Here is a 66264-nt window from a genome sequence, read left to right on the forward strand (position 1 = left end):
ATTTACCCTATCCATGGCCCTCATAATTTTGTAAACCTCTATAAGGTCACCGCTCAGCCTCCGACGCTCCAGGGAAAACAGCCCCAGCCTGTTCAGCCTCTCCCTGTAGCTCAATTCCTCCAACCCTGGCAACATCCTTGTAAATCTTTTCTGAACCCTTTCAAATTTCACAACATCTTTCCGATAGGAAGGAGACCAGAATTGCACACAATATTCCAAGTGGCCTAACCAATGTACTGTACAGCCGCAACATGACCTCCCAACTCCTGTACTCAATACTCTGACCAATAAAGGAAAGCATACCAAATGCCTTCTTCATTATCCTCTCTACCTGCGACTCCACTTTCAAGGAGCTATGAACCTGCACTCCAAGGTCTCTTTGTTCAGCAAAACTCCCAAGGATCTTACCATTAAGTGTGTAAGTCTTGCAAAGATATGCTTTCCCAAAATGCAACACCTCACACTTATCTGAATTAAACTCCATCTGCCACTTCTCAGCCCATTGGCCCATCTGGTCCAGATCCTGTTGTAATCTGAGGTAACCCTTTTCACTGTCCACTACATCTCCAATTTTGGTGTCATCTGCAAACTTACTAACTATACCTCTTATGCTCGCATCCAAATCATTTATGTAAATGACAAAAAGTAGATGACCCAGCACCGATCCTTGCGGCACTCCACTGGTCACAGGCCTCCAGTCTGTAAAACAACCCTCCACCACCACCCTCTGTCTTCTACCTTTGAGCCAGTTCTGTATCCAAATGGCTAGTTCTCCCTGTATTCCATGAGACCAAACCTTGCTAATCACTGTCCCATGGGGAACCTGTCGAAAGCCTTACTGAAGTCCATATAGATCACATCTACCGCTCTGCCCTCATCAATCCTCTTTGTTACTTCTTCAAAAAACGCAATCAAGTTTGTGAGACATAATTTCCCACTCACAAAGCCATGTTGACTATCGCAAATCAGTCTTTTCCCTTCCAAATACATATACATCCTGTCCCTCAGGATTCCCTCCAACAACTTGCCCACCACCGACGTCAGGCTCACTGGTCTATAGTTCCCTGGCTTGTCTTTACCTCCCTTCTTAAACAGTGGCATCACGTTAGCCAACCTCCAGTCTTCCAGCACCTCACCTGTGACTATTGATGATACAAATATCTCAGTAAGAGGCCCAGCAATCACTTCTCTAGCATCCCACAGAGTTCTAGGGTACACCTGATCAGGTCCTGGGAATTTATCCTTTTTTATGCGTTTCAAGACATCCAGCACTTCCTCCTTTGTAATGTGGACATTTTGCAAGTTGTCACCATCTCTCTCCCTACAGTCTATATCTTCCATATCCTTTTCCACAGTAAATACTGATGCAAAATACTCATTTAGTATCTCCCCCATTTTCTGCGGCTCCACCCCAAAGGCCGTTTTGCTGATCTTTGAGGGGTCCTATTCCCTCCCTAGTTACCTTTTTGTCCTTAACGTAATGTATTCTCCTTAACCCTATTTGCCAAAGCTATCTCATGTCCCCTTTTTGCCCTCCTGATTTCCCTCTTATATATAATTCTACTTCCTTTATACTCTTCTAAGCATTCACTCGAGCTATCCTGTCTATACCTTACATATGTTTCCTTCTTTTTCTTAAGCAAACCCTCAATTTCTTTAATCATCCAGCATTCCCTATACCTACCAGCCTTCCCTTTCACCCTAACGGGAATATACTTTCTCTGGATTCTCGTTATCTCATTTCTGAAGGCTTCCCATTTTCCAGCCGTCCCTTTACCTGTGAACATCTGCCCCCAATCAGCTTTGAAACGTTCTTGCCTAATATCATCAAAATTGGCCTTTCTCCACCTTAGAACTTCAACTTTTAGATCTGGTCTATCCTTTTCCATCACTATTTTAAAATGAATAGAATTATGGTCGCTGGTCCCAAAGTGCTCCCCCACTGACACCTCAGTCATCTGCCCTGCCTTATTACCCAAGAGTAGGTCAAGTTTTGCACCTTCTCTAGTAGGTACATCCACATACTGAATCTGAAAATTGTCCTGTACACACTTAACAAATTCCTCTCCATCTAAACCCTTAATACTATGGCAGTCCCAGTCTATGTTTGGAAAGTTAAAATCCCCTACCATAACCACCCTATTATTCTTACAGATAGCTGAGATCTCCTTACAAGTTTGTTTCTCAATTTCCCTCTGACTATTAGGGGGTCTATAATACAACTAGGAGAAAGTGAGGACTGCAGATGCTGGAGATCAGAGCTGAAAAATGTGTTACTGGAAAAGCGCAGCAGGTCAGGCAGCATCAAAGGAGCAGGAGAATCGACGTTTCAGGCATAAGCCTTTCTTCAGGAATGAGGAAGGTGTGCCAAGCAGGCTAAGATAAAAGGTAGGGAGGAGGGACTTGGGGCAGGGGTGTTGGGAATGCGATAGGTGGAAGGAGGTTAAGGTGAGGGTGATAGGCCGGAGAGGGGGTGGGGGCGGAGAGGTCGGGAAGGAGATTGCAGGTCAAGAAGGTGGTGCTGAATCCGAGGGTTGGGACTGAGATAAGGTGGGGGGAGGGGAAATGAGGAAGCTGGAGAAATCTGCATTCATCCCTCATGTTTGGAGGGTTCCTAGGCGGAAGATGAGGCACTCTTCCTCCAGGCGTCGTGTTGCCATGGTCTGGTGATGGAGGAATCCAAGGACCTGCATGTCCTTGGTGGAGTGGGAGGGGGGGTTAAAGTGCTCAGCCACGGGGTGGTTGGGTTGGTTGGTCCGGGTGTCCCAGAGGTGTTCTCTGAAACGTTCTGCAAGTAGGCGGCCTGTCTCCCCAATATAGAGGAGGCTACATCGAGTGCAGCGGATGCAGTAAATGATGTGTGTGGAGGTACAACTGAATTTGTGATGGATATGGAAGGATCCCTTGGGGCCTTGGAAGGAAGTGAGGGGGGAGGTGTGGGCGCAAGTTTTGAATTTCTTGCGGTTGCAGGGGAAGGTGCCGGGAGTGGAGGTTGGGTTGGTGGGGGGTGTGGACCTGACGAGGGAGTTGCGGAGGGAGTGGTCTTTCCAGAACGCTGATAGGGGAGGGGGGGAAATATATCCTTGGTGGTGGGGTCTGTTTGGAGGTGACGGAAATGACGAAGGATGATATGATGTATCTAGAGGTCAGTGAGGTGGGAGGTGAGGACCAGTGGGATTCTGTCCTGGTGGCGATTGGAGGGACAGTTGGAGGGGTGGGATTCAAGGGCGGAGGAGCAGGAAATGGAGGAGATGCGGTGGAGAGCATCGTCAACCACGTCTGAGGGGAAATTCCAGCCTTTGAAGAAGGAGGCAATCTGAGTTGCACGATATTGGAATTGGTCCTCCTGGGAGCAGATGCGGCGGAGGCGAAGGAATTGGGAATATGCGATGGTGTTTTTACAGGGGACAGGGTGGGAGGAGGTGTAGTCTAGGTAGATGTGGGAGTCGGTCGGTTTATAGTAAATGTCCGTGTTGAGTCGGTCGCCCGAGATAGAAATGGAGAGGTCTAGGAAGGGGAGGGAGGAGTCTGAGATGGTCCAGGTAAATTTGAGGTCAGGGTGGAAGGTGTTAGTAAAGTGGATGAACTGTTCAACCTCCTCGTGGGAGCACGAGGTAGCGCCGATACAGTCATCGATGTAGCAGAGGAAAAGGTGGGGGGTGGTGCCAGTGTAACTGCAGAAGATGGACTGTTCCACATACCCGACGAAGAGGCAGGCATAACTGGGGCCCATGGTTACTCCTTTGGTTTGGAGGAAGTGGGAGGATTCGCCTCCACCGCATCTACTCCCAGGAGGACCAATTCCAATATCGAACAACCCAGATGGCCTCCTTCTTCAAAGACCGCAATTTCCCCTCAGACAATGCTCTCCACCGCATCTCCTCCGCCCTTGAACCCCGCCCCTCCAATCGCCACCAGGACAGAACCCCACTGGTCCTCACCTACCACCCCACCAACCTCCAGATACATCATATCATCCTTCGTCATTTCCACCACCTCCAAACAGACCCCACCACCAGGGATATATTTCCCTCCCCTCCCCTATCAGCGTTCCGGAAAGACCACTCCCTCCGCGACTCCTTCGTCAGGTCCACACCCCCCACCAACCCAACCTCCACTCCCAGCACCTTCCCCTGCAACCGCAAGAAATGCAAAACTTGTGCCCACACCTCCCCCCTCACTTTCCTCCAAGGCCCCAAGGGATCCTTCCATATCCATCACAAATTTACCTGCACCTCCACACACATCATTTACTGCATCTGCTGCACCCGATGTAGCCTCCTCTACATTGGGGAGACAGGCCGCCTACTTGCGGAACGTTTCAGAGAACACCTCTGGGACACCCGCACAAACCAACCCAACCGCCCCGTGGCTGAACATTTTAACTCCCCCTCCCATTCCACCAAGGACATGCAGGGATGAATATCCAACCACGAGGGATGAATGCAGATTTCTCAAGCTTCCTCATTTCCCCTTCCCCCTTATCTCAGTCCCAACCCTCGGACTCAGCACCGCCTTCTTGACCTGCAATCTCCTTCCCGACCTCTCCGCCCCCACCCCCTCTCCGGCCTATCACTCTCACCTTAACCTCCTTCCACCTATCGCATTCCCAACACCCCTCCCCCAAGTCCCTCCTCCCTACCTTTTATCTTAGCCTGCTGGGCACACTTTCCTCATTTCTGAAGAAGGGCTTATGCCCAAAACGTCAATTCTCCTGCTCCTTTGATGCTGCCTGACCTGCTGCGCTTTTCCAGCAACACATTTTTCATGACTATAATACAATCCCAATAAGGTTATCATCCTTTTCTTATTTCTCAGTTCCACCCAAATAACTTCCCTGGATGTATTTCCGGGAATATCCTCCCTCAGCACAGCTGTAATGCTATCCTTTATCAAAAACGCCACTCCCCCTCCTCTCTTGCCTCCCTTTCTATCCTTCTTGTCGCATTTGTATCCTGGAACATTAAGCAGCCAGTCCTGCCCATCCCTGAGCCATGTTTCTGTAATTGCTATGATACCCCAGTCCCATGTTCCCAATCATACCCTGAGTTCATCTGCCTTCCCTGTTAGGCCCTTTGCATTGAGATAAATGCAGTTTCACTTATTAGTCATACCTTGTCCCTGCCTGCCCTGACTGTTTGAGTTGCTTCCGTTCTCAACTGTACCAGTTTCAGGTTGATCTCTTTCCTCACTATCTCCCTGGGACTCACAGCCAACCCCCCAACTCCCATTCCCCCCCCACACACCTTACTAGTATATTAGTAAATCCTCCCAAGCAGCTCTAGCAAATCTCCCTGCCAGTATATTAGTCCCCTTTCAATTTAGATGCAATCCGTCCTTCTTGTACAGGTCACTGCAACCCCAGAAGAGATTCCAATGATCCAAAAATGTGAATCCTTTCCCCATACACCAGCTCCTCAGCCATGCATTCATCTGCTCTATCCTCCTATTCCTGCCCCCACTAGCTCGTAGCACCGTGTAAAACCTGATTTATTTAACACTTTGATCAGTTGGCTATTATCTGGGGATTTTTCTTCATTGTCCTTTTCTGGATTGGGGGTGGCTATATCTGTGGTTAAGATGTATGGAGATGAGGTGTGAAGGGGGAGAGTGGGTGTCCATGGTTAACTCTCAGAATGTAAATAACAGGTTCTCTTTGTCTGTGAATTGCTTGGGATTGGGGCATGGCCTCAGCTGGAAGGAGCCAGGATGGTAGCAAGGATTGCTTCCTATGGTTAAGGGGGAGGTTTCTAGTGAATTGGGGTTTATTTGGGTGCTTGTTTCAGTTAAATCTAGTGGTTAGTTTTTTAGTTATAGTAGTTTTCATAGGAATAGTTTTTAGATTTTATAGAGTTAATGTTTTTCTTGCTCAATGCACTTCAGATAAGCTTCCTCCTGTTGGGAAACCACGGGCTGCCCTGGATGGCCATGGCTAGTGACTTGTTCAGGTGGTGAGCCTGGAATGTAAAAGAAAGAAGGTGCTGTCAATCCTTAGGAAGGAAAGGATGGACATCGCCCTTGTGCAGGAGACACATTTAACTGATAAGGAACATCTGAAACTGCAGCAGGCGAGGGGGGGGGGGGGGGGGGGGGGTTAATAGGGTATTCTTCTCCTTCTTTAGCTCTAATAGAGGAGTGGCTATACCGATAAGAAGGAACCTCCCATTCCAGGTAACTGAGCAAATTAAGGATGAATATGGACAGTTCATCATTCTTAAAGCTCTAATACATGCAGAAGAGTATGGCGTCCTGAATGTTTATTGTCCCCCAGTGCACCGTTAAATTTCTAATTGATTCAGATGCTAAATTGATTATTCTTGGGGTGCGCTGTACCATTATCGGAGGGGATTTTAACCACCTAATGGATCCTAGGGTAAGGATGATGCTAAGGGGCCTGGCGATCACACCTGTGCAGTCTCGACAGTTGGTGGGATTGGTGGCCGTGTGAAGGTATCTCCACCCTAATGGAAGAGACTTTACTTTCTATTCCAACCCAGACGAGTGCTACATGTGAACTGACATGTTCCTTAGCCCTTCGGTTTGTTTGGACAGAACATTGGCTTGCAAAATTAGGAATATAAATACCTTGGACCATGTGCCAGTATATTTAGATGTTAAAATCTAGGGTGGCAGAATAGATGCACGGCACTGGCGCATGGACCCATTCCTGGTAAGGGATAGCAAATTTGTTAAGTACATTGTAATAGAGTTCTGGGCCTTCTGGGATATCAACTCGGGTATGGCCAGTAATCTGCTGGTACTTTGGGAGACCACGAAGGCATATTTACAAGGCCTGTTTATTTCATATTCAAAGACTAGAAAGAGGCAGAGAGGGGAGCAGCAATGGATGTTGGAGGCTCAGCTGAAGGTAGCTGAAGAAGCATATTATAATACGCCTTCAGTGGTCAAGCTGCAGCGGGTTATGGCTCTCCGGGCTGCTCTTGACTCAATGCACACACAGGTGGCAAAAAAAGAAGTCTCCTTTGCTAAACAAAGATTGTTTGAATTTGGAGATAAGCCACGTAGATGTCTGCCATATCTGGCTAGAAAGAAAGGTGCTTCATAATCCATTATATCTATCAGAGAGAGGATTGGCACAGTTACCCATGAGTTGAAGAAGATCAAAGCAAGATTTCGTGAATTCTTTGCAGAGTTATACCGGTCGGAGGGTGGCGAAGACAGTGTAGCGAGAATGCAGTCCTTTTTTGAGGACCTGGACCTCCCCGGTATAAACGTGGAACAAGTCTCCCTGTTAAATGTTATGACAATACAATGAGGTGCAGGAAGCAATAAAGCATCTCCAGGGTGGCAAAACACCGGGGCCAGATGGATTCCCAAATGAGTTTTATAAGGAATTCATAAATGTGTTGGCGAAGCCACTTTTGGGGATGTGCAGTCATTCATGTACTCAGGATTGTCTGCTGCCCCCTCTTAGGGAGACTAATATCTCCCTCATTTTAAAGGAGGGGAAAGATCCTGAAGAATGTGCTTCATACAGACCAATTTTGTTGTTGAATGTAGACTCTAAACTTCTATCAAAGGTTCTGGCCCTTAGGTTAGAAAAGGTATTGTCCAATATTATAAAAGAAAATCAGACGGGTTTTATCAAAGGCTCTTCCAACAATATCTGGAGGGTACTGAACATAGTACGGGTACGCCAGCAAACATTGATCCCAGGTCTGATGGTCTCCTTCGGTGAGGAATGGCATTTGACTGGGTAGAATGGCCGTACCTGTTTGGGGTCCGAGAACACTTTGGTCTGGGGGGAACCTTTGATGGTGGGTGGCAGTGGGTGGCAATGATCCTAAGGAGGCCGTCATCACAAACGGCACTAAGTCGGATAACTTTAATATAGAGAGAGGTAGCTGACAGGGATATCCTCTCTCACTGCTGTTATTCACCTTGGTAAATGAGCCGTTAGCCGAGGCTATCAGGAGAGACCCTGAAATAGTGGCACCAAGGGTGGGAATGGGAGAGCGTAAGGTCGCTCTATACACTGACAATGTCATAGTCATAGAGACATACAGTATGGAAGCAGACCCTTCCATCCAACTGTCCATATCGACCAAATCCTTTTGTTTTTGATGAAAGTGAGGACTTCGGATGCTGGATTTTAGCGTGGTGCTAGAAAAGCACAGCAGGTGCAACCAAGAAGCAGGAAAATTGACGTTTCGGGCAGGAGCCCTTCATCAGGAGTGTTTTGTTCTTGGCCAGTCCGGAGAAATCCGTACCCCAGTTGATACAAAATATTTAATCATTTGGCAGTTTTTCGGGATAACATCACAAAATCAGAAGCCAAGTCGGTGGGGGGATTAGTGGAGGTGACTGATCTGAAGGCTGGAATGCAGTTCCCATTTAGCTGGTCGTCAAAAGGTTTTTGTATTTGGGAATTTTTATTACCCTGCCTTTCACCAGTTGTATAAAGCTAATTATGTACAAGTACTAGAGAGGATAAAACAGGATTTGCAGCAGTGGGAGGGATTACCGTTATCATGGTTAGGCCAAATAGCCCTGATCAAAATGAATGTTCTTCCTCGCCTGTTGTACCCAATGAGAATGCTCCCCAGACAAGTGTTACAAAAGCTCAATGGTTGGCTTGAGTTTTTTATTTGGTGTCGTAAGTGTCCCCTAGTTAAATTTACTAAATTGCAACTCCCGTAAGGTGAGGCGAGGTTGGGGGGGGGAGGTGGTGTGGACCTTCCGGACTTGAAGAGATATCAAATAGGTGCCCTGTTAGCATGTGGGGGTGACTTGGTACGGACGGATTCGGGGTCGATTTAGATTGACTTTAAAGCCTCGCAGTCGAGATGTCCCCTAGTTAATCTATTATCCATAGAGAAAATGAACTCCATAACTGAGCAGTGCAACAGCCCAATCATTCTGAATACGTGAAAGCTTGGAGGATAATGAGGCACGACAAGAGCAATTGGCTTAAGATCTCGCTGGTTATACCGTTGGCGGGGGCCTCAGGACTTAAACCTGGGGCAATAGACTCCGGCTTTAAGGCATGGGAGAATAAGGGAATCTCTTGTTTGGGAGATCTGTTTGAGGGGGAGGTCTTGATGTCGTTAGGTCAACTTAGTCAGAAATATGGATTGTGTTAGAAAAGGGACCTTTTCTGGTACTTTCAGATAAGGCATTATATACAGAGAAGGGGCACACTCCTAGCTCAACCCTACAAGTCAGACATGGAGAAAAGAGTGCTCCAGCGCACGGGCTACCTTTCAGTTAGTACTCTGTATCATTTACAGAAAGGACATGCCTCAGGAGATGTGGAGAAACTCTGTGGGACTTGGAATCGGGAACTAGGAGAGGATATTTCATTGGATATATGGGAAAATATGAAGAAAATCTCAATATATAACAAAGTGCAGGCCATGCAATTGAAGATTTTACACAGGGCTCATATGGCACCAGAGAGGCTAGCTACGCTCGAGAGGAGTGTCGCCAGGGTGTCCCAAATGTAAAATTGGTAAAGGCACTCTTACAAACTGCTACTGGTCATGTTACAAGATACTGGAGTGCTGAAGGAAAACCTGGGAATTTTAGTCAAGGTGGATCTGTATTTCTTCTTTTGGGGTTGCCAAACTTGCCCTCTCTGGGGAACATGGGAAGAGATTATGTAACATCCTTACGCACTGCACAAGGAAGAACATTCAAATGAATTGGACGTTGGAAAAACCCCCAGGTCTTATGGGATGGTGCAGGCTGGTGATGGAGCATCTCCCCCAAGACTGCCTCACACGTATGGCGCACCACAAAACGGAGCAGTTTTATAAAGACGTGGCAGCCATTTCTAAATTATATAGACGCAGACTTATTGGCAATATTAACCAGGGCCATGGTATATCTGTGGGAGTCAGATTGGGCAGCCCGTAGGGCCCTGAGAGGGGGAAGCTGGGAAAATATGGGTACAATGACTGGTGCTGCCAGGGGTGGAAGCTTCGATGGAGGTGCGGTGAGTGAAATAGAATAATTTTATTTAATTTGAATTCAACTTAATTTAACTTTTATTTAATTTGATTAAAGTTTAGTTTAAGTAGATACATTTGTTCTGGTAGAATGGTAGCTAGTTTATTATTAATAGTGTTGTGATATGACACTGTTGTAGTACCTCTACCTTTTTGTATTCTGGATTTTTTATATATATGGTTGTTTTGGCAAAAGATTTGAAAAAGTTTTTAATAAATTTTTTTTTTTAAAAGTCACACACCAATTTATTGTCAAACAGGTTTATTTGGAAGTACCAGCTCTAAAAGCTAGTGCTTCCAAATAAACCTGTTGGTCTCTAACCTGGTGTTGTGTGAATTTCTTTTAACTTGCCCACCCCGGTCCAACACCAGCACCGCCACATCATAGGAGTGTGCACATTCTCCCAGAGTCTGCGTGGGTTTCGTCCGGATGCTCCGGTTTCCTCACACAGTCCAAAGATGTGCACATAGGTGAATTGGCCATGCTAAATTGTCCCATAGTGTTCAGCAGTGTGTAGGTGCATTAGTCAGGGGAAATGTAGGGGAATGGGTCTGGATCGGTTAACTCTTCGAAGGGGCAGTGTGGACGTGTTGGGCCAAAGGGCCTGTTTCTACACCGTAGGAATTCTAATATCAACTCTATCGGTGTATCCTATCTCACTGCAACCGACTAAGGAGCATCACCCCAAAGACTTAAATAAACCTATTGGACTACAACCCAGTGGCATGTGATTTATGACCTTCTCTCAGCTAGATAGTCATTGACTCCTTTGTCTGCCAACTGTTCTTCTCTCTCGCTGGGCTCTATCCTCACCTATCATTTATTCCTTACCCCCTCCCCCACCATATCTTCTGCATATAACCCAACATTCCTAGCGACAATCACTTCTGAGGAAGGGTCACCAGAACAAAATGGTTAATTCTGATTTCTCATCACAGATGCTGCCAGACCTGCTGAGCTTTTCCAGCAACTTCTGTTTTTGTTTCTGATTTATAGCATCCGCAGTTCTTTCGATTTTTACTCAATGTTGTTCCTTTGTGTAAGAAGGGCAACAGGGATAAGCCAGGAAATTATACACCAGTGAGCCTCACGTTAGTAGTAAGGGAATTATTTGAGAAATTCTTTGGGACATGATTGACACACATCTGGAAAAAAATAGACTTAGATTAGATTAGATTACTTACAGTGTGGAAACAGGCCCTTCGGCCCAACAAGTACACACCACCCCGCCGAAGCGCAACCCACCCATACCCCTACATTTACCCCTTACCTAACACTACGGGCAATTTAGCATGGCCAATTCACCTGACCTGCACATCTTTGGACTGTGGGAGGAAACCGGAGCACCCGGAGGAAACCCACGCAGACACGAGGAGAACGTGCAAACTCCACACAGTCAGTCGCCTGAAGCGGGAATTGAACCCGGGTCTCTAGCGCTGTGAGGCAGCAGTGCTAACCACTGTGCCACCCATTATTAGGGTGTTATTGGTCAGTGCATTGAGTATAGGAGTTGGGAGGTCATGTCGCAGATGAACAGGACATTGATTAGACCACGTTTTCAATATTGCATTCAATTCTGACCTCCCTGCTTTGTAAAGATGTTGTATAATTTGAAAGGGTTCAGAAAAGATTTACAAGGTAAATTTCCAGGGTTGGAGGGTTTGAGGTATAGGAGGGGCTGAACAGGCTGAGGTTGTTTCCCCTCGAGCATTAGAGGCTGAGGGGTGACCTTATAGAAGTTTATAAAATCATGAGGGGCATAGTCAGCATGAATAGCCAAGGTCTTTTCCCCAAGGTAGGGGAATCCAAAATTAGGGGGCAGAGGTTTAATGTGATGGGGAAAAAATTTAAATGGGACCCAATGGGCAATTCTTTACGCAGAGAGTGGTGCATGTATGGAATGAGCTGCCACAAGAAGGTTTGGAGGCTGATAAAATTATAACATTTAAAAGACACCTGCATGGGCAAATGAATAGGAAGGATTTAGAGGGATATGGGCCAAGTGCTGGAAAATGTGATAAGCGTAATGTAGGATATCTGGTCAGCATGGACAAGTTGGACAGGAAGTTTTCATCTCTATGAGTCTATTAGTCAGCATGACTTTGTGCAGCAGAGGTCTAGTCTCACAAATTTGATTGAATTTTTTGAGGAGATGATGAAGATGACTGATGAGGGTAGGGCAGTGGATGTTGTCTACATGGACTTTCCGAAAGCATTTGACAAGGTCCCTCACAGCAGGCTGGTCCAGAAGATTAAATCACATAAAATCCACCTGAGTTAGTACATTGGTTATAAAATTGGCTTGATCATAGAAGATAGAATGTAGTTAGAGTCACACAGTTATTCAGCATGGAAGCAGATCCTTCGGTCTAACCAATCCACACCGTCCATAATTTCAAACAAAACTAGCCCTACCTGCCTGCGTTTGGCCCATATTCCTTCAAACCTTTCCTATTCATGTACTTATTCAAATGTCTTTTAAATGTTGTAACTGTAACTGCATCTACCACTTTCTCTGGCAGTTCATTCCGCACACGAACCACACTCTGTAAAAATAAAATGTGTCCTTTGTGTCCTTTTTAAATCTTTCATATCGATCCCACATTTCTGAATTCCCCTACCTTAGGAAAAAGATCCTCATCATTCACCTAATCTCTGCTCCTCATGATTTTGTAAACCTCAATAAAGTCACCCCTCAAAATTCTCACACTTCTTTCAAAACAGTTCCAGACTTTCCAGTTTATTATTTGCTACTATTTACCTGCGGTACCTGCATACTAGTTTTCTGTAATTCATACACGAGGATATTGAGATTTCTCTACACTGAAGCACTCTGACGTTTCTCTCCATTTAGACAAGTTGCATTTCTATTCATCCAACCAAAATGGATAACCTCACAGTTAACCATGTTAAACCCCATCTGCTAAAATTTGGCACATACACCTAACCTATCAATATTTATTTGCTAATTTCCTATTTCTTTCATTGCAACTTACTTTCTCACCTATTTTGGTGTCAGCGGCAAATTTGGCTATGGTACCTTCTATTCCAAAACCCAACTCATTAATATAGATTGTAAATAGTTGGAGCCCAAGGACCAAAACCTATTACACCCCACTAGTTACACCTTGTCAACCAGAAAAGACCCATTTATTCAAACTCGCTATCCAAGTTAATAAATTACCTCAAATCCCCATGTGATCTTGGCTTGTGTAGTAACCTTATCAAATGTCTTCTGGAACTCCAGATATAATCTACAGGATCCCAATTATCCATACTCACTGCTACATCTTCAAAGAGCTTCCATATTACTGACTGTGTATGTTAACCAGTTAACGCAGATCGACTGAATATGTTTTGCTTAAAAAAAAGACATTTTGCTCAAATCTTTAAACTTTCATTCATCAGGACAATGCACAAGAACTTTTAGGGGAAAACCAACGTTTATACTGCATGCTATGAAACTGGTTGATTGGCAAGTAGTCTCTGACTGGTATAAGTATTGCCAGGTAGAATGAACTAATTGATGATGATTGACACTGTATTCCTGATGAAGGGCTTACATCCAAAACGTCGATTCTCCTGCTTCTCAGATGCTGTCTGACCTGCTGTGCCTTTCCAGCACCACACTCTCAACTCTGTACTCCCAAATAACATCCTTGGTCTACCTACAGCACAGGGATTGCAGTAGTTAAAGAAGGCAGCTCACCACCTTCTCAAGGGCAACAAGGGACAATATATGCTGGCCAAGCCAGTAGTACCCATGTCTCACAAATAAATACAAAAAACTACCAGGTTTTGTTTCAATTTTAAACCAGGCAGATTGACACTGACTAGGAGAAAGTGAGGGCTGCAGATGCTGGAGATCAGAGTCAAAAAGTGTGGTGCTGGGAATGCACAACCGGTCAGGCAGCGTCCAAGGAGAGTCAGCGTTTCAAGCATAAGCTCTTCATCAGTGAAGGAGAATTTCTTCAAGATGGGCATCCTTTGAAGAGGCTTCGCAGTAAGGTTATTATCAACTAGGAGAAAGTTAGGATTGTAGATGCTGGAGATCACTGTCAAAAAGTGTGATTATGGAAAAGCTCAGCCGGTCAGGTAGGATTCAAGGAGCAGAACAGTCAACATTTTGAGCTTAAGCTCTTCACGAGGAATGTGGCCACATTTGTGGTCACACATCAATTGTGTTGTGCAAATTCCAGCTAGTTGGGTATGGTCAGGACCTTGTATGATGCTGCTGCTCCTTAAACAAGGTTATGTTGGCCTTGTTTTTTTTAAGAGGGTTCATAAACATACAGATTCCGGCAGGTCTATGTTTGAAGGATTTTAGGGCCAGTTTGATTATAGCTAACAGATAGTGGCTCAGGAAAAAGACTTTCAAGTTTTAAAAAAACTTGTACAATGAAAGGGGAGTGGCTAGTTCTCCCAGCTCAGCTGTCCTCTAGTTTGGTTTGATTTTAGCAAGCAGTCAGTTGTGAAACTGCTGGACTCAAAGAAGCAGGTCCATTCTGATCTTCCCTCTCCATGATATCGCTCCTGTAAGACCCCGTGTTTGATTTTGCCCTTTTTTGCCATGGAGGTGTTTGTGGGTACTATTGGTGTGTTTGGAACAGTATCATTGGGTTGGGATGGTCTGTTGGGTTTTCAGATGGATTAGGTTGTTCTATGATCTGTTCTCTTTTGTTTTTTGTTTAATTCAGTAATCTTGCAAATAAATTGTGTTTTGTTTAAAACTGAGTTATTGTGCCAGCTGCATCACTCCTGGAAATCCACTCAACACCTGTTTAAAACAACTCACAAAGTTAGTTCCTGATGAAGGTCTTATGCCCGAAGCATTGATTCTCCTACTCCTTGGATGCTGCCTGACCTGCTGTGCTTTTCCAGCACCATATTCTCAGCTCTAATTACCAGCATCTGCAGTCCTCAATTTCTCCTAGCAAAGTTAGAGTACAGGCTACTTTCTTGAAACATTTTGAGGGGATCTGGCCTGGTCCATAATACCTGCTTGTCATGAACTACCAAATGAATGTAATACTTGATAACCACTGGCCTTTGGAACACACAGCCTATATGCATGACATTACACCAGTACTAAAAATCATTTACCACATCACTTATTTAGAGTATTAGTACAGCACAGATATTCGGTCCAACTTGTCCATGCTGATCAGATATCCTAGCCTAATCTACTCCCAGTTTCCAGCACCTGGCCCATATCCCTCTAAACCCTGCCTATTCATATACCCATCCAAATGCCTCTTAAATGTTGTAATTGTACCAGCCTCCACCACTTCCTCTGGCAGCTCATTCCACACACACACAAAACCCTCTGTGAAAAAGTTGCCCTTTAGGTCCCATGTCAACTTTTCTCCTCTCACCCTCGTTGTGACAGAAGTTAAACATTTTACAAATAACAGGAGGACCTTGTTTGTGGCGTGTACCTTTCCCATTACTATTGTATATTACTACATAGTGACACAGCCCCCTTCCCCATACCCACCATTCCTCTGAGCTCAGGCCCATGCGAGTAGGCCTGGAGTACGTCCAAAACCACACCAGCCAATCAGGTACCGCCGCCTCCTTGGTCACGTGCTGCCTTCCCGCCTCGTCGCCAGAAGCCAAGTGATGCGCCGGTGCCTGCCGGGATTGTTTTTGTCGATGCCCCAGTGCGTGGTGACGTTTCCGGAGGACGTGGTGACGGAGGGTCGGTGCGCGGGCCCAGAGGCTGAAGATGGCGGAGTATCTGGCCTCGATCTTCGGCACCGAAAAGGACAAGTGAGTGTTGCCCGATAGCGGAGCTGGGAGAATCTTCCGGCCGCTCACTCGCCCCGCCCGGCCCGGCTCGGCTCGGCTCGGTTCAGCTTAGCTTGTCTCGGCACGGCACTTGGGGCAGACTGCACCAGCCTCACAGACCAGGGGCCTACACAACATGGCGGAGTGGCTGCTCGTAGCGAGGCATAATGGGGCCTAGGCGGAGACGGAGGCCCGGGGGAAAGAGACGGGCCCCGGGCGGATCCGGGATCCGGGAACCGGGATCCGGGAAAAGAGCGAGGGTTAATTGTGAAGGTGGTGTGGGGGCGGGGGAGGTACCTCAAACGGCTGCGGGAACAGAGGCCACAGGATCTCCCGGGGATCTGAAACCCTGAGAGGGACAAGAGGCACTGAGGCTCATGATTTCGAAACTGGGGAGAGTTAGCACAATCGCGATGGGCTTAATGTCTCTTTTGTGTTAAACCATAAGAAGTACGACACTCAGCCCTTCGAGTTTGCTCTGCCATTAATGAGATCCATGAAGTGGAGGTGTTGGTGTTGGTGTTGGACTGAGCTGGACAAAATTTAAAATCGCACCACACCAGGTTATAGCTTTCGGACCACTGCTTCTTCATATGGCTGTGGAGCAGAATCAAAAGACACAGACATTATAGCAAAATATTATAATGTCGTGCAACTAAAATGATATATTGAACAAGGCAAAAGTGAGCACTGCAGATGCTGGAAGTCAGAGTCTAGGTTAGTGGTGCTGGAAAAGCACAGCAGGTCAGGCATATCTGAGGAGCATTCCGAGCACCACTCTAATCTAGATATAAAGAACAAAGAAAACTTACAGCCCAGGAACAGGCCCTTCGGCCCTCTAAGCCTGAGCCGATCCAAACCTGTTGGTCAATTTAAGACCATAAGACGTAGGAACGGAAGTAAGGCCATTCGGCCCATCGAGTCCACTCCGCCATTCAATCATGGCTGATGGGCATTTCAACTCCACTTAACTGCATTCTCCCCGTAGCCCTTAATTCCTTGTGACATCAAGAATTTATCAATTTCTGCCTTGAAGACAGTTAGCATCCCAGTCTCCACTGCACTCTGCAGCAACAAATTTCACAGGCCCACCACTCTTTGGTTGAAGAAATGTCTCCGCATTTCTGTTCTGAATTTACCCCCTCTAATTCTAAGGCTGTGTCCACGGGTCCTAGTCTCCTCGCCTAACGGAAACAATTTCCTAGCATCCACCCTCTCCAAGCTATGTATTATCTTGTAAGTTTCTATTAGATCTCCCCTTAATCTTCTAAACTCCAGTGAATACAATCCCAGGATCCTCAGCCGTTCCTCATATGTTAGACCTACCATTCCAGGGATCTGGGATCTAGCATCTAAGCATCTAATTTCTAAGCATCTGTATCCCTCTGCTCCCCACCTACTCATTCATCTGTCCAGGTGCATCTTAAATGAATCTACTGTGTCTGCCTCTACCACCTCTGCTGGCAACGTGTTCCAAACACCCACCACCCTCTCTGTGAAGTACGTATCGCGTGTATCCCCCTTAAAACTTTTCACCTCTCACCTTGAGAGCATGACCTCTCATTATTGAATCCTTCACCCTGGGAAAAAGCTTGTCGCTATCCACCCTTCATGATGTTGTAAACCCCAATCTCCTTTTTCTAATGAAAATAAACCTAACCTACTCCACCTTTCTTCATAGCTAGCATCTTTCATACCAGGCAACCTTCTCTGCACCCTCTCCAAAGCGCCCACATCTTTTTGATAATGTGGCGACCAGAACTGTACACAGTATTCTAAATGGGGCCAACCAACGTCTTGTACAATTTTAATATGACCTGCCAGCTCTTATACTCAATACCCCGTCCAATGAAGGCAAGCATGCTATATGCCTTCTTGACCACTCTATCCACCTGTGCAGCAACCTTCAGGGTATAATGGACCTGTACTCTCAGATCTTTCTGCCCATTAACTTTTCCCAAGGGTCTTCCGTTTACAGTATAATTCGCTTGATAATTAGTCTTGCCCTAAATGCAACTCCTCACACTTTTTCTGGATTGAAAAACCATCTGCCAGTTTTCCGCCAACACTCCAGTCTATCTATATCCTCCTGTATTCTCTAACAGCCCCTTCTGCTTTCTGCTACTCCACCAATCTTCGTGTCATCTGCAAACTTGCTGATCATACCATCAGTGACCTCTTCCAGATCATTTATGTATATTACAAACAACAATGGCCCCAACACTGACCCCTGTGGAATACCATGGGCCACCTTTCTCCATTTTGAGAAACTCCTTTCAACTACTACTCTGTCTCCTGTTGCTCAACCAGTTCTTTATCCACCGAGCTAGGACACCCTGCACGCCATGTTACTTCATTTTCTCTATTAGTCTACCATGGAGAACCTTATCAAACGCCTTACTAAAGTCCATGTGTATGACATCAACAGCCCTTCCTTCATCTATCAACTTGGTCACTTCCTCGAAGAACTCTATTAAGTTGGTAAGGTATGATCTCCCCCGCACAAAACCATGTTGCCTATCACTAATAAGCCCATTCTTTTCTAAATATAAATAGATCCTATCCCTCAGTACCTTCTCCACCAACTTTCCCACCACTGACGTCAGGCTCACTGGTCTGTAGTTACCCGGAATATCCCTACTGCCCTTTTACGGGGGGCAACATGAGCAACCCCCCGGTCCTCCAGCACCTCACCTGTGTTTAAGGATGCCACAAAAATATCTGTCAGGGCCCCAGCTATTTCCCCTCTCTCACCTCCCTCATCCACCTGGGATAGATCCCATCCGGTCCTGGGGATTTATCCACCTTAATAACCTCTAGCCTACCCAACACATCTTTCCTACTTATGTCAACGTGATCCAGAGTAATCAAACTTCTATCTCGAATCTCAACATTCATCATGTTCCTCTCCTCAGTGAACACTGATGAACAAACCTAGATTGCTGTTTTAGAATGGGTTGCAGGTTTTGCTTCATTAATATGTAAACCCTGAAAGTACTTTTAAATCACATTCTCAAGATAACTTAAGGTTTTGTTTTAAAATTGTCATTTCAGCTCAGACAGTGCATTAAAGGTGTATGGTTAGAGTCTGCATACCAATCTTGAGTCAGACTAGTTCTATTTCAAAAGTAGGAATTTATAAAATTAAATGGATTGACTGCCTGCCTGCAGATTGTATGCTTTTTGAGCAAAATAGAATGTCTGCAAATACAATTTGGCAAATGCGAATTCACCCATAGACTTGTGTGTGTATGCATGAGAGTGGCAGTTCATGTGAGGGTGTGTGTTTGCATGTGAGAAAGTCTGATGGAATATAAGCCTGTAAGAGGGTGTGTGTGTGTGTGTAGTGGGATGGCCTCCAAGGCAGGCTTGTGATATTCAACAATGCAGAGTGGCCGTGCAGAGGCTGATAGCCATGTTCAGTACCCATGAGGATGGCCTCAACTGGGACCTTGGTTTCATGTCACACTACAGGTGATCCCACTACAGTATACGAGTGCGCACACACTTAATCTCACTTACACGGACCCTCTCTCATACACACACTTTCTCAAACACGTGCACACACCTCCTCACAGGCTTATACTCTGTTGCACTCACTAAGCATGTGTGCACGCTAGCACTCTTGCGCGCACACAAGTCTATGGGGTGCATTTGCAGACCCCTTCTATTTTGCTCAAAACGCATACAATCTGCAAGCAGTCAATCGATGTAACATTTTATAAATTTTTACTTGGAAAATAAACCAGTCTGACTCAAGATTGGGATACAGACAGACTCCAACCTCACACCTTTAATGCATTGTCTGAGCAGAGATGTTACTTTTTTTTAAATAAAACCTTATGTTATCGAGAATGTGGCTTAAAAGAAGTTCTGGGATTTACATGTTAATGAACTGAAACCTGCAATCCATTCTAAGGTCTAGGTTTGTTCAATATATCATTTCAATTGAATGACACTAATCTTTTGCTATAAATTCTGTGTCTTATGATCCTGCTTCACAGCTACCTGATGAAGGAGCATTGCTCCGAAAGCTAGTACTTCCAAATAAACCTGTTGGACTATAACCTGGTGTTGTCTGATTTTTACATTAATGTGATCATGGCTGAGTTGATTATCCTCAGCTGTCCTTTCTTGCTTTTCTCCATAATCCTTCTTTCCCTTAATCTGCTTATCTCAACCTTGGTAAATTGTAGGTCAGTGAATCTTGATTGAGGTAAAGAAATTATTGCAGAGGGTTCTTAGGGATAGGATTTACTCACATTTGGAAAAGTATGAACTTAGTTCCGATAATGTGGAGATGCCAGTCTTGGACCAGGGTTGACAAAGCTAAAAATCTCACAACACCAGGTTATAATCCAACAGGTTTATTTGGAAGTGCTATCTTTTGGACCACTGTTCCTTAATCAGATTAAGACCATAAGACGTAGGAGTGGAAGTAAGGCCATTCGGCCCATCAAGTCCACAATGCCGTTCAATCATGGCTGATGGGCATTTCAACGCCACTTACCTGCACTCTCCCTGTAGCCCTTAATTCCTTGCGAGCTCAAGAATTTATCAATCTCTGCCTTGAAGACATTTAATGTCCCGGCCTCGACTGCGATCCGTGGCAATGAATTCCACAGGCCTACCACTCTCTGGCTGAAGAAATGTCTCCTCATTTCCATTCTAAACTGACCCCCTTTGATTCTAAGGCTGTGCCCGTGGTTCCTAGTATCCCCACCTAACAGAAACAAACTCCCAGCATTCACCTTTCTAAGCCATACATTATCTTGTAAGTTTCTATTAGATCCCCCCCTCAACCTTCTAGACTCTAATGAATCCCAGGATCCTCAGCAATTCATCATATGTTAGTCCTATCATTCCAAGGATCATCCTTGTGAATCTCCACTGAACACGCTTCAGTGCCAGTATGTCCTTCCTGACTTGGGGGGCCCAGACTTGGACACAGTATTCTAAATGGGGCTTAACCAGAGCTTTATGAACTCTTAGTAGCACATCGCTGCTTTTACATTCCAACCCTCTTGAGATAAATGACAACATTACATTTGCTTTCTTAATACAGACTCAACTTGCAAGTCAACCTTTAGAGAATCCTGGGCAAAAGTGAGGACTGCAATGCTGGAAATCACGAGTCTAGATTAGACTGGAAAATCAGATTAGGCTGGAAAAGCACAGCAGGTCGGGCAGCATCCGAGGAGCAGAAAAATCGATGTTTCGGGCAAAAGCTGTCTTTAGAGAATCCTGGACTAGCACTCCCAGATCCCTTTGTACTTTGGCTTTATGAATTTTCTCACCATTTAGAAAATAGTCCATGCCTGTATTCTTTATTTTCCAAAGTGCAAGACCTCGCATTTGCTCATATTGAATTTCATCAGCCATTTCTTGGACCACTCTCCTAAACTGTCTAAATCTTTCTGCAGCCTCCCTATCTCCTCAGAACTACCTTCCTGTCCGCCTAACCTCGTATCATTAGTGAACTCTGCCAGAATGCCCCAGTCCCCTCATCCAGATCATTAATATATAAAGTGAACAGCTGCAACTCCAACAGTGAACCCTGCGGGACACCACTTGTCACTAGCTGCCATTCAGAAAAAGAACCTTTTATCCTAACTCTGTGCCTTCTGTCAGACAGCCAATTCTCAATCCATGCCAGTAGTTCTCCTTGAACACCATGGGCCCTCACCTTAGCAGCCTCCAGTGAGGCACTTTATCAAAGGTATTTTGGAAATCTAGATAGATAACATCCACTGGGTTTCCCTGGTCTAACCTACTTGTTACCTCTTCAAAGAATCCTAACGGGTTTGTCAGGCATGACCTCCCTTTACTAAATCCATGCTGACTTATTCTCATCTGACCCTGCACTTCCAAGACTTTAGAAATCTCACCGTTAACGATGGATTCTAAAATTTTACCATCAACCGAGGTTAGGCTAATCGGCCTATAATTTTCCATCTTTTGTCTTGATTCTTTCTTGAACAAGGGGGTTACAACAGCGATTTTCTAAGCACCTGGGACTTTCCCTGACTCCAGTGATTTTTGAAAGATTACAACCAGCGCGCCTGCTATTTCTTCAGCCACCTCCCTCAGAACTCTAGGATGTAGCCTATCCGGGCCAGGAGATTTATCAGTTTTTAGATCTATTTTCTAGCACTTTTTCTCTTTTGTAATGGCTGCCATACTCAACTCTGACCTTTGACTCTCCTTAATTGTTGGGATATTACTCCTGTCTTCTACTGTGAAGACTGACACAAAGTAATTATTAAGTTCTTCACCTATTTCCTTATCTCCCAGCACTAGTCTTCCAGCATCAGTTTGGAGCGGCCCAATTCCTCTCGTTTGTTTCTTATGTACTGAAAGAAACGGATGCAAATTCAGTGGCCTGAAAGCTAGTACTTCCAAATAAACCTGTTGGACTATAAGCTGGTCCTGTGATTTTTAACTTATTTCCGATAGGTAGAATGGCTTTCTGTAGAGAAGGTCATGTCTCACAAACTTGATTGAGTTTTTTGAATAATTGAAAAGGTAATTGAGGAAAGGGTGGTGTACGCTGTTTGTATGTAGTTTTACATGGCCTTTACAAGGTCCCTCCTATAAGGCTGATCCAAAAGATGAAGTTACAGGGGATCTGTGGAGAACTGGTAGGATGGATACAAAATTGGCTTTGTCGTAGAAGACAGAATAGCAGTGGAAAGGAGATTTTCTGATTGGTGATCTGTGACTAGTCTGTTCTGCAATGATCAGTGCTGGGGCCCTGTTGTTTGTAATATAAATGATTTGGACAAGAATGTAAATGGTGTGATTAGTAAGTTCATGGATGGTGCAAAGATTTGGGGAGCTGCAGTCAGTGAGGAGGATTACCAGAAGCTACAGCACATATGATAATCTGGAGATTTAGGCAGAGAAATGGCAGGTGGAATGACATCCATATCCTATGAATGCATTTTTAAAAAAGGTTAGGAAAGTCATTTCACACTTTCTACACAGTGCTGAAGCAAGTGTCATCACAGTACACAAATATTGACAAAATTATACTCTGAATACTTAGAATTGAGCAGTACCATTAATGTGATGCCATTAGCGTCAGCCATATGTTCTAGTGATTGGCTGATCACTTTCTGAACACCCCAAGCCATCTACTTTTAACCTACCTTTGATGCAAGGATGAAGAGTTACACTTGACTTATATTTCTTAAAACTTAATGAATAAAGCGGGTGATTTTTCTTAAGATTTATTACTAAAGTGGTCAGCAAGGGTAGATTTGTAAAAAAAACTTTTTGCTATTGTGTTTGACATGGTGTGAAAATTAGAACTAACCGTGTAAAGTTTGGTGACGGTTCATGAAGAAGCAGAAGTTTGGAACTCTAATGGTATTTGATTCATTAATTTTAAATGAGATTGCTGAACAGTTTTGAACTGTGGTATGAAAGGAATGAGGCAAAGGCAAGTATGTGGAGTTCGATCACAGGTCAGACTCTTTCTGATTGAATGGTGGAACAAGATCGACTGGGTGAATATTTGAGAATGCAAGCTCCAATTATCTTGTGATTGCTTGTAGTTAAGTTCTCCTGCTCCTTGGATGCTGCCTGACCTCCTGGGTTTTTTTTCACCACCACACTCTAAACTCTAATCTCCAGCATCTGCAGTCCTCGCTTTCTCCTAGTAGTTAAGTTCAGCCTATGATCATTAGCAGGAAGAGGTATGGAATCAGTAATTGAAGAACAGAATTTCTCCTGCAGTCTAAATACAGTGGCTTCAGTCTTCCCAATATTTACTGTTAAAATATTTTCTCCAATTAATCAAGGGTTAGTAGGAGTGAACAAGATGAGACCCATCTTTAGCTCGTGTTGTCAAATGCTGATAGTTTTCTGGTGTGTAGGTGAGAAGTCATGCATTTATGAAGCATTATGGCCCCAGGACAGCCTAAGTACATTTGAAACAAACCAGGGAAATATGCTTTCTTAATAAAGAATTCTATAAGTTGAAGCTTCCATCATTGATTCTGCCTTAGTTACTTTTAAATAAAAACTTTATAAGCGTTCACTCTTAAACAGTGGAACCATTATCTGGGACAGGATAATCTGCTGTTAATATAAAGCAAGTTTCTGCCTTAGATATGATCACTATTTCCTGCTGGAAGTAGATAAAGCTAATCTAATTCTGATTTCAGTTGCTTTTACAAGTCACAGATTTGAAGCCAACACAGTAGTGAGACCCATTCATGTATTCCTGATGATGTGATGCTTGGATCCAATTGCTATTAGCCTGCAAGGGGGCACCTGTGATCATACACAAATAAATCACCTGTTTCTCTGGTTTTGAAGGATATACTCTTTTACTGTGCAATAGTAAATTGTTAAGAAAACAATGTGATTCTCCCACAGATTGAAATTTATTAGACCATTGTGTATTCCTGCTAGAGAGCTGTGGCACCTGGATGTTGCAATCTGTTCTTAAGAATGTCACGACATACAAAATCAAACCGTTTAGGAAGAGGTTTTGAGCATACGATGGAGATGCCTTGCTTACTGTATGCAGCTTACTAATGGGGGTCCCCTGGTGAAGCAGTTGCTTGTTACTCCAGTCTCCTGTGCTTGTGAGAGAACTGTCTTGAGACAATCTCCTTGTGAACCAGTCTGACTGTGAGGCCACACCTATCTATGTAATCATATGTTGTCTTGATGATGTTACTATAATAAATAGGAGAATAGGCCATTTGCCCCCTTTAGCCTGCTCTGCTATTCACTAAGATCATGACTGAACTGATCTTAGCAACTTCACTTTACCTTCTGCTTGTAACTCTTGGCTTCCTTTATTCAAAATTTTGCCGATCACAGCCTTGTGTATATTCAGTGAACCTTCTTCAGCTGCTGTCTGGGATGGAACATTCCAAACATTAATCAGAAACAGTCATTTTAATCAGCTTCTTAAAGGAAATGCCCTTCATTCTGAAACTGACCCCCTTATTCTACATTCTACCATGAGAGGAAGCAACCTCTATCTATCGTATCAAGCCTTTTCAGAATTAAATGTTGCAATAAAATCAATTCATTCTTTCAAATTTCAATGAGGAAAGTCAAACTTTACCCTAAGAATCAGCCAAGTGAATCTTGTCATTGCACGTATAGTCTGTCTTAAGACCAGACCTGTACCTAGTATTGTAGGAGTGTTCACACCTGTGCCCAGTATATTTATAAGTGGCAACAAATAAAAATACTTCCTGACTTTTATACACCCACCCCCCCCCACCCCCTTGCAATGGAGGCCTTCTTAATTGCTTACTGTATCTGTATGTTAACAGTGATGTGTAAACAAAATAATCTGACTCTGTACTGCAACATTTTGCAGTCTCTGTCCATTGAAGTATTTTGGTGTATAACAAATTGAAAGCGAGAGCACATGAGGAACAAATGGTAAGATATTGGATAGTGTCAAAGTAAGAGGGCATGTAATATAGCCTAAATTAGGTTCATAGTGTGGAAATGAGCACACCATTTGCCAAACTTTTAAGGTACAAGAGCAAATCTCAATACGTTGTCCTATATTTATTAATCTTGGAGGCCATGATGAATTTGGAATCTGAAATTTCTTTTCAGTATCTCAGAATTCTGTCAGATGATTAATTATACTTTTTAAATTTGCAACTTACATTTAGATGTGAGGTCACAGTGAGTGGAACCTCACCTCAACTATTGCAATCACTATAGTTCTTGCTGCTCAAACCTGTCAGAGTTTCAGCAGTTGAGCTGCTGCTCATACAATGGCACATGCCCAAGTTGGGTACATCAGCAAGCCAGACCCTCTGGCATTATTTGGATTCATTGTATTAAAGTAAAATTTGGAGCAGTTTGAAACTTTGTGGAATTCAATGTAAAATAAGTGTATTTGACTGAAGGAGGGGAATCATATGGAGAATAATTCTCATTCAAATTAGAAAGCACTAAGATTAAAAGATACGTTGTGACTGAATGCTGTACTGAGCAGATGTGTCCTCTTATAACAGGGTCAACTGTTCATTTTATTTTAAAATTGGAGCCTGTCGTCATGGAGATAGATGTTCTCGTTTGCACAACAAGCCAACTTTCAGTCAGGTGAGTTTGCTATGTGTTCATAATATGAAATTATGATTGTATTCAACAGCTCTCCAGGAGCTGTCACTCATGCACATGCTAGTCAAAGGTGATGCACACTGCCTTAATGCTTTTAACAATCTTTCCCATTGCTAAGATTATTACCGCCTCCTGTAAATCAGGACTGTTCTTATCTTTTGTGTCTGTCTACCTCCTTCTGAAATGCTGGAATCATGACTCTGGTCTACCAGTTTGCGGAAGCGTTAAACTGGTTGGGAAGTATCCAGCTTCTTGTTTTTCCTGCCGATTTATGTACTAGAGGCTAATCCAGCCTTCCTTTGTGAAACGTTTTTAAAACAAACACCTTAGGAAGAGCAGCCAGACTCCATCTATTTTCAGACAAAATTGTGCCAATGCTGCAAGCTATTGTGCTTTCTATTTTATCTAGGGTAAATCCATCAACTACAATTTGTACTACACATGTTTATTGATGAAGAAACAGCTGCTGCGGCATAGAATCAGGTGTGCTTCCTCACTGTGTCTGTTTTGCAGAGATTCTTATCCAGCTTGCATCATGAGTACATTAGCTGATGTTGACACACCTCCTCCTGTACATCTCAAAACGGATGGCTCATTTTAATGTACAATTGACCAGCTTTTCAAATCTCTACACTGGGGAAACAGTTTATTTCATTTGTTTTCAGTACTGAGTATACATGTCTCTATGAGGAAACAGTCTGTGTTTTGACGAATTACATTTGTCCATTGTGATGTTACAGCAGACCTTCAAAGCCCTTCATGTCATGAAAACATTTTGGTTGCAGTAACTTAATGGTTCAGTGCTGATTTTTGCTGCATTGAGTTTTCAAATCCATGTGCCATTTCTCACAAATAAATGCAGCTATTTCCTCATCCACAAACTATCTGCTTCCCTCAGTACCAGAAGAAGCTATGCTGAGGACTGGCTTTGACTTTTAGTTTTGTAATGGATATTTCATTTCTCAAGTTGGCCCATGCAGAGCCTATGGAAAGACCGTATTTTTCTGCCTCCAATTGTTAAACTGGGCAGGATATTTTCTACTAAATTACTTGTTCAGATTCTGTTTGCTGTATGTAATTGGACTTCAATTTGACTTTAATTCCAATTTCAGTTTTAAAGCTAGTTTTGGTGAAGGGGCTTTACAAAATAAAACTGACCCACACATGCCCTGCAGGTTAGTATCCCCACTTATGCCATGAAGTTTCAAATGTTGGGAAGAGCAGTCCTGCTGTTGTTGAATAGCTGGGTGCAAACTTAATATTGTGTTGCATGGGGTTTTTCATCAGGCAATAATTAGGTATAACTGGATGAAATGAAAATCTGGAATTCAGTTTGTTTCCTTCCTCCATTTTAAAGAAAAAAAAAACCAGCTCACGTGATTGATATTGTTGGATAGGGCAAACTTACCCTTGCTGTTTTCCCATAGTCTTGGCTGAGTGGTTAATGAAATGAGATTGAAGTTGATTGGTAGGAGAGCTCTTGAGGCACAGTGATATTGTCCCTCCCTCTTGGTTAGAAGGTCCAAGTTTAGATCCCACCTGCCCCAGGCATGTCATAACATCTGAACAGATTGCAAAGAAAAACCTAAATCTTTAATTTAGATAATCCTGACCTCTACCCATCTTTTTTGAAGTCCCAAAGCCTCTAGCACTTGCTGAGTTGGTTTTTCTCTGTTGTTTTGTGCATAATACAGTTGATTTGCAGCTTGCCCTCTCTGTGGCCTTTCTGTTTAATATGAAGAACAAGGGAATTGATGTTTTGGGCATAAGCCCTTCAAGGAATAATACGTTTGGGCCAAGGGGGCTGAGAGATAAATGGGTGGAGGGTGGGGCTGGGGGGAAGGTAGCTGAGGGTCCAATAGGTAGATGAAGATGGGGATGAAAGGTAATAGGAGGGTAGAGCGATAGGTAGGAAAGAAGATGGACAGGTCGAGAGGGTGGTGCTGAGTTGGAAGGTTGGATCTGGGATAAGGTGGGGGGAGGGGAATTGGGAAACTGGCGAAATCCACATTGATCCCATGTGTTTGGAAGGTCCCATGGTGGAAAACGAGGCATTCTTCCTCCAGGAAGCAGGTGGTAAGGGTTTGGTGATGGAGGAGACCCAGGACCTGTATGTCCTTGGGGGAGTGGGAGGCCTACTTGCGGATCATTTCAAAGAAATCTCTGGGACACAAGCACTAAGCAGTCCCACTGCCCTGTGGCTGAACACTTTAACTTCCCCCTCTCACTCTCCCCAAGGGCATGCAGGTCCTGGGCTTCCTCTATTTGCAAACCCTTACCACCCGTCGCCTGGAGGAAGAATGCCTCATCTTCCACCTTGGGACCCTCCAACCACATGGGATCAAAGTGGATTTCACCAGTTTCCTCAACTTCCTTTCCCTCACCTTATCCTAGACCCAACTTCCAACTTGGCACCGCCCTCTTGAACTGTCCTACCTGTCCATCTTCCCTTCCACCTATCTGCTCCACCCTCCTCTCTGATCTATCACTTTCACCCACACCTTCATCTACCTATCGTACTCTCAGCTCCACATACCTCTTTCCCCACCCCCCCATCTCCTCGTGACCCAGCCCCACCCTCTCTTTTATCTCTCATCCCCCTTGGTCCACAAGCCTCATTCCTGATGAAGGGCTTATGCCCGAGATGCCTATTCTCCTCCTCAGGTGCTGCCTGAAGGGCTGTGCTTTTCAGCGCCACACTCTCAACTCTGATCTCCAAAACCTGCTGTCCTCAGTTTCTCGTGTCTATTTAATACTATGAGTGATACGGCCATAGGCTAAATCTGTATCATGGGCTGAGGATTAATGCTTCAAGATGGTGGTTGTCAAATGTTCATTTGACACCAGATCAAATGTGAATTGTGAAGAGTTGAGAAACCGCTGCATTGCCCTAATAGACCTTGGTAGCTGTGTTGATGCTGAATTTCAGCAAAGTTATCATGCTTTATATTCAAGCACAAGCTGATACTTGGTATTTGTTTTTATTATTTGTGCCTGTCTAGGTGCCAAGTGATACTTTTCAAATTCCCAAACATCCGCTCAAAAGATCTACATTTTGTCAGCAGACTTGTTTCATCTGTCACGAGAATGGTTTTGATTCCTCCAGCTTTCCTTTTTACAATAACAGTACAAGTTATGTGGAAGCTGAAGCAGTATTGCAATGGCAAATTGTCTCCCATTAAAAGTGCTGCGTCAGAGCACATCTCTATCCGTCATAACTGCTGTTAGGGCTTATCCCTCCTGTCACATCTGCGCCATTAGGGCCCATAACTGCCTTAAGAGCCCGTCCCTTCCATTGTAACTGTGGCATTAGGGCCCGTCCCTTCCCGTAGTAACTGTGACGTTAGGGCCCGTCCCTTCCCATTGTAACTGTGGCGTTAGGGCCCGTCCCTTCCCATTGTAACTGTGGCATTAGGGCCCGTCCCTTCCCGTAGTAACTGTGGCGTTAGGGCCCGTCCCTTCCCGTAGTAACTGTGGCGTTAGGGCCCGTCCCTTCCCGTAGTAACTGTGGCGTTAGGGCCCGTCCCTTCCCGTAGTAACTGTGACGTTAGGGCCCGTCCCTTCCCGTAGTAACTGTGGCGTTAGGGCCCGTCCCTTCCCGTAGTAACTGTGCCGTTAGGGCCCGTCCCTTCCCGTAGTAACTGTGGCGTTAGGGCCCGTCCCTTCCCGTAGTAACTGTGCCGTTAGGGCCCGTCCCTTCCCGTAGTAACTGTGACGTTAGGGCCCGTCCCTTCCCGTAGTAACTGTGCCGTTAGGGCCCGTCCCTTCCCGTAGTAACTGTGACGTTAGGGCCCGTCCCTTCCCGTAGTAACTGTGACGTTAGGGCCCGTCCCTTCCCGTAGTAACTGTGGCGTTAGGGCCCGTCCCTTCCCGTAGTAACTGTGGCGTTAGGGCCCGTCCCTTCCCGTAGTAACTGTGGCGTTAGGGCCCGTCCCTTCCCGTAGTAACTGTGGCGTTAGGGCCCGTCCCTTCCCGTAGTAACTGTGGCGTTAGGGCCCGTCCCTTCCCGTAGTAACTGTGGCGTTAGGGCCCGTCCCTTCCCGTAGTAACTGTGGCGTTAGGGCCCGTCCCTTCCCGTAGTAACTGTGGCGTTAGGGCCCGTCCCTTCCCGTAGTAACTGTGGCGTTAGGGCCCGTCCCTTCCCGTAGTAACTGTGGCGTTAGGGCCCGTCCCTTCCCGTAGTAACTGTGGCGTTAGGGCCCGTCCCTTCCCGTAGTAACTGTGACGTTAGGGCCCGTCCCTTCCCATTGTAACTGTGGCGTTAGGGCCCGTCCCTTCCCATTGTAACTGTGGCATTAGGGCCTGTCCCTTCCCGTAGTAACTGTGCCGTGGAGAATGCCTGAAGTGGTGGATATGACAGTTGTTTTTCCTGTTTAGCTGTTTGGTAATCTTTGGACTTAACTGTTGGTATACCTATTTTCTCCCTCCTTGATATGGTTTTAAGACAACAAATTTAATATCCTCAATCCTGGGGCCATATTAGTTACTGTTCAGGGAAATGGCTGCGTCACATGGATCTTGGAGTATGGTTAGAGTGGTTAACTATGTTGATTCCCTGCAACATCCATGAGGTTACCCTTGATTGCAGCGTATGTTCCAAAGTGTCATTAAAGTGAAGTAATGTGGCATGTGTATTTGAATTTCACTTCTCATGGCATCTTCACACCACCTGTCAGAAATGTTAGTGAACCTTGTGGCCAATATTGCAATTTAGTTTTGTAATTGGCTGTTCTCAAAACCGCCATTGTCTGATTCTATCTCTTCAATCTGTTAATCCTTTATATTAGCTTTGAGAAGCATTTCTACTTGCTGATCTCCCTTCTGTTGTGATGCTCCAAAGCATGTAAAATTTTCTGTTTCTTTCTGTACTGTTCTGCCTCTGCCACTCTTGATCGTAGCTCAGGGGGCCTGTTTTCATTTTTAATCCTTGACCATCTCTGTCATTAGACTTGAGGATCAACAGAATGAATACAAATGTGAACACATACATTCCACAGGAGGAAGCTGTTGCCAGTGTTCAGGAACTGTCCCTGCTCATTTTAGTTAACCCTGCATACATCAGATACTGAGACAATTCTGCTTTGTGTCCTGTTCCTGCTTAGGTACTTCAGCTGGTGTGTTTATTGCTAACTTATCAGAGGTTGTGTTCTGCATTTTCATTGGGTGCATGTGGAATTAATTGAAATCTCTGTGCACCTCTACCTCTAAGCATTTTGTTGGCTCTTTCATTGCGGATGCTGCTTGTGATGTGCTGCTTGCTTTTTGATTCAATGAATCATTGCAGCTTTGTAATTGGAACAGATATGCAAACCCTTTGTTAAAGCTGTCATTGCATATCTATCTCCTGTTAACGTAATAATTGAGAGTAAATCTTGTCAGGCACCACTGTGCTTGGTTTGAGATGGTAGCCATTTGCACAGAGCTTTCTAATCATGCCAGCTGCTTATAACTCTGCTCCTAGGCACCAAGATATTTCCCTTTTTAAAACTGCTTATCCATGTTAAAAATTGACTAAAACGTTCCTTTCAAATTGCAGCTTCTATTTCTAGGAGCTTGACGAGCTGCTGAACAATGGAGGTTTTATTTCTACCAATTTGTTTTGCATCTAGGTGAAAATCCCTAGTTACATAGTGCAAAATCATGGAAAATGATATTGCAGTATTAACCCAGTGCTACTGGCTGTTCTGGCTACTTCAAGACAGTTAAATGACAAAATGAGCATGATGAAAACTACGCACCTGAAATAAATACAAGTGTCAACAGATGTATCTCTGTCATGACATTTTCCTTGTGAAACGTTTGGGTACAGGATTGATGACTGTGGGTGTTAGAAGTGAACTGGTTGGCACAAATTCCATTTTGATCTCTGTGTGAGATGGAAATGCTGCTTTTGAAAAGAAAAACAGAGTTGCACATATTCCCAGCAAGGGACAGCTGTGGTTATTCCTGCTTTGTGAATTCCATCTAAGACATCGAACTTTCTTCCCATCTAATTCAGCAGCTGCCTTGTAATGTGCATTCTCTCTGATTGCAGATTAAATTGAGTTTGTGTATTGCTTTTGCTCTCAGCATGATCCCATCTGCATCCATTTCAAGAGTATAACTACTTGACTGGCTAAAACAAGTAATTTTTCAAACATGTCTCAGTTATTAAACTTGGTGACTGTTCAGGTTAAGCCTGCTGGTATATTCATGCCATTTTCCCCTGATGCTGCTCGTGATAAAGGCAGTTACAGCTACTTTTAATTTTAACATATGGTGGGTGTGGAGGTCTCCACGTTTTAGTACTGAGCCTTTCCTGCACTGAATGAGAACAGGGACCAGTCTCCAAGATCACGTTGTAAACATAGCCAAATTAAGCAACACTGGGACAAAATAACTTTGATTTCATGGCCAGTGAAAGATTTCATCCCATATTACTGACTCGCTGCTTCTCTACCTCTAGGCTGCCATGTTACATTAAGCTGTATACAGGGTAGCCTCATGAATGTAGCATTGTTTATGATCATGTCAGAGTTCTCTCCACTCCGCAGTCCTCTCCATTATGTGCAGCAGCCAATGGGATTTCCTTTTTTTCTTCTGCAGACCATCTTGATTCAAAACATCTACCGTAATCCCCAAAATAGTGCACAGACGGCAGACGGCTCACACTGTAAGTCCCACCATTGGAGATCTGGGTTTTGGCCATTTTGTAGAGCAGTAGCTGTTGGTCTCGCCTGATTTGAGGCCAATTCATACAAAGATGAGGTGTAAACAAAACGTTGGCATTGATCCAGGGCTTGATGTTCATTTCCCAATAGGCACTACTATTCAAATCTTAAGTGTGCACACATCTTTGCACAGACTTTGTGGGCATCTATAAGTCCTTTCCCAGAATCCAGAGTTGGGAAGGCTGTTGATGATTAATTTGACTTGAAAGACAATGTCTCAGAAAACATCAAACCCTGGCTAGTGAGTGCTGCCAGCGTTGGCTTCTAGACATCAGGTTTTGTGCTGGAGATGATTCAATAGTGTGAGCTCACACTGGGTAAGTAGAGGCTTTTCAGTACCATGCATTGCTGAGATGTGCCAACAACTCAAGACCAGTATCCTGATTCCGTATAACCTCAATATAAATTTGTGGGAATCTCATGGTATAAAATTACTGATAGGACAGTCTTTGTGTACTGACTGAATTTTAGGGCCTGGAGTCTGGGACTAGGGTCTGCAGTGGTAAAGTTATTGTAAATTCCTGTGGTCCTGTGGCTGCACTTCCTGACGTGTTTAAAACAGAATGCATCAGAAAAGCAAATGGTTTTGGATGATGCTCACTATGATGTGTATTTGCGAGCTTTTGTCTTAAGCAAATTTCTGATTCTGAGATATGACCCAGTTACTGGTGGTCCTGCTGCTGTTATATCATGATATCTCCATATCTTCACAGCTTTGTCAGATGGGTTCTGATGAAAATGAAGACTCATCATTCTGAAGGGATTAACTTTTTCTTTTCAGCTCCCCATTTGCCAAGTCAAAGAGCGTAAAGTAGGTTTTAAGTTGAACATTTTTTTAGAGATGTGGTGTGAAAACCTGTTACGTTTTGTATTTCAGACCATTGCGCTCTTGAACTTATACCGTAACCCTCAAAACTGTACCCAGACAGCAGACGGTTTCCACTGTAAGTTAACAAATGTATTTGCAGGTTGTCGAGTTGTATTTATAGTCAGGAGGATGTGTGTTTTGTCATCCAATTCAGTATTTTGTAATAATATAGTTTGAGCAAAGTCTAGTACATGTATGTCTTCCAATTTTCTCAACTGTCTGGCTGAGAGGGGATGGGTGGGAGGGCACATGCTGTAGATGGCAAAGATTGGACCAGAAGACTCAAGATATTGAACAGAAATTTAATCATTTACTGAACACCTCTTCCAGGATGGGATGTCATATTCAGACTAAACTTGATTCAGGGTCTAGAATGTTGCACCAGCTGTCTTTGGGTTTGGTGCTGCCTAAGCATCAGGTCAGAAAAGTGCATCCAAAGCATAATGGACTTGGTTAATTATGTACGTGAAAACCTCTGTTCAGCAGTTAGCTATGATTGGCAGCAGGAAACTCAGTTGCAGTGATGGGTCAGGCCTATTTCTTGAGTTTGAAGCTGTTTGGTGGGAGGGTAAAATAAATCAGCAAAGGGATAGAAGGAAACGTTACTTCAAAAATGTTCACTTTTTTAAAAAATGAAATGTTAATGGACAGTCCTCTCTGAAATGTCATAAAATCGAACAGATAAACAGTAGAGATGAGATCCTGTGAAAGTGTGTATAGACGTTTGCAAAAAAAAATCAACCAACATCACTACAGCACCAGTTTGGCTGCATGGATCTCATACTTTCATTGTGGGCCTATTTCTCTCCGTTAAACAGCAAAACTGGAAAGTGTCTGCTTTTTGCGTCCTGTTAAGTGCAGCTTTGCTGTGCTCAACTGCAGTATAAATAACATGAAATTTAGGAAATCTGGAATAAGATTTATAAACCGCAGAAACCTTTAACTGAAAGATAAACTCTTGCTGATTAGAGCTTGAATTTAAATAAAATCATACAAGCCCCTAGTATATGTGGTACAATAGTATTACTGTTCAGTCCTTGCTTTCAATGATTTTTTTTTTGTGTAAAAGTTGGGACGTGGTTGTTTCCGGAGTCGATTTACAATGGGATATGGGAAGAGGCTGGGAAAGTGGACTCAAGGCAAAGAATCAACAAGATAACTTTGGATGGGAGAGCAGTCTGAGTGGAAGGAATGATTGTCTATGATATTTGAAGCTCCTTTTGAACTTCAATTCATGACACCGCATGAATCATCCCATTCAATTTTTAACCATGCAATGGTGTATACCTAGGATAATAAGTTCATAGGGTAAGGATGGTGCTGGCTAGGCCAACATCTGTTACCAATCCCCAGTTGCCCTGGAGATGGTGATGTGAGCTGCTTTAAATAAGTTTGTAGTTATTTAGGCCAGGCTGTAAGGAAAAGTGATTTCATTGCCTCAAGGACAAGAGTGAACTGCATTGGCTTTTAAAACCATCTGGTAGTTTCTGTGTCACCATTGTGGAGATTGGTTTTTATTCCAGATTTAGTTAATTCACTGTTCCCTCAAGGGTAGAATTTTGTGGCAGCTGTGACAAATTTAGGTGGAGTCCGAGTCACATAACCTTTTTATATATGTTTAAAGCACAGCTAATTATGTGTTTGAACTGGACAGCAATTCAAGAGTGGTTTACATTACAGCTTCAACAGTGGTTAATGTGCACTGGTTCACTTAAAATTTGGCTTGGTTCTTATGCAGATTTCTTCCAGTAAATTTGAATGCTATGATTGACACTTGTGTATCTGGTTGCAGTCTGAAAAGATGATCTGAACCATCAGAAAGAGACTCTACTCAGTATCTTGAGCCTTAAAGTTATATCACGTGGGGTTCAGGGTGAGCTTTTTAATTGGATACAGTGACTTGGAGGTGCTGGTGTTGGACTGGGGTGGACAAATTTACAAAATCCCACAATACCAAGTTATGGTCCAATAGGTCTATTTGGAAGCACTAGCTTCTGGAACACTGCTCCTCCATCAGGTGATTGTGGAGAATAGGATCATGATCACAGCATTTATAGCCAAAGGAGTCCAGTGTCATGGAGATCTGATACACTAAACAATTTTAGATTAAATCTTTCATAATGGGATATGCTGGTTTCTGTTCTTTGACATGTAAATCCCAGAACTACTTTTAAAGTACATTCTCAAATTAGCTCAGTTTTTCTAACAATAGGTGTGAAGTCTGTCTGTGTCCCAATGCTATGTCAGACTGGCAAGCCCTCTGCACAGTTTTAGTTTTACGTGGATTCATGCAGTTTTTGAGCAAAATTAAAATATAATTCTCCAAAAACAAATTCACCCCATAAACTTTTATGTATGCATCTGTAGGTGCGGCAGAGTAGGTGGGCATGAGTGCACATGATTGTGTGTAAGCTTGGTTAAGTATGAGTTGAGAGTGTGGGGACTGTATGTGTGTGCATATGAGAGAGAGCATGTGTACGAGAGGGTCTGCGTGGCTGAGAGAGTATGTAGGGGTGTGTATGTGTGAGAGAATGTACCAGGTAGTGGGGTCACCTGTAGTGTGACATGAACCCACGGTCCCAGTTGAGGCCATTACTGTGGGTACTGAACTTTGCTATCAGCTTCTGCTCAGCCACTCTGCATTGTCGCTTGTCCTGAAGTCTGTCTTGGATAGTCACCCAAAGGTCTGAGGCTGAATGTCTCGGACCACTGAGTGTTCCCCGAGTGGGAGGCTGGGAAAATGGACTCAAGGCAAAGAATCGAAACCAGCCTATCCCATTCTAAAATATGTAAGGTTTAATCTAAAATTGTTTAATGTATCACATTTCCATGACACTGGACTCCTTTGACTATAAATTCTGATCATGATCTTATTCTCCACAATTACCTCTTGGCATTCCGAAAGCTAGTGCTTCCAAATAGATCTAATTTCATACAAGATTAACTTAATGGCAAGAGAGAATGTGATGGTGGAGGTTTTGTTTAGGATTGGAGGCCAGTGACCAAAGATGTTTCATTGTGATCAGTGCTGATCCACTTTTATTATTTATATAAATGATTTGGATGTGGATATAGAAAACATGGTTAGTAAGTTTGCGAATGATATCAAGTTTGATGGTATAGTCAACAGTGGAGAAAACTATCTAAGTTTACAAAGAAATCTTGCTAAATTGGGTCAATGGACTGAAGAGTGGCAGATGGAGTTTAATTTGGATAAATGTGGTATTGCATTTTGGTACAACAAACAACTGTAGGATTTGTACAATTGAAAGTAGGGTCTTGGATAGTGTTGTAGAATAGAGAGCACGAGGGGTTCTTTGAAATTTGTGTCTGGTATAGATGGGGTGGTTAAGAAAGCATTAAGCATGCTTACCTTCATTTCTCAGGCCTTTGAGTATAGGAGTTGGGACATTATGTTGAAGTAATCCAAGATGTTCTTGAGGTTTCTTCTGGAATAGTGTCCAGTTGTGGTTGCCCTCTTACAGGAAGCGTATTATTAAGCTGAAAAGGATTCTGAAGAGATTTACCAGGATATTGTTGGGAATGGAAGATTTGAGTTATAAGGAGATGCTGGGTAACCTGTGACTTTTTTCACTGGAGCACAGGAAGTTGGGGGGGGTGACCTTACAGAGATTTATAGAATCATGAGCATTGTGGATAAGATGAATGGCAGATGTCTTTTCCCTAGGGTGGGGGATTTTAAGGTGAGAAGAGAAAGATTTTAAAATGATGGGCAATTTTTTTTTTTAATCGCATTGGTTTAATGAGAAATGAACTTCCAGAAGAAGTGGTGAATACAGTTGCAATTACATCGTTTAAAAGATCTTTAGATAAGTACTTGAAGAAATGTTTGAAGGGATATGGGCCAAGTGCTGGCAGGTAGGACTCGTTTAGTTTGGGATTATGGTCAGCATGGACTAGTTGGGCCAAAGGGTCTGCTTTCTTGTTGTATAACTATTATGAGATGTTCTTGGCATTTGGGTCGTAAAGCACAGTTTTTGGGGTTCAAGGTAAGGGCAAATCTGCATGCTCTCTGGGAGATGGCTTCTCAGGTCTGTTTACCACAAAGTCTGTTACTCAAACCCCCAGCTAGGGCACTTCCTGGGTATTGTGTAATCAGTTGGTTTTGATCGGGGGTGTGGCTCCTTCACAGATCCTTCATTTGGGGAAGTATCGGTAGAGTTGTAACTGAAGAAAAGCTCAGTTTAGGGCTGCCACTGTCTTGCCACCTTTCACCTCCCAAAAGCTACCTTGTTTTTGAATGTTCTTGCTTTCAAACTGTTCTGACTCTAAGACTGCAACTTAATTGAGGGCTGAACCTAAACTAAAATCAGTTTGGCAAAAGGGAAAATGAAAAGCAAAAAATCATCATGTTTGTCAGCACAGAACTGCTCACCCTAGGGTCATAGAGGTCTACAGTGCAGAAACATTTTAAAATGATGGCCCATCAACTCTGTGCCAGTCAAAAATAATCACCTAACTGTTCTAATCCCATCTTTCAGTACTTGTCCCATAGTCTTGTATGTCTTGGCATTACAAGGTTAAGTGCTCCTCAAATGTTGAGGGTTTCTGCCTTTACTACCCATACAGGTTCTCATCACCCTAGTGAGTGAAAATTTTATTTCCTCCCAGTCCCTCTATACTTCCTGACCCTTAGCTTAAATTTATGCCCCGATGATCATTGATTCCCTCCACCATGGCAGCATCCTGGTAATTCTCCACACGCTCCAGTGCAATCGCTTCCCTCCTGTAATGCGGATTTTTGAGCTGCACTCTAAACGCTAACTGTGACCCAACCAGCCTTTACGCTGTTCCAGCATAACTTCCCTGCTCTTAAGCAATGCCTCAGCTAATAAAGGCAAGTATCCCAAATGTAGCCTTATCCTTACCTGCTCCCTCAATGGACTCATGGACATGCACACCAAAGTCACTCTGAGCTTCCCAGGGTCCAACCATTCTTCATGTATTCTCTTCACTTGTTTGTCCTGCCCAAGTGCATCACCTCGCACTTATCCAATTGCATTCCATTTGCCAATGACCTGTCCATCTATATACTCCTATAATCAAAGGCTTTCCTCCTCGCTACTTACCATCCCACCAGTTCTTGTATCGTCCACAAATTTGCTGAACAAACCCATACGTTCAAGTCTAAATCTTTTATATACACCATAAACAGCATGGGCCCCAATGCAAAGTCCTACTAGACACAGGCTTCCATTCACAAAATAACTCCCAGCTACCACCCTGTGCTTTTGGATGCTCATCTATTCTGCATCCGGTTTGCCACATTTCCTTCAAGGGTTGTTACCTTTGGTATCAATCTATTATCAAAAGCCTTGCTGAAATCCAAGTGGACTACATCAAATGGATCGTCTACACACCTGGTTAATCAAGCTGTTCAAATCTGAAGTCCCCCTAATAAAACCATGCTGACAGTTATTGATTAATCCCGGCCTCTCCAAGTGCAGATTAATTCTACCCACCAAATTTGCTTCCAGAACTTTACCCACCATCCAGGTTAGACTGACTAGTCTATAGTTTCCTGGTTTATCTCTTACTTTTTACTTCTTGAATAACCATCCCATTCACTTTCCTCGAATCCTCGAGCAACTCACTTATGGCAAGAGAGGAATTGAAAATTGTTTTCAGTGCCTGTAGTATTTCCTCCCGTGTCTCTCAAAAGCCTGGGATGCATTTTGTCAGGCCCAGGATATTTATCTACTTTTAGGTTTGCCAGGCTACTCTGGACCTCCTTTCTGTGTTACTTTAAGTATATCACAATTGCCTGATCCCTATACCCAATGGTGCATCTCGCTGTGAATACTGGCACAAAGTATTCATTTACAACGCTACCTATGTCCTCTGGCTCCATGCACAAATTATCAGTGTGGTCGTTAATGCCTCTACTCTTTCCTTGGTTATCCTTTTATCCTTGACATAGATGGAAATAACTTAAGGTTTTCCTTTCATTTTCTCTATTATTTTTTCATGCCCCTTTTTGCTCTCCTAATTTTCTTTTTAAAGTTTTCCTCTTGCACTCTCTCTACTCCTGTACAGCCTTTGTTGTTTAGAGCCCCCAGTATCTGCTATAAGCCTCCCTTTCCTCTTTATCCAATCCTGTCTGTGCCTTGATATCCAGAGATCACAGGATTTGTGGTCCCACCTTTTATCTTCATTGAAACATGTTAGCCCCATACTCTCCCTATTACCACCCTGAACGTGTCGCACCAATTATTCCACTATCTTGACACAGATTTGCCTCAAAGTATCTCCTCCTAGTCTACTCCAGCCAAATCATACCTGATCTTGTTAAAATCAACTCTCCCTCAGTTTTGAACCTTGATTTCAAGCCCATTGAACTGTTGGGGGATCTTTAGTGCACTCCCAAAATCATTGCTTCTTTTGGTTTTGAAGTTGCACATTTTTTCCCCTGACACTACAGTCTTTCGACTTTGGCTGGGCACAGCTTAGGAAGGATATATTGACCTTGAAGGGAATACAATGTAGTTTTACAAGAAAGATATCTAGGCTTCAGTGGTTAAGTCATGAGGACAGGCTATTTTCTCTAGAATTTAGAAGGATAAAGGGTGATCTGATCAGTGAATTCACCTATTAACAGGATAAAGATAAGGTAGATAAACAATTTCCACTGCTTGGGGATTCTAAAACTGCAGGATATAGTCTGAGAATTAGGGCCATATTGTTCAGAACAGGTGTTCAGAGGCACTTTCTCACACAAAGGGTGAGAGAGATTTGTAACTCTCTCCCACAAATAGCAGTTAATGCTAGATAGGTTGTTAATTTTAAATTTGAGATAGATACATGTTTATTCTACAAAATTTAAGGGATATGGACCAAAAACAGGTATATAGTCATATTGGAAGGAAACTGACATTTTGGTCCAACTTGTCCATGCTGACCAGACATCTCAATCTGGCCTCATTCATTTTTGATGGCCATCCAGATGCCTGGTATATGTTGTAATTGTACTCCCCACCACAATTTTCTCTGGCAGCTTGTTCCATACATGCCCCACATTCTGCGTGAAAATGTTACTCCCCCACGTCCTTTTTAAATCTTTGCTCTCTCACCTGTGCCCTCCACATTTGGACTCTTTTTTTTTCCACCCTAGAAATAAAGGCCTTGGCTATTCACCCGCATGACTATATAAACCTTGACACAGTCACCTTCCAGCCTCTGACACTCCAGAGGAAAGAATCCCCAGCCCATTCAGCCTTTCCCTATATCTCAAATTTTCCAGTCCCAAAAACATCCTTGTCAATATTTTCTGCACGCACTCAAGTTTAACCACATCCTTCCCACAGAAGGGTGACCAGAACTTCTAAAAGTGGCCTCACCAATGTCCTGTACATCCAGGACATGACATCCCAACTCCTATACTCAATCTTCTGACCAATTTAAAGGCGAGAGTGCCAAATGCTTTCTTCACCGCCCTGTTCACCTATGACTGCACTTTCAAGGAGTTATGAATCTATACCCCTCAATCACTCTGCTCGGCAACACTCCTCAGAGCCTACCATTAAGTATATAAGTTCTGTCCTGATTTGCCTTACTAAAATGCAGCACCTCACATTTATTTAAATTAAACTCCATCTGCCATTCACTGGCCCATCTGGTCAAGATCCTATTATACTCAGTGAAAAAGATTTTCTCAGTCCACTACACCACTGGTTTGGTGTCATGTGCAAACTTACCAAATATTCCTCCTATATTCACATCCAAATCACATAAATCAATGTCGAAAAGCTGTGGACCCAGCACCGATCGTTGTGTCACTCTGCTGATTGTAGGTCTCCATTCTGTAAAGCAACCCTCCTCCACCACCCTCTGTCTACTATCTTCAAGTCAATGTTGTATCCAATTGGCTAGCTTCCCCCGGCTTCCATATGATCTAACCTCACTAATCAGTCCATCATGCAGAATCTTGTTGACCATTTTGCTGAAGTCCATATCGAGAACCGCTCTGCCTTAATCAATCCTCTTTGTCATTTCTTAAACTCAAATCAAATTAGTGAGACATGATTTCCCATGCACAGAGCCATGTTAACTATCCTGAATCAGTCCTTACCTTTCCAAATACACATAGATCCTGTCCCTCAGAATCCCCTCCAACAATTTACCCACCAACGACATACAGCTCACTGGTTGATAGTTCCCTGGCTTTTCTTTACAGCCTTTCATAAATAATGGTACCACGTTAGCCAACCTCCAGTCTTCTGGCACCTGTTGATGATACAAATATCTCAGCAAGGGGCCCAGCATCATTTCCCTGGCTTCGCAGCAAGTTTTGGGGAACACCTGATCATGTCCCAGGAATCTAACTACTTTAAGACCTCCAGTATCACCTCTATAATATGAGTCTTTTTCAAGATATCACCACTTATTCCTGAAGTTCCCTAACTTCCATCTCCTCCTCCACATTAAATAAATGAAATATTTGTTTGTTGTCTCACCCATCTCCAATGATTCCATACGCGGGCGGCCACATTGATCTTTAAGGAGCCCTGTTCTCTCCCTCGTTACTCTATTGCCCTTGTAGTTATATAATCTCTTTGGATTCTCCTTTACTTCATTTGCCAAAGTTATCTCATGTCCCATTTTCACCGACCTGATTTCCCTCTTTAGTATGTTCCTACTGTCCTTATACTCTATGAATTCACTCCATCTTTCCTGTCTATCAGTCTATACTGACCTATGGCTTATTTTTCTTGACCAAAGCTTCAATTTCTCTTGTCATCCAGCATTCCCTACTTCCGCCAGCTTTGCCCTTCACACTAACAGGAAGGTAGTGTCTCTGAATTTGCGTTATTTCATTTTTAAAGGCCTCCTACTTCCCAACTGTCTCTTTGCCTCCAAATAGATTCCCCCAAACAACTTTTGAAAGTTTTGAAAGTATGGAGTTAGGCCACAGATCAGCCATGATCTCATTGAATAGTGGAACAGACTCACGGAGCAGACAGGCCTACTCCTGATCCTATTCTTGATTACATGAAGTGGACGATTCTGCATTTTGCAGCCACAGTCACTTTAATCGTGATCGGAATTGGAAAAGGCAGATGTGGCAGCCAGTCTATTCCCTTTACTGGACAAATTAGCCATTTCTGACCGTGTTTTTCTAGGAAGGTCTGTTGGACTGTGGTTTAGATCAGGTTACGTTTCTGCTAAAGATTGCAGGGGCTAGGAGACAAATAATAACTAAATTGGTCTCAACTTGAGTTCAATCCACGTGGATTGTGAAATCTAATCATTGCAGGCAGGATGTGATCAGATTATTTTAAAATAATGAATACAGAAGCTGCAGTGTCCTCAATTGACCAAGTCAATTTCAGTTTGGCATGACTTGTATTAATTGGGTGGGTAATGTCCCATTGCATCATAAAGGTGCACATGAGAACACAAACTGGTCTTGTGTAGTAGGCTTCAATTCTATGTTTCCATTGTCTTTTATATTACTTTGGTGTAAGTTCATTTCATTTAGAAAGCTTGGTATGTTGTGTGTGTCATTTTCTGTCCCATTCTAATGTTTGCAGTAACAGGCAGAAAAGTCCTGAGTGGTCGTCATTGCTTTTGCTAATGAGCTTAAAGCTGTTGCTCAGAGACACAGCAATGTCTTCTTTTGAGCTGAACCTAGATATTTTCTGATCTTACAGGAACTGACTGTAACTGAAATTAAACAATAGGTTTTCATCTTTGTTTGCAGTATTTGTTGACCCAGCAATGTCCAAAATACTGTTCACAATTCCCTTTACAAACCCGAAGGGAAGAGGCTGTCCACAACTCCAGAATAAGTGAATACTGTCCACACCTCCCCACATGGACTGGAACAGATGAATATTCTCTATACCTCCCCACATGAACAGGAGCTCCTTTTTGCAACTTACTATTCATTCTGTAGACCCATTTACAATGGATAAAGGGGCCAAAGTATGATAGTTAAAATTGATGATGTCACATAGGTAGGAGAGGGAGTTGTGAAGAGGACATGAGCTCTACATAGGGATATAAGTTAAGTGAATGAGCAAACAGCTTGCAAATGGAATGCAATATGGGAAGGTGAACAATTGACCATTTTGGTGCAAAGAATAAAGAAGCATTTTATCTAAGTAATGAGAGGCTGCAGAGCTCTGAGATTCTGAGCGATCTGGGAGTCCTAGTGCATGAATCACAGAAGATTAATCTGCAGATACAAAAGTGAACAGGAAAGCTCCTACAATTCCCCTTGCAATAAACCATAACATTTTAAGAATAGGGAGATTATGCTTCTGGAGAACTGTGTATAGTACTGGACACAAGTTGTTAATGTGTTGAAAGCAGTTCAGAAAAGATTTACTAGACGTACCTGAATTGAATAGATTACTTTACATGCTAGATCTGTACCCTCTAGAGTTTAGAAGAGTCAGACTTGACTTAATTGAAACATATGAAAGCTGGATTTATGTTTGAAAGTGATGAATTTAGGGGGTTACAGGGGTAGGGCTGGAGAATAGGATTAGCTGATTAGTTCTTACGGTACCAGTGGGTCAAATGACATCCTGTACTGTAAAATTCTGAAGATTGTGACTTAACTGGGTGGGTATGGGAAGGATGTTCCCTCTTATGGAAGAGTCTTATGGGAGGGGTCAGTTAGCTCGCTTGGCTGGATGGCTAGTTTGCAATGCAGTATGATGCAAATGGCTTGAGTTCAATCCCTGCACTGGCTGAGGTTACCATGAAGGACTTGCCCTTTGCCCGAAGTGGGTGACCCTTGGGTTAAACCTCACCAGTCATGTCTTTGTAATGAGAGAGCAGCCACATGGTCTGGTAAGATTTTGGTGACATTACCTCTGAGAATTAGGGGTGATAGTTTAAAAAGTTAAGAGTGATGAGGAAAAAGGAATTCAAAGGGTTAAGTCTGTTTGGAATTCCCTTCCTCAAATGGCAGTGAATGCAAAATAGTTAAATATTTTTACGGTAGAAGTAGATAGCTTTGCCACGTGGTTGGAAGATTATTATGAGTATACAGGAATGTAGAATTGAGGTTAAAACCAGATCAACCATAATCTTATTGAGTAGTGCAGCAAGTTCAGTGGCTCCCTGCTTAGGTTCCCTGTTCATATGAATGGGCAGATGTACTGTCCAAATCTCCCCATGTGACAGGAACAGGTGAATACTGTCCACCTCTCCCTTTGGTAAGGAACAGTCTACACCAACATGACACAAACATGATTGGGGACTTAATTACAATAATGATTTCAGACTAAATGATTCCTGTATCTTGGGAAATTGATGGAAGCTAATCTGGCTTTGAGCTTCTGAGTGCTATGTAACTTAAGGAATTTGATATTGAATTGATGTTTCTAAATATTTAGAATTAAAATTTTAATTGATGTGTAAACTGCAAGTTCTATAAGTGAACTGTGTTCCCTGGTTTGCAATTAGCCTGCTAGAAATGAGCACCCTAAAGGCAAAGTCTGTAACTAGCAACTGCTGCACTAAACTACTCAACAACTGGAAGGGTGCATCGGTGCAGAAAAAGCCTTCAAGCACTATGCACCAGGGTGAGAAGGCTCTTTGTGTCTTGAAATGAAATAATGTATTTAGAGTTTTGTGTTGAATTTGTACAAGGTCAATCAGATACTGCAGCTTCATTTAAGATGTCGGGTTTAATATAAATTGCAATTGTGTGAAGCTTGTCAATTTGTCTCATGTTAGGTGCTGTTGGTGATGTTGAAATGCAGGAACATTATGATGAATTCTTTGAGGTGAGTGATGTTTGCTTTATTGCACGAGTGACATACTCAAGAAATGATATGGCACTATTATTTGTCTTTGTCATTGTCAAAATATCTGTTTCATTTATCCATCTGAATGTTTTGCATTTAAGATGTCAGCTATTGGGACTTTAAAACAAGAAATATTAGGTTGGGGCTTTGGACAATATAAATACAGTTGTGCAGGAGGTTGTTTGCTCCTAAGTATGAATTCAAGATAACATGAGACTTTTTGCTTCTACATCAGAATTACTGCATGAAAAGAAGGTGTATTCAACCTAACCATTTATGTCTGCTTGTCCTCTGCAATTAAAATCATATTCGGCTCTCCTGTTCCTATGTAATTATCAATGTCCGACATGTATTTGCACCTGTTTAATCTTGAATGTTGACTCTGTCTCTACTGAAACTACTAACCTTGAAAGTGAATTCCATGGCCTCACGACTAAAGAGGTTACCAGTGGTTTCTTTCAGATCTCACTTGTTAATTGTGTATCTCATTCTTGACTCCACAAACTTTAAAGTTCTGCTGGACTTGGGCATCCCTTTGAAGTGAATGTCTTGGTCACTTCAGAGGATAGTTAACTTTTAACTATGTTGCTAGGGGTCTAGAATTGACTTTGGTCAGACCATGTAATGGCAAATTTCTTTCCCTAAAAGGGCATTAGTGAGGAACTCAGTTCTGTACTGAGACCTGAGAACAAGGCTGGGAGGAGATGAGAGTCCTGTGAGCATGGGGGTGGGATCTGTTATTGCCACAGAGTTTTTAAAGTATAAAGAACCACCATTTCCATGGTACTTCCATGTCAACTGTTTTGAAAAGTTAGAAGGGTTTTAAGGGACCACAGCTGTTAGCACTCCAGCTCACAACCATTCCTGCTTTGAAGCTCATGACTTTGAAGTTTTCAATCACAGTTTGGGAAATTCTGTGCTAGAAAAAATATAGAGAAAATTTCTGGCGTCATCCTTGTAAATCTGTCGGTTTTTATATCTGAAAAGGTTGACAAACTGGGTGTTTATTGGGAAAAGAGGGATGAGGGGTTACCTAATAGATGTTTAACATTATTCCGTTGTAAAGTGAATATAGTACAGGGACAGTGCTCCCCCTTGTGGGGAAAGAAATAAATAGAAGCCATCACAAAAAAAATTCAATTGGAATTTCAAACAACATGTGGAATCTGCTATCATCTGGTAGATGTTTAAGACAAATGGTCTGTCTCTGTTCTGTATATCCTATTTAATTCATCCAAGCAAATCTAAAACCACGAGATTTGTATTTTTTTTGTAAATGTAGTGCATATTCTTTACATTGTGCACTTGCTTTTCAAAATGACCCTATGTTGTCAAGCAATTCTTCTAATATCTTCCACCTCAGTCACCTTTTTAACTCTGCCATAATTCAGTTGCATATTTTAATTGGAAAAGATTCTCTGGGCAAGATCTATAAGCATTTAGAAGCAAATGGCCGTCTTAGCAATAGACAGCATGATTTTGTGGGGTGGGAGATTGTGTCTCACTGACTTGATACGTTTTTTTGAGGAGGTGACTGAAATGATTGAGGGAAAAGTGGTTGTCTACATGGACTTCAGTAAAGCCTTTGACAAGGTCCCTCATGGCAGACTGGTACAAAAGGTGAAGTCAGGTGGTTTCAGGGATGAGCTGACAAGATGGATACAGAACTGGATTAGTCTTAGGAGACCGCGGGGCAGCAATGAATGGATGCTTGTCGGAATGGAGGGTCACGACCAGAGGTGTTCCACAGGGATCAGTGTTGGGACCTCTGCTGTTCGTGATCTATGTAAATGAGTTGGAGGAGAGCATAGCTGGTCTAATTAGTAAGTTTGGAGATAATACAATGGTGGAGTTACAGATAATGAGGAAGATTGTCAGGATATGGATCATTTGGCAGCATGGGCAAAACAATGGCAGATGGAGTTTAATCTGGACAAATATGCTGTGGGAATACTAAATATTGTGGATGTGGGTTTGCTCACTGAGCTGGAAGGTTCATTTTCAGACATTTTGTCACCCTACTAGGTAACATTATCCAAAGGCCACTGAAGAAGTTTACAGATACTGTAAGTGAAGACAATTTCAGTATGGAAGGGTAAAATATGTTGGTGCAGGCCTGGAGGGCCTGTTCTTGTGCTGTCCTTGTTCTAATCAAGCTGGTCGCTTCGTCCTGGATGGTGTCAGGCTACTTCAATGTTGTTGGAGCTGCACCCGTCCAGGCAAGTGGGGAGCATTCTGTGACATTCCTGACTTGCGCCTTGTAAATGGTGGACAGGCTTTGTGGAGTCAGAGGTGAATTCCTTGCTGTCGGATTCCTAGCCTGTGATCTCCATTTGGTAGCTATATGGGGAGTTCAGTTTATTTTCTGGTCAACAGTAACCCCTTAGGATATTGATAATGGGGGATTTGGTGATGGTGTTGAATGTCATAGGGTGTTGGTTAGATTCTGTCTTATTCAAGATGATCATTGCCTGGCATTTGTGTGGCGTAAGTGTTACTTGTCAACCTAAATCTGATTATTGTTCAGGTGTTGCTGCATATTGGTAAGGATTGCTACGCTTCCAGTTTTAATGTTCCAATACTCCTGTTCACGTTTCTGGTTGAATTGTAACCTTGATTATTGAGTTTAATCTACTACCTGATTGGTTTCATTGTTTAAACTAGATTTAACTAATTTGCTTGAAATGGGAGTGCTATACATATTTTTGTAATACCATTCTGTCTTCTATTTACTATCTTTCTCTTGATGATTGGGTAATTAAAATCTTGCATCAGAATATTGTATTAGTAATTTGACCACAGCTTAGCTTTTCCATTCATCCCATGCTATCTGGAGCTCCAGAATGTACCCTGACTAAACAAATAAGCAAGTTTTGAGGTCCTGCTGTTCCATTGCATTCCTTTCCTCTCATTGTGGCACTCCACTCAAACACATGATTTCCCTTTTGCATGCATTTTGGTTGGTTACTTCCGGCAATTTGTTTCCCACATGCATAGATTTTGAGGGGTTTTGTATTTTCTACCTGCCCTAATTCTGTGTGGATAACTGCTGTGTTGTCCTTTGTCTGCAGGAGGTTTTTACAGAAATGGAGGAAAAGTATGGTGAAATTGAAGAGATGAATGTCTGTGACAATCTGGGTGATCACCTGGTTGGAAATGTCTATGTAAAGGTGAGACTTTCAAACAGTGGCCCTTCCCTCCTCGCTGACTGCCTTGTGTGCTATAGAGCTGAAGCTTTCAGTGTGAACCTGCTCGGCTGTGCTTGACATTTTTAGTAGAGTATTTTGAGTGTTGCTTTTGGGAGCTTCAGTGCCTGCCTCTATCTGAATTCAGTCATTATTATTTAGATCCTCTGACTCTACTTATTTTCTGTTTCAGTTTCGCCATGAAGAAGATGCAGAAAAGGCTGTGAATGACCTGAACAATCGCTGGTTCAATGGACAACCAATTCATGCAGAGCTATCACCGGTAACTGACTTCAGAGAGGCTTGTTGCAGGCAGTATGAAATGGGGTGAGTATTCACATCAGTTATTATGCTGCTGTTCTTACCTTCCAAAAAGATCAAACAATAAATCGTGATAGAAGCCCATATACGGTAAAGAATGAGGCTGATTTCAATCATACATAGCAATCTTCCATTTTTTTGAGCTTTGCATATTGATTTTGATGGGGATTTTGCCCCTCCATCACCTGCTGATTACTCAGGGGAACTTAGAGTGGACCCTGCATAAGGCACTGCCTGGAAACATGGTGGAGGCAGGTTTAATTGCCCTGCTCAAGGTCATGGGTGTTTTTTTTTAATGGATAGCAATAGTGTGCAGGAATTTGGGGAGAAGGCACTAGATGAGTCAGAGTAGATAATAGAGTCAGTGCAGCAACTAGGGGCTAACTGGCTCCCTCTACTGTAACAACTGTGATCACAACTGATGTTGAATAGTGGAGCAGGTTTAAAGGGCTGAATGGCATATTCTTTATTCTGTGCTCCCTTTGTGTAAAGGGAGAATGTTTTTTTCTCTTGTGGGATTTTAGAACTGGTTAGCATGGTTTAAAGCAGAAATCAGGAGGAATTCTTATGAAGGGTGGGGTCAATAGTATTTGGACTTGATAGGAATGAGGGCAAACTCTCTAGATGGGATCATATCTGGGCCGAAGGAAGATGATTGTGGTTGTTGAAGGTAAGTCATCTTACCTCCAGTTCTTCAAGGGAGTGTCCTTGGGCCAACCATCGAGTTCCTTCATCAATAACCTTTAATTCATCATAAAGTCAGAAGTGGGCATGTTTGCTGATGACTGCACCGTGTTCAGCACCACTGGTAACTCCTCAGATACTGAAGCAGATCATGAGGTGGAGAAAAGAAGTGAATGTACATTTACAGACAACACAAGAACAGACACCAGCAAATTGTGAGAGGTGTACAAACAGTTTACAGAGAGACATTGGGAAATGAAAGAAGTGGAAAAAAGGTGGCAAGTGGGACATAATGTGGGAAAATGTGAAGTTTTGAAAGGGAGAGCAAAATTGGAGAAAATCCACAGAAAGCTGCGACATGTAGGGACTTGAGGATACTTGTGCACAAAACGCAGACATAGCACACAGATGGTAGTGGGAAGAGAAGTGGAATGATTCTTCTTTGAAGAGTAAGGAAGTCTTATTGCAAATGTACAAGGTGCTGGAGAGATTACATCTAGAGCATTGTACACAGTTTTAGCCCCCTTTCAGGAAAGATAAAGCTTTGGAGACAGTTCAGAGAAAGTTCACTAGGATGATCCCTTATGTGGAGAGTTTGTCTTTTGAGCAAAGGTTAAACAGGTTGAGACTCTACTCTCTGAAGTTTAGAAGAATGAGAGGTGATCTCATTGGATCATGTGGGATACTGAAGGGGCTTGACAGGGTAAATGCTGAGAGGATGTTCCTCTCTGAGAATCTAGGACCAGAGAGCATGGTCTCAAAATAAACAGGTGTAATTTAAGACTGAGAGGAAGAATTTCTTCTGAGGATTGTGTGTATTTGGAACTCCTTGCCACAGAGAGCTGTTGGAGAAGAGTTCTAATGTATATTAATGACTGATCGATAGGAGAATAAAGGGTACAGGGAATGTGAGGAATATTGGATCCGTTGTCATTCAGTTGAATGATGGCACAGGCAGTTATTTCTGTTTTCCTATTTTTTCCACATTCAAATACATCCAGGCTTAGGCTGACATGTGGCAAGTGTTACATTCATGCCACTCAAATACCAGACAAAGATTATCTCTCATTGGATATTATCAAACTACTGCCCCATAACATTCAATGGCAATACTGTCCACTAGCAGCATCTTTGGAGTTACCGTTGACCAGAAACTCACCTGGACTTGCCACATGAAGAACGTGACTTGAAGCGAAGGTTAGAGGTTAGGAATACTGCAGCCAGTTCACCATCTTCATAAGGCACAAGTCAGGAGTGTGATGAAATACTACCCACTTGGTTGGAGCCACACTCAAGAAGCTTTACGCCGTCCAGGGCAAAGTATCCCACTTGATTGGTACCACATCTACCAACATTCACTCCCTCTGCATGTCGATGCTCGGTAGCAGTAGTACAGTCTGTTCTGATATAACACGATCGTTCCATTCTCGTGCGATGCCGCATTATAAGAAAATCAAGTAATAGCAGCATCGTTTAAACCAATGGGACTGGAATGCATTATAGCCAATACAGGTAAGGAAAGTTTGCATTCTACAAATAATGATCTAAATTCTTCAATCACACTATAGCTAATTCGCATGGAAGAAACTTGCATTATAGCAGAATCGACTATATGTACAACCTACAAGATGCAATGCAGAAATCCACCAAGGATCCTTAAAAATCAGCATCCCATCTCAAAGGAAAGATTTATCTTTCAATCAGATGGTAGGGATGAACCAGAGCAGATAAGTGAAGTAAATGTGGGGGAACATCTCAGCAGTCATGAATTATATGGACTTCAACAAAATGTTTGAGAAAGGACCACATAAAAGACTGGTTCACAAAATTGATGCACGTGTGATAAAGTCTGTTTAAGAAATTTAATGGATGCTGGACTTTATATCAAGAGGACTGGAGTACAGGGATGCAAGGTTACGCTACAGTTATACAAAACCCAGGTTAGACCCCACTGGGAGTGCTGTGACCAGATCTGGGTGCCACACCATACGAAGGATATAATGGCCTTGGTGTACAACATACGTTTACAAGGTTGGTACCTGGACTTCGAGGGTTAAGTTAGGAGAAGCGATTATACAAATTAGGCCTGTTTTCACTAGAATTTAGAAGATTAAGGCGTGATCAGGTTGAAGTCTTCAAGATGTTAACAGGAAAAGACAGATAATGATAAACTATTTACAGTTGTTGGAGATTCCAGAATCTCCTCAGCCCATTGGCCCAATTGATCAAGATCCCTTTGTGATCTTAGCTAACCTTCTTCTCTGACTATGCCACCAATTTTGGTGTCATCTGCAAACTTACTAACAATGACTCCTGTGTTTTTATCTAAATAATTTAGATAAGTGACAAAACAACAGTGGACCCAGCACCAATTCCTGCAGTATACCACTGGTCACAGGATTCCAGTCCGAAAAGCAACCTTCCTCCGTCGCTGTCTCTTGCTGTTAAACCAGTTTTATATCCAGTTGACAAGCTCTCCCTGCATCCCATGTGACCTAACTTTGCTCATTAGTCTGCCATGTGGAACTTTGTCAAAGACTTTAGTAAAGTCCATGAGGACAACTTCGGCTCTGGCCTCCTCAGTCTTTTTGGTTACCTCTTCAAAAAAAACTATCAAGTTTGTGACACACTCTTTCCCACACGCACAGCCACACTGACTATCCGTAATCAGTCTTTACGTCTCCAACTGCACGTAAATCCCATCTCTCGAAATCCACTCCAACAACTTACCAACCACTGATGTCAGACTCCCCAATCTATAGTTCCCGGACGTTTCCTGCGTTTTTCTCCCAAGTCTGACAGGAGGAGTATACCACTCCATTGACTGTCATAATTGCCCCTTAAACATTTGTAAGCATAGAATTGCCTGAAAAGACCCACACTTTTTCCCCACGTGCAGTGTTTGTAGATTGCTGTTGACACACTATGCTGGGTAAATTTAAAAGCTATATTATAAGGCTGAAATAAAAGCTCTGAATACAACCTTTATTTTTTGAAAATAATCTACCCTTATTTTAAGCATGCAAAAGAAAAAAAAAATTTAAAGTAAGTGCTTAGCTTAAATTTTTTGTTGAGGTTATTAAGGTGGACAAATCCCCAGGACCGGATGGGATCTATCCCAGGTTGCTGAGGGAGGCGAGAGGAAATAACTGGGTCCTGACAGATATCTTTGTGGCATCCTTTAATACAGGTGAGGTGCTGGATGACTGGAGGCTTACTTATTTTGTCCCCCTGTACAAGAAGGATAGTAGGGATATTCTGGGTGACTACAGACCAGTGAGTCTGACGTCGGTGGTGGGAAAGTAGCTGGAGAAGGTACTGAGGGATAGGATCTGTTTATATTTAGAAAAGAATGGGCTTATCAGTGATAGGCATGGTTTTGTGTGGGGGAGATAGTTCCTTACCAACTTAAGAGTTCTTCGAGGAAGTGACCAAGTTGATAGATGAAGGAAGGGCTGCTGATGTCATATACATGGACATAAGTAGGGCGTTTGGTAAGATTCCCCATTGTAGACTAATGGAAAAAGTGAAGTCACATGGTGTGCAGGGTGTTCTAGCTAGGAGGATAAAGAACTGGTTGAGCAACAGGAGACAGAGAGTAGTAGTTGAAGGGAGTTTCTCGAAATGGAGAAAAGTGACCAGTGGTGTTCCACAGGGGTCAGTATTGGGGCCACTATGGTTTGTAATATACATAAATGATCTAGAAGAGGGTACTGTTGGTATGATCAGCAAGTTTGCAGATGATACAAAGATTGGTGGAGGACCAGAAAGCGTAAGGGATTGTCAGAGAATACAGGAGAATATAGATAGACTGGAGAGTTGGGCGGAAAAGTGGCAGGTGGATTTCAAGCCAGACAAATGTGAGGTGATGCATTTAGGCAAGTCTAATTCTAGAGCAAATTATACAATGAATGGAAGAGCTTTGGGAAAAGTTGATGGGCAGAGAGATCTGGGAGTGCAGGTCCATTGTACCCTGAAGGTTGCTGCACAAATGGATAGAGTGGTCAAGAAGGCATATAGTATGCTTGCCTTCATCGGACGGGGTATTGAGTATAAGAGCTGGCAAGTCATATTAAAATTGTACAAGACATTGGTTCGGCCACATTTAGAATACTGTGTACAGTTCTGATCGCCACATTACCAAAAGGATGTGGACGCTTTGGAGAGGGTGCAGAGAAGGTTTACGAGGATGTTGCCTGGTATGGAAGGAGCTAGCTATGAACAGAGGTTGAGTAGGTTAGGTTTATTTTCATTAGAAAAAAGGAGATTGAGGGGGACCTGATTGAGGTTTACAAAATCATGAAGGGTATAGATAGGGTGGATAGAGACAAGCTTTTTCCCAGGATGAAGAATTCAATAACGAGAGGTCATGCTTTCAAGGTGAGAGGTGAAATGTTTAAGGGGGATACACACGGCAAGTACTTCACCCAGAGGGTGGTGGGTGCCTGGAACACGTTTCCAGCAGAGGTGGTAGAGGCAGACACGGTAGATTCATTTAAGATGAGTCTGGACAGATGCATGAGCAGGTGGGGAGCAGAGGGATACAGATGGTTAGGAATTGACTGACAGGTTTAGACAGTACATTTGGATCGGCTCAGGGCTGAAGGGCCTGTTGCTGGTCTGTAAATTTTCTTTGTTCATGTATTAGGGGATAGTTAGGCCACAGATTAGCCACGATCACATTGAATGGTGGAAAAAGCCGGAGGAGCTGAATAGCCTTCTCTTGTTTCTCTGTTCCTAATAAAAGGTATTGAGGAAAAAAAGCAGCAAGATGTGCTAAGAGGTTATGTTTTTTTAAACTGAAGGTGTTCCCCAAGTGTCAGCGCTGGAGCTGTTGTTTTTTATAAGGCTAAATGATTTAATTATTGGCCTAAAACATTTTAAAATTTATCAGCAATGTCACATTTGAAAGTGCAGCAGACATAATTTATTGTAGAGGTATGTGGTAATTGGGGGAGAATGTGAATTCACTGGCACAATGCTAAAGATTGTGTGGGGGTCAGGAAGACATGAGGTGTCATCCCTCAACCCTGGTACCTTTCTGATAAATCTCCTCTGCACGCTGCACAGCCTTCACATCCTAAAGTGTGGTACTCAGATTTGGATGCAATGCCACAGCTGCCTCTGCATCCCTCGCTGGCTTGCTCTCCTGCAAGTAAGTTATCTTTCTCCTCTGGTGAAAAATCAAGGCTTTGTAGGATAGTTCTTTTCTTTATCAGGACACTTACTTTGGGCCCATTTGTGATATACATTATCCCTTTTATAATTTTGTCCAAGATGTGAAATGGCCTGCAGTGCTCTGGAAGCACCAGAACAAATGAATAGGTAGAGGTTATTTATCCCACGGAGCATGCTCCACTATTCTGGATCTTGGTTAATATTCTCAATGTTACTTTCCCCATGGTGTCTCCAGAAATCTCAGTTTCTGTCGTGAACCTGTTCAGTGACTGAGTTTCCACAGCTCTGGGGTAGAGAATTCCAAAGACTCGCACCATTGAGGAGATTCCTCCTGAACTTAGTCTTAAGTGGCTTCTCCCTCCTTCTGAGACTGTCCTCTGTGACGCACCCACCAGGGACATGTCCTATCTATAAGCACCATGTCACACCCTGTAAGGGGTTTAATCAGTTTCAATTGGATTACCTCTCAGTCTTTCAAACTTTTTTGTTTCATTTACTGAGTTAGTCTGTTTGTGGTTGAGCCAACACTTATTGCCCAGAGGGAAGTTAAGAGTCAACCACAATGCTGGGGTCTGGAGTCACTGTTAGGTCAGCTAAGGAAGGCAAATTTCCTTCTCTAAACAACATTGCTGAGAAATTGAGGTAGGACCAAAACCTTGATTCAAGCGGATGGGTTTGCTTTGTCTTAATGGATTGGGGAAGTGATATGAACTTTGTGGAATAATTGGATCAGATTTGCAGAGATTATTAGAACCAAATGTAAGTAAAAGAGTAACACTCCGATATGAGACAGGAGCAGTGTAGACAACAAGAGTGAGGACTATGGAATAAGACGTGGAGTACTAAAGGATTCAGACATTCAACACTGTTGCCTGTTCTGTTTTGCAGTGAGTGTACACGAGGAGGCTTTTGCAACTTCATGCACCTCAAGCCAATTTCACGGGAGTTACGTCGTGAACTGTATGGACGGCGTCGTAAGAGGTCAGTTCTTACTGTTTAGGTGGCTGGGTGTAAAATGTGTTTATTTTTTCAAAACGCTTTCAGTTTTGGGAGTTTAGGAATCTTGGTAAAAGCTGAAAAAGCTAGTGTAGTGTTGGCAGTAGGTTCTTGTGAATCAGACCCCATGTCGTCATTTTGGTGAGTAGTTTGGAGCTAATTCAGTGCAGTCAAATGCAAATTGTCACAGTCAAAGCTAGCTTATGCACTTTGGATTTGTGGCCTGTTTTCATCCAACTGTCTCATGTTGGCTGAAATCTGGAAGCAGTCCAGTGTATTACCGTAAAACTTATTGAAGACTTGTTATTACTCCACTTTGTCTCCTTCCCATGGCAGCTCTGAGTGCAGCTGAGGAAGTGTTGGGGATGTCCCCTCTCACCTTCACTTTGTCATGTGCAAGAAAAAAAAATCACCTAATTTATATTTCTTTGTGGCTTGCTGTAGAAATGCAAAGCTTTGAATGTATGTGATTCCTGGTGTTTAAATGTCACATAAAGCCCTACTGTGTTGGTTTATTTAATGTAGAAGCAAATGCAAATAGATCAGTCTGCACAAGCAACCTATGCCTGTACTTGCTTGACTGAGGAGTCTGAAATTATATTAACCCACTTTGTTCCCATATTCCTTCATCCAGCTGCCTAATGACTAACCCTGGAAAATAATTCACTGCCAAAGTTTCTCCTGCCCCAGTATATAAATGTGGGGTCTCATTCCAGACCCTTAAACAGTGGAAACAGTCTACTCCTCGCTGTCCTGTCCTACACTTCCATAATTATAGACATTTCTAACATGTTCCCCTATAATCTGTGTTCATAGCAAAAGATACCCAGGTTTTGTCAATTTTTGCACTCAGACCTGGCAGCATCCCAACAAGTCTCTGCTGTACCCTCTCTCAAGTCTCAGTATATCCTTCTGATAGGGTGGACCACAATACTGGGTGCAGTTATTTAAGTTCAGTGTTATGGTTTTAATTAAGGTATTGTATAGACTCAGCATTCTCTTACCCTATCCCTCCTATGATAAGACCTGACATTTTATTAGCTTTTTTTCCACTGTCTTGTCATGTTGGCAAGATGCAATTAATGCTCTGTGAGCTGTAACCCTAGATCTTTTGCTGTCCCACACACCAAGCCTACTTCCATTCCCAGTTTAATTACTGCTGTTTTTTTACCAAAAAATGCCTCACCGTTTCCCATGTATTTCAGCCAGCAGCAGGGTAGCCGTGTGACCTCGTCTGGTGACAAACGGCTGCTAACCATCACCCCAAAACACTTAATGGCTGCTATCAGGTGAGTACAATCCTTCTCCAGTCTGAACATCAATGGCATGTATCAGACTAATTCCATTCTAGTTAATGAGACAGCACATAGTTGGAAGATGCATTGGAGTGGATGGGATATCAGTGACCCAGAAGTGGCCAGTGGGAGGAGGGGATGGGAGGGTGTTGTAATGGGGAAGGCTAATCCCTCATTGAAAAGTTAGTCGTACACTGGGTGGAGGTGGGCTGATGACCCATTGCCTTTCTTATTCCAGTTTGGGTTTTAACATCTTTTTTTAAATTTCTTTTTGTCTTTTATGGCATTCTCCCACGTTGTGGGCAGCAGTGTTCTGCAATCAGATGCCTTGATATTTAGTGGCATAATTGGTATCACTGTCACTGAATCCCCCTCTACAATTTGCCAGAACTGAACTGGACTAGCCACATAAATATTGTGGCTACAAGAACAGGTCAGAGGCTGGCTAAACTGTAAAGAGTAACTCACCATCTGATTCCCCAAAGCCTGTCCACAAGGCACAAGTCAGGTGTGTGATGGAATACTCCCCACTTCCCTGGATGGGTGCAGCTCCAACAACACTCAGGAAGCTTGATACCATCTAGGACAAAGCAGCCCACTTGATTGGCACCAAATTCATATACACTTAATCCCTCCTCCAGTAATATGGAGATAGCGGTATGTACTATATATACAAGATGCACTGCAGAAATGCACCAAAGTTCCTCAGACAGCACCTTCCAAATCCACAATGACTTCTGTCTGGAAGGACAAGGGCAGCAGATACATGGGGAACACCACCTGCAAGTCCCCCTCCAAGCCACTCACCATCCTGACTTTGGAAATATATCATCACTCCTCTAGTGTCGCTGGGTTAAAATCCTGGTGTTCACATCATTGTGTCTCTACACACCACACAGCAATGGTTGAAGAAGACAGCACACCAGCACCTTCAGAGAATTGTGAAAATAAACCGTGGCCTAGCTAATGTCAACCCCATCCCATGAATGAACTTTTGAAAAATCCCACTCCACTCTGAGCTGCAGTCAGTCCCAGAGACTCTTATCACTTCATCTATACTCGACGTTCAGTTGAGTGGTAATGGGGTTGGCTGGGTGAGACAGGTTTTACAAAGGTCCTGCCTGGTGACTGTCAGCCTGGCACTGTCTGTGCCTCAGGGTTCCATATGGCTGATGTGATTCTAGACCCAGAGCAGTGCTGCTCTCTGAAGATAGGATCGAGGGAAGGGATGACTAGGGGTGCCAATTCTTAAGATCAAGAATTAACGTGACTGACAGATTAGCCCTTGCAAACCCTCTGAATGTGGTGGTGGGGTCAGAGGGCTAAAAGCTATAACAGACCGTCTTTGAAGTTGGAATTTTGGCCCCATTATTAACATTAATATAGAGAGAGTACAGCATCGATTCACCAGGATGATGCCACAATGAGGAATTATTGTTCAGTGGCGAGGCTTCAGATCCTGGGACTGTTTCCACTGGAGCAAGAAGGTTAGCAGGAGACTGACTAAGGTTTAGTTTGGATGGAGTGAATGGGGAACAACCGTTTCCTCTGAGGAAAAGTGATGTAATTTAGAAACTTATCACCATGAGTGGAGAGATTTAAAAGTCATTGCTCAGAGGGTTGTTGGAGCAATTGATGCTCTACAGTGCCAAAAAAGTATATAACTGAGGGCAAAGATCAAATCAAACAGTTTGAAGTGTGCATGTTTACAGCCTGTAACCAGGGTGTGGGCAGTGAGATTAGTTTGGGGTCTGATGCAAGGTTAGGGAGAGAGTGGGTTTTAATTTGTATAGGCTATGGAACACATAGGATTAGTGTGGAATTGGTACCAGGTGTTGGGAACAGTGGGATTACTTTGGGGATTAGTGCACAGGTTATGGTGAAAGCACAGAATTAGTTCAGGCTTGGCTCAGGGCTATGGGGAGAAAGCTGGACTAGTTTAGGGTTGATACAGGGCTGTGGGGAGAGTGCAGGATTAGTATGGGAATGGTTTTTGGACAATGGGGAGAGCAGGATTAGTTTGAGAATTGGTATGGAGCTACAGGGAGAGTGCAATTAAAATGGGAATTGGTACAGAGCTGTAGAGTGGAATTAGTTTGGCAATTGATTTGGAATTATGGAAAGAGTGGGATTAGTTTGGGAATTGGTAAAGAATTATGGAGAGAGTGGGATTCATTTTGGAATTGGTACAGAGTTATTTTTCATAGAATATAGCACTGAAGAATGGCTTTGACCGTTATCAGCTCTTGGAAAGAGCTTTCAATCAGTCCAGCTGTCCTGTTCTTTTCCCATTGGGTGTCTAGTTTATCTCCACTTCCCTTTGACAGTGACTGAATCTGTTCCCACCACTCTTTTTGTGTTGCTGGGTGAAGGCAACTTTGGTTTAAAATCTTCACTTAATCTCTGGTTCTTTTTGTCAGTTAACTTAAATGGTTGTTCTTTGAACAGTTTTTTGCCCCTGGGACCAGGGTCTGTTATTTACTTTAACCACTTACATTGATTTCCCTCCCTTAACCTTCTCTGCTGTAAGAACAATAGCAGTTTCACTGATTTTTTTTTTCCATACCTGAACTCCCTCATTCCTGGTGCCATTCTGGTCAATCTCCTCTGCACCCTGTCCAAACCCTTAATGTCCTTATTGAAGTATGGTATCTAGTGAAAGAGGCAGTGATAGTTTGGGTCTGATTCAGGGAGAGGGTAGACATCATGGCCTTTGGACTTTTGGTTTCTGGTGGGAATGATCTGTTGGGATTTGTCAGAGGACTGCTTTGCGGTCTCATTGCTTCTGGGTGATGGGGCATTGGGAAAATGTCTGGGTATCGGGCAATGTGGGACACAGCCCATGTTGTGAAATCTATTGACAATTTTATGCTTTGTAACAGACACAGGTCAAGGTCAAGGTCTCGTGAGCGTAAGCGATCTCGGTCACGGGAACGTGGAGGTCGTGCAGGACGGGATCGAGATCGTGATCGGAGGCGATCCAAGGATCGGGAAAGATCTGGAAGGTTCTGAGGGTGTGACATCGGTTTGCATGAAAGCTCATTTAGAAGTACTACATGCAACGTATTGGAATTTAATACTTTTTATGTTCAAGTTTAAAGTAAAACTTGGGTTCTGTTTCCTTTTGATGTTCAATAAACCTTTTTAAAATAAAAATGGAACTCATGCGACCTGACCTCCAGTACCAGTTCCAAGTTTTCGCTCACCTATTCCTCTATGTGTGTGTGTGTGTGTGTGTGTGTTGGGACCAGTTTACACGCTGTATGTTCAGTGTTGAGTAGATTTAGGGAGGTGTTCTGGATCGCACCCTGATTTGCTGTGCGGTTTATAGATTGCTTCTGCAGCGCATTCTTGCTGGAATCTTCTTACTGCTTTGAAACAGCCAGTAGAGTGAGCTTACTGATCTGAATTTAATGCATTCACATTGAAAGCAATCCTAGAGTATTTGAGCTAAAGCTAGGTTACTTCCACCCTCTTGCAAAGTTTGACGTACAGTGATAGAGGCCATCACCAGCTTCCAGTGCACAACTGTTTGAGCAGATCAGTTACTTAGTGGGGAATGGCAGCTGGATGTTGGGTTTAGTGTGTGATGGCTTTGGCTCTGCATATGAAAGGGCAGATCTGAAGGGGGGAGAAAAGACATCCTTCTGGTTAAACTGCAGCATTTATCTATTTTAGTTATGTGATCGTCTATGACAAGAGGTTGCAATTGGGGTGAGTGAAATCTCACTGGTTTAATCTCACTGTCAAATGTACATTGCTGCTCTCAAGTTAATTCTCTGCAAAAGGATTGCTTGTTAACTAACTCCCAGATTAAAGAGATGGTGAAACTGGACTGTGTGGACCACTTATTTCAGAAACAGGATGTAATAACATCCAAGTTGTAAATGTGCCATAAATTAATACTAAATATAAGTAAATTGCTTTTAAAGCTATAGACAGACGAGTGGGATGGGCTGAAATGCATGTGATATGTTGAGGCTCCCAAGAGCTTGTTCACAGCAATGGCTGGTTAGTGCGTCAGAAACAGGTAGTGTGCGAATACTAGAGAACTTACAGCTGGCCACTGGGGACCGGTGATGTGAGGGAGAGGTGAGAACCAACAAGGGTAAGAGTAACCAGCTGTCCGAATGCTCCATTTATCTTGCAGTTAGTATATTCAGCATGTTAGATCAGAAGATTAAATGAGCAAAATTAGGCTATTTGGCTCATTGAGTCTGCTCTGATATGTGGAGAAGATAAAGTGGGGATGAGGACATAGCTTTGATTCCTTACTAATCAAGGCCCTATTTATATCTATCTTAAATACGCCCAATGACTTGGCCTTCTCAGCCTTTTTGCTGATGGGTTCCACAGATTCACCACATTCTGGCTGAAGAAATTCCTCCTTATCTCAGTTCTAAAAGGCCATCCCTTCATTTAGGCTGTGCCCTTTGGTGGTCTCCTGCTAGTATCTCCACATTCACTCTGTCTAGGCCACTCAGTATTCAGTAAGTTTCAATCAGATTTCCCCTCATTCTTATTGAGTACAAACCCAGTGTCTTCAACTGCTCTTCATATGCCAAACATTTTATCCCCAAGATCATTCTTGTAAACCTCTGGACCCACTCCAAAGCCAGCACATTCTACCTTAGATTTGGGGCCCAAGATTACTCAAAATTCAAAATGCAGTCTGACCAGAGCGTTATACAGGAGGACATCAGAAACAAAAACAGAAATTGCAGGATAAGGTCAGCAGAACTTCTGAAGAAGAGTCACTCGACTTGAATTGTTAACCCTGATTTCTGTCCACATGCTGCCAGACCTGCTGAGCTTTTCCAGCAATTTCTGTTTTTGTTGCTGATTTACAGCATCTGCAGTTCTTTCAGAAGATTTTTTTTTAGATTACTTAGTGTGGAAACAGACACTTCGGCCCAACAAGTCCACACTGCCCAGCTGAAGCGCAACCCACCCATACCCCTACATATTTGTAGCTCAGGTTGAGGTTCTGGATGTAGGCTTGCTCACTGAGCTGGAAGGTTCATTTTCAGATGTTTCGTCACCATACTAGGTAACATCTTCAGCGAGCCTCTGGACAAAGCATTGCTGATGATTCCTGCTTTCTATTTATATGTTTGGGTTTGTGATGTTATTTCCTGTTCTTTTTCTCAGGGGATGGTAAATCAGGTCTAAGTCATTGTGTTTGTTGATAGATGTATTCAAAATGAACACAGCCCACCGATTTCTCAGCAACAAACCCAAAAAGCAGACAAAACACGTCCAGAAACACAAGGCACTCTCCCCTACATCAAAGACATTTCAGAAATGACTGCCAGACTACTCAGATCACTTGGCATCATGGTAGCCCACAAACACCCCAACACACTAAAACAGCAGCTAATGAACCTGAAAGACCATACACAGACAACAAACAAAACTAATGTCACTTACAAAACACCGTGCAAGGACTGTAACAAACACGACATTGGGCAAATAGGCAGAAAACTAGCTACCAGGATACATGAACATCAACTAGCCACAAAATGACATGAACCTCTCACTAATATCCTTACTTACACATGAGGAAAGACACCACTTCGACTGGGACAACACATTCATTCTAGAACAAGCCAAACAGAGACCCACACAAGAATTCCTAGAAGCATAGCATTCCAACTGGAAATCTATCAACAAACACACTGTCTTGGATCTGATTTACCACCCCCTGAGAAAAAGAACAGAAAATTAAATCACAGGAAATTACATCACCAACCCAAAGATGTAAATTAAAAAGCAGGAGTCATCAGCAGTGTTTTGTCTGGAGGCCCACTGAAGGTGTTGCCTTTGTATGGTGATGAAACGTCTGAACATGAACCAGCTCAGCGAGCAAACCTACATCCAGCAGTTCTTTTAAGTTTTTAATCAGAAGTGCATCTCTGCTCTTTATTCTAGCCTCCTTGAAGTGAATGCTAATGTTGCATTTACCTTCCTAACCTCCAACTGAACCTTCATGTTGACCTTAAGAGGATCCTGAGTTAGGACTCCAAAGTTCCTTTGTGCTTCATATTTCCAAAGCCCCTCCCCATTTCGAAAATAGCTTATGCCTCTATTCTCTTTACCAAAGTACACAATCTCTTTTTTTTTTAATTTATTCACTGGTTGAGATGTCACTGGCTAGGTCAGCATTTATTATCCATCCCTAATCACCCAGAGGGCAGTGAATAGTCAACCACATTGCTATGGGTCTGGAGTGATATGGCCAGGCCAGGTAGGGATGGCATTTTCCTTCACTAAAAAACCTTAGAAAACCAAATGGGGTTTTCCAACAACTGATAATAGATTCATGAGCATTGTTAGTTTCCATTCCAAGTTTTTATATTGAATTCAAATTCCACCATCTGCCGTGTTTGGGATTCAGACACAGGTCTTCAGAATAATACCTGGGTCTCTGTATTAACGGTTCAGCGTTCATACCACTAGGCTGTCTCATTCACTTTTCCACATTACATTCCATCTGCCAATTCTTTGCCCACTCCTAACTATCCAAGTCCTCTTAGCTCCCTCAACACTAGGTCACCTACTTTGTATCATCTGAAAACCTAGCAATAATGCCCTTATTCCTTAATTCAGTTTATTAATGTAAAACATGAATAGTTGTGGTCCCAACACTGACCCTTGTGGAACTCCACTAATCACCAGCTGCCATTCTGAAATAGACCCTTTTGTCCCCACTTTCTGCCTTCTGCTAATCAGCCTGTGAGGCACCTTGTCAAAGGCCTTCTGGAAATCCAAATAGATCATATCCACTGGGTCTCCTTTGCCTAACTTGGTCATTGCTTCCTCAAAGTATTATAACAGATTTGTTAGGCACAACCTTACCATTGACAAATCAGTGTTGACTCAGCTCTATTTTGTCATGCACTTCCAAGTGCTCAAACTTCATAATTTCCTCTTTAATAATGGACACTGAAATGTTACCAATGACTTAACTAGCAGATGACCCTATCATCTGAATCATGCATTTCCTTAACTCTATTACATTGGCCATTTTTCAATCCCTTAGGACCCCCTCTCGTCCTGTGATTTCTGAAAGATCGCTATCAATGCCTCCACAATTTCCTCAGCTATCTCCTTCACAACTCTAATGTAGTCCATCTGGTCCTAGCACCTTCTTTCCTCCTTCACTACTCTCACCTCTGCCCCTGACTTTCTCGAAGTTCTTGTATGCTACTGGTCTCTTTTACTGTGAAGATTGATGTAAACTACCTATTCAGTTCCTCTGCCATTTTTTTGTTGCCCATTCCTACTTCTCTAACGTTATTTTTCCAGCGGTCCATGTCCACTATTGCCTCTCTGTTAACTTTTATGTATCTTTTTTCAAAAAACGTTTGCAGTATTCTTTAATGATGCTGGTGAGTTTACCCTCACAGCTGCGGTGGCTTCATGTCAAACAAACTTGCAACATTTATAAAGCAGCTCAGGTTGAATTTGACTGAGCCACCTGTGTAATGCCAAATTGCTTGAGTTTTGTTAGGAAATTGGTGACATATTAACTCCTGGTCAGTAGACTTAACCTTTGACTTTGTAAAGGGCATGCTCATAAGTGGCTTTAAAATTAATTTATTGGAAGTTGGGACAGAATGCTACTCTTCAAATACATGAAATAGGTTTGTGATTGAATGCTTACTAGAAACTTGTATTTTACTGATACCCAAGTGACCAGAGGTAGGAGATTTGAATCTGGTCATTTACATAAATTTGTTTAATGCTACTCCATTCCAACTGTGTGTAATTTCTAGTTAGAGTTCTGATTCAGAGTACTGGCTCATTTCCCCCTATCATGTCCTCCCCTCTGAGCTAGAAATAGATCTGGCCTTATCACTGTACGGAGCCTGGGTTACTTGGGCTTCACTAAGCCCAAAATAGGAAAGGCAACTTGTCACTGACCCCCCGTGTTCACATGTTCAGTTTGGAAGATTCCTGTCATGGAGACTGTGGTCAGCCATGTTTGGAAACTGAATTCAATCAATTTAACAACTGCCAGTCAGTAGAAAAATTAGATGGAAATGTGATTTTAGATTCCAGAACCTCACCTGTACAGGGGAGGAGGGAATCTGTGATTCCTTGTAGGATCAGGATATCTTCACAGACTCCAGAGCCTCAAAACTCCTGTAACCTGGGCTTCCTCTTTATGGGTTTAAATTTTACCTGATTCCTGTGGTATTGTCCAGCAGCTTTTTTTTAAATTTCATTCATGGGATGGGTATCACTGGCTGGGTCAGAATTATCAGCCATCCCGAGGTGCCCTTGAGACAGTGAGAGTGAGCTGCCTTCTTGAACCAATGTCCTTTCGACACACCCACATTGCTGTTGGGAAGGAAATTCCAAACCTAGTGATAGTGAAGGCATGGTGATATATTTCTAAGTCAGGATGGTGACTGGCATGGAGGGGAACGTGCAGGTGGTGATCTTCCCTATCCTTGGAAGGTGCGGTCTAGTGTGCTTTGGTGAATTTCTGCAGTGCATCGTGTAGATAGTACACACTGCTGCTACTGAGTGTCGGTGAAGCTTTGTGAATATAGTGTTTATGTGGTGAGCCGAGAGTGTGTTGCTGGAAAAGCACAGCAGCTCAGGCAGCATTCGAGAAGCAGGAGAATCAGATGTTTTGGGCAAAAGCCCTTCATCAGCACCACACTCTCGACTCTAATCTCCAGCGTCTGCAGTTCTCACTTTCTCTTGTTTCTATGGTGAGTCCAGTTCAGTTTCTGATCAGAATACAGATATACAGCACAGAAACAGACCCTTAGATCCAATTCCTCCAAGCCGACCAGATATCCTAAATGAATTTAGTCTCATTTGCTAGCACTTTGCCTCTATCCCTCTAAACTCTTCCTATTCATATACCCATCTAGATGTCTTTTAAATAGTGTAATTGTATCAAACTCCCACCTCCCTTTGGCAGCTCGTTCCATCCACGTACCACCCTCTGCGTGAAAAGGTTATTTGGGTCCCTTTCAAATCTTTCCCCTCTCACCTTAAACCTATGCCCTCTAGTTTTGGACTCACCCACCCTCTGGAGAAGTCTGTGGCTATTCATCCTATCTGTGCCCCTCATGATTTTGTAAACTTCTGTAAGGTCACCTCTCAGCCTCCAGTGCTCCAGAGAAAACAGCCCCAGCCTGTTCAGCCTCTCTCTATATCTCAAACCCTCCAACCCTGGCAACATCATCATAAATCTTTTATGAACCCTTTCAAATTTCACAATATTATTCCAAAAGCAGGCAGACCAGAATTGAATGCAGTATTCCAAAATCCTGTGAAGCCACAACATGACCTCCCAACTCCTATACTGAATGCACTGACCAATAAAAGCAAGCATACCAAACACTGCCT

General features: G+C 43.1%; 1 protein-coding gene across 4 annotated transcripts; it reads left to right on the forward strand.

Moving 5' to 3' along the window:
• Positions 1–15605: 15605 nt before the first annotated feature.
• u2af1 (U2 small nuclear RNA auxiliary factor 1) lies at positions 15606–60727 on the forward strand. Of its 4 annotated transcripts, none has more exons than XM_072585814.1 (9): positions 15606–15744; positions 25767–25854; positions 32458–32524; positions 45163–45212; positions 48305–48403; positions 48612–48745; positions 55490–55582; positions 56803–56886; positions 59775–60727. In XM_072585814.1, exons 1-9 carry the CDS (start codon positions 15701–15703, stop codon positions 59902–59904), a joined length of 789 nt encoding a protein of 262 aa, XP_072441915.1. In that variant the 5' UTR covers positions 15606–15700; the 3' UTR covers positions 59905–60727. The 4 variants fall into 4 exon arrangements, with proteins under 4 accessions (XP_072441915.1, XP_072441914.1, XP_072441917.1 ...); XM_072585813.1 differs by lacking the exon at positions 32458–32524 and adding an exon at positions 33460–33526; XM_072585816.1 differs by lacking the exon at positions 56803–56886.
• The last annotated feature ends 5537 nt before the right edge of the window (positions 60728–66264 follow it).

This window comes from Chiloscyllium punctatum, chromosome 15, assembly GCF_047496795.1.
Source record: "Chiloscyllium punctatum isolate Juve2018m chromosome 15, sChiPun1.3, whole genome shotgun sequence".
NCBI lineage: Eukaryota > Metazoa > Chordata > Chondrichthyes > Orectolobiformes > Hemiscylliidae > Chiloscyllium > Chiloscyllium punctatum.

What these genes read in the sequence shown, in the direction of transcription:
- u2af1 (XM_072585814.1), top strand. Translation starts at nt 15,701, where the DNA reads ATGGCGGAGTATCTGGCCTCGATCTTCGGCACCGAAAAGGACAA. An exon ending in ATTATGATGAATTCTTTGAG is followed by an intron (nt 45,213 to 48,304) that starts GTGAGTGATGTT and finishes CTTTGTCTGCAG; the next exon opens with GAGGTTTTTACAGAAATGGA. An exon ending in CACTTAATGGCTGCTATCAG is followed by an intron (nt 56,887 to 59,774) that starts GTGAGTACAATC and finishes GCTTTGTAACAG; the next exon opens with ACACAGGTCAAGGTCAAGGT.